The following is a 72,089-nucleotide window of genomic DNA, read 5'->3' on the forward strand; positions in this document are numbered from 1 at the left end:
AATTTTTACTGTAAATTGGCCAGCAGGAATGATGGGCATATCATGATTAAAACAACTTATTTTTATGTATACAGCAGAAAATCATTGCAGTAGGGACCATACATATATATTGTGAAAAACAGGCACACAATAGAAGTTCTTTCACAAAAGAAATGTACTTTTCCAAAAGAGTGATATACCTGGAATACTGTATAACAAAAATAGAGCAGCTACACTAACAACAGCCGAATCAGGTCACACAGAACCATAACCAATAATTCAGCATTTTGAGTTCAAGAATAAGAAAAGAAGACAATACATAAGCTTCATAATGAAAAACACAACAGAATAAACAGACAGGATTCTTTTACTGGTAACACTTGGAGCTGAAAGGCAGCTGAAAGGGAGATGGGCTGAGTTTCGTGCACATCCTCACAGGAAGGGCACTGCATTAGGTAGCCCATAAAATGCCCTGTGCTTGAAAAGCAGTTATGTACTGCTGCTGCCCAGCCAGATGGTAGGTCCTGTTTTCAGGCAGCTCTTGCACTGGATTCCCCACTGCTGAAATGAAAAGCCAGCAATAAACACAAATTAGAGAATCTGGTGGTTTTTCTAGTAGCATGCCACTTTCCCTCTGATCAGGGTCCTCATGAAAGATTTAACCACTGTTACCATCAGATGTGGCCAACCACTTCTTTACTCCACCCTACTTTTTGCTCCACGTTTCACTATGCCTTAATAGTGCGGCATTATTGTTTCTCTGCTTTTTTAAATTTTGGACTTACAACAATAAAGATGACTGTTCAAATTTCGGAGTACTTGGCCAGAATTATATACAGATACTCTATGAGATATTATCATCATGGAAACAATCGGCTCTATGGGCTTGCGTCCAGCTGGATGCTACAAACAAGACCCAGAGCTCAAGCTAGCATGTAGGTTGTGCTGAGCTCCCACATGGACCAGAGCCTTGGGCTAACACAGCAGCGCAGGTGTAACCAGAAGCTGAGGTGCTTTCCAGTCAGGGTCACACTGAAGGAAGCCTCCTCTTTTCTACAAAAACTGTATTTGTCATTGCTCTGGCCTTTCCAAGGGATTCATAAGATCTGAGGAAGGCTCCTTTTGCCCTGCACACGCGTGCAAAAGATAGGGACAGACCCATCCAGGCTGCAAGGCACTCTGTGAGAATAATACGTCTGATAACTTGTCTAGTGTATATGCAAAGACTTACTCAAGTGAGCAAGTACAGTTCACCACTTTGATAACAGAGCTAGCAAAAGGTTTTGAGATTTTCTATTATATTGAAAGCTTTAATCAGCTTTAAGCTGATTTAGATAGACAATTCTGACATAAAGTTTGGGATCTTCGTCGCTACTTCATGACTCAGTGTTCCTTCTTTGTAACAAAGGAAGGGAAAGTCAATGTACAGTATGGCATAGGATCAGGCATCAATCTCATACAGAGTTTTTCCTGGATGAAATTATATAAAGACAAACTATGCAAATTATGCTATATTATATAGGTTATTATAACCAGAACTTAAATGGACTCACAGAAAGAGTGAAATTCTTTAACAGAAATGGAAAAAAGAAGACATCCCTGAAAAATCCTAGCAGCACCATTGCCTGGATAGGACTTACCTATCTTTTAAGCTAAATCTACATTTGTCATATCACTATAAACTAGGGTGAAATCCCCTGAAAACAGGAGAGAGATTTTAAAATTTGCTGTAAAAGACAGGAAAATCTAACTTAGGAGTAGAGGCATGGGAGTATGCAATACATGCAATAGCAGTTCTGTCATACGTATTAAATGTTCTGATCAGGCCAACACTTATGAGTGCAACTTCTTCCTGACTTCCCACAAATCTACAGAAGGGTGTTTGAAAGTTCTTAATTCTGCTATACAATCTATGATAGAAAGACAAAAAAAGAAAAAGAAATGTGTAGGCTGTCTGTATTTGAGTCTGTGTAATGGTAGAGCTCAATGTGGAGTGTGATGCACAAGAAGCACATGGCTTTATAACAGATTTATGTTCTCTTGAAATTGGGGTTGACCCAGGCATCAAGTTAAAATAACTTATCCTTTATGCAAGTTGCCTTTGGTCTAGCTATAAGTAAAAATGAGACTAAGGGCAGCATTGCTTTCTGAACAAAGTATTTTAGATTGATATATATCTCCTCAGTAAACATTTTTTGTAAGCTAAGTTGCAAATATTCAGGAATTTCAGATGACCTCAGACTCCTCTAAAGAAGATAAACCCAGGGTAGGCAGTGTCTTATGATTAGAATAAATAATTACCTGAAACCTCAGTGTAAGGTCCATAGAAATCAACAGGAACCTGTTGACTTCAGGGAATTTTAGATCAGGCTCTGGAAGAACTGGGGGAAATCACTCCTCCTGCTCATCACTTCATTCATCTGCTCAGTGACTACAACATACCTACACATTCTGTGGCACGGGAGAGTCTGTCAAGTGACTCCCACAGCATTTTCCCCTTTCATCCGGCAAACGCCTTCATTAGCGATAAGCCTCTGTGCCCTGGCATCCATGTACCAGCCGAGGGGAGGAACCTGTTTGTAAACCAGATGCTTTGACATAGCTGTAACTTGGAAGGGAGGCAGCAGTACTTGGCAAACAAACTTGTAATAAGAGCACTTTGCTGGAAATGTTTATAATTTGTTCTTGAAAAATATGCTGAGAAGATGGGCACTAGATATACTGCTCGACTTTGAAGTTCAAGTTTGAAGGTGGGGATCCTGAATACCTCCCAAAGAAGATTTGAAAAAAACAACCTAGTGCTCTGTAAAGTAAAGAATGTGCTTGAGGAAAGGGGATGGGGAGAGTTAATATGTCCCACTGTGATGCCATCTGCAGAGAAATAATCAAGGTTCAGAGAAAGGGAGCTTCATCGTAAGCAGCAACATGTTCATATGGAGCCTTCCTAATTTGCTGGTAGATCTTTAGTAAGAAGCACACAGGTGCTTCTGGCTACCAAATGGATACCAAATATCCATTCCAAACCATGCTGATACTTTCAGTTTAGCAACATACTCAAAAATTAGGCAAATACGTAAGCACAAAAGGAGTCTCACTGGCTGCCTTACATTTTCTTAAAATACGACACCTGAAGAAGGAGTTACTTTGTTCAGCTGAGATGTATGTGATGCCTACTGATGATCCACAAAATACTACTCCCAAGAAAAGAACAGCAACTAGACCTCCTCCTGGAGACAGTCTGATTAAGGAGGAAAAAGACGACCCCAGGCACTCAAAATGTGAAGACTAACTTGAAGGTTTCTTCCCTGTGACAGTCTCATTGCTCTGAGGACAGAGAAGAACTGCAGGTAGAAATTCTGAACACAGATGGAGGGTAGCCTGAACAATTTTCTCAAATCAGGCTCAGCAAACTTACTGACATTTAGAATTTGACTAAATGAAAAGGGGGGAAGGTATGGCACTTTTATGCTTTATATCTTTACAATCAAATAAATTCAGCTCAGTTTAGATCTCAAGCTGGGCTGGGATGCTACCACATGAAGAGGAGCTGAGGGAACACTGTCCAAACACTCAGGAATTTTCCATCCAATTCCTCTCCTGTCACCTCCATTTCTTTTCCCTCCCTACTTCCCTTTCTTGCCTTGCTCTCCTCTCATCCTAGACCTCTCTTTCCTGCAAGTCTGTAAAACAATCAGTGTGAATCAGTGAGGGCAGGGAGGCAAGCGGTGTCTGCATGCCCCTGGCATAGCAAATGGCTGTCCTGGCAGGAGATACCCCCTGCGGCAGGGAAGGTGGTTGCTTGTGCAGAGGGTAAGATCAGTCTTTGGGGGATGCTGTGAAGCTGTGGTGGCAGGAGGAAGGCAAGGACCTGGCCGGGGCACGGCAGCCTGGCTAAGGCTGGCTTGGTGGGCAAAGCGATGAGGACATTCAGGGGACTTCTGCTGGAAGGTCAGTAGCAGGACCTGGAGGAGGGCAAGGTGGAAAGCTGGATTGGGGCAGGTTAGCTGGACCTTGAAATGGAGTTTCAGGGAGAAGAAATAGACTCTTGTACTCTGCGGACGGTCAGTGTGGCTGGAGGTTGGGGACCTAAAATCCCATAGAAAAGGTAAAGGGCTGAACTTAAGTGGCTTGGGAACCACTGCCTTAGAGCCTAAGTCAAAAGATAGGCAAGATGGAAAGAGCTAAGAAAAAGAGTACCAAGTGATTAATAGTTGCATAAAACCAAAATAATCTTACAAAGTTTTGACTGCTTAATTAAGCATGTGAATAGTTTCATTGATACCTAGTGGGAATACACGAGTGAAGATAAACAGTGAAAATAGAAACCTGAAATAGGAAATGGTGCATAAAACCGTGAGTAGTTAATATGGAATAGGAAGGGCTGAGGGGGGGGGAAAAAAAGTGGAGAGAGAAAAGAGAAGGACAAATGTAATTTTTAAATGAAGCAAATTAGATACAAGAAGAATGATCTTTATGGATTATTTTCTGTTGATGGTTTAAATATATGAAAGCATATTTAATACTGATATTGCTTTTAAAGGCTCAACTTAGAATACATTAAAGAAAGTAAATTCAGCTTCCTTGGATTAGTAAACAGGCACGATTTGCATTTAAAATAAGAATCCAGATCATGCACCCTCTCAGACAGGGTTAAACCAGACCAGAAAAAATCGCAGGGTCAGGGCCGAGGCAGCTGCCTGCATGCCTGTTATGTCTGTCATTGTTTGTTTTGTCTTTTCGGACTTGTAAGCTCTTCGGGCTAGGAACACTCCCCATGGGGCCTGTCCAACCTCCACTGCCTTCCATAGGTACTGGGTACTTTGTTTGTCCAGCATTTGGCTTAGAGGAGTCAAGGCCTGATTGAGACTTGGAAGTTACAGATGTAATACCAGCAAAATATCACGTATGGTACTGAGATATGGCCGTGCTTGAACGCTTTTTCTTACACTGGGACTCTGCGCAGCCATGAAGTTGTACCCACATAAAGCAAGACAAGGGGTTTTGGGTCCTAGACACCGTTATGGTTGATGAATATAGTGTAAAAAACCAGGACAGATGAAAAGGCGGTTTAAAAGCAGTCCTTAAAAGCGCACGTGCTCATTTTCACGCTAGTTGTGGCATCAGGAGCTCTGCCGGCACCATCGCCATAGAGGGAAGAGCGGCGCTCGGAGGAGGAGGGGTCCGGTGACTCTTTCGGTGGACGCAGATGACTTGCCGTCCTGTTTCCACGTGCCACGAATAACGAGCCTCCCAAAGGGCAGAGAAGAGCTAAAAAGGTGCGAGGGAAGCCCTGCAGACACCGGCGCCCGGCCACGGCGTCGGCACACCTCGGCCGCGACACCGCGCAGGCGGCGCTTCGCTTCCTCCACAGACCTGCTGCTTCCTCGCTGCGAGCCCTGCCTGCGCCTGCCCGCACCGCGGCCGCCCCCCGGCGCGGCGAAGGGAAGCGATCCGCGGCCGCGCTGCCGCTCGCCCGCTCCGCGCCCCGGCAGCGCGCACAGCGCGCGGGGCTTTGGCGCCACCGCGTGGCTGACGGCGGAGCAGGGCCCATCCCCCCCCTCCGCCCCCCCGGCCCTTTCGCGGTGCTTAATGACGCCTTTGCCGTATGAACGCAGCGGAGCAAGGACGTGGTGTTTACACGAGACGCACAGGGAAAGGTTCCAGGGTTCAACAGCGCTGAACAAGAAAATTCTTTGGTTGTTTTCTTTTTTTTTCGTGTAGAGTTACGTAAAACTTTGCAGAGCGGGGCCTGCTGATGCCGGGGAGGAGATGCGCTGGCTGCTGGGAGCTGGACTGCGGCTTTGCTTGGGCTGTAGTTGAAGCACAGATTGGGTCACCGAGCAGCCCCACCATAACGCACCCTGCTCCGTCTGCGTGCGGATGATCCACGACCAGCAGTCACAGTTTCGAGTGGAGGATCGGGGCAGTCTGTGATGCCCGGAGTGCAGAAGGCTGAAGTCATCTTCTTTGTCTACTTTTCTTTTTACAAAATACATATTCTCATTTTTTGCAAACTATATATTCTCAGAGTGCATCTTTTAGAATCATTGGGTGCAACGTTTCTCTTAACGTTGTGACAGAGGCCAGGAATTGCTTCTAAAATGTTACAAAACTGGAAAACCCAGAAGAAATCTTAGGGTATATTTTGACTTCTGGAATTGGAAGAGTCTTGAGGTGAATCAGGTGTGTGCCACCTTGTAAGTGTTTCATCTGGAAGCCCTGAGCCTAATTTGAAGAACGTGTTAAAGGTGGTGTGATTTGGGCTGTTTCTCTCCAGTCCATTTATTGTGCCTCAATAAAGTCATAGGATTATAGAATAGTTTGGGTTGGAAGGGAGCTTCAACGGTCATCTAGTCCAATCCCCCTGCAGTGAGCAGGGACATCTTCAACTAGATCAGGTTGCTCAGAGCCCCGTCCAACCTGACCTTGAAGGTTTCCAGGGATGGGGCATCTACCACCTCTCTGGGCAACCTGTGCCAGTGTTTCACCACCCTCACTGTGAATCATTTCTTCCTTCGATCTAGTCTAAATCAGCCCTCTTTTAGTTTAAAACCATTCCCCCTTGTCCTGTTGCAACAGGCCCTGCTAAAAAGTCTGTCCCCATCTTTCTTAGAAGCCCCCTTTAAGTACTGGAAGGCTGCAATAAGGTCTCCCCAGAGCCTTCTCTTCCCCAGGCTGAACAACCCCAACTCTCTCAGCCTGTCCTCAGAGGAGAGGTGTTTCATCCCTCTGATCATTTTTGTGGCTCTCCTCTGGATCCGCTCCATCAGAGGAACTAGGAGTAAGCATGATGCTTGCTGGGGGAAGAAGAGCAACCCCTAATTTTTTGATGCATCTATACGAAGAGCAGCAAAAGCATCTCATAGTGCAGCCATTTACCTGTTTGGCCCAGTCCTTCCCCTTCCTTTGTGGCAATTAGTGTCTGAGGAGCAGGACCAACCTTCTCTTTGCAGTTAGGGCCTGCAGAAAATCCTGGGGCCAACTGGTTAAAGGATTACGGGGGCCCTGAATAGTCTTTATCACAGACTCCATTCTTGGACCTTTAAAGTTGAAACTTAAAGTCTGCTGGAAGTATATTTCAAGTGTTACTTAGTGTGTGCAAATATTTAGAATGTTAAGTTAACTCAAGACTGCCTTTCCTATTTTGAAAAAATTCCTTTGCTTCTGAGACATATTTTGTGGCTATGATCTAAATTTAAGAAAACATACAAAATAAAACTTGCTGTGGATTCAGTGGCAAATTTTGCCCGTGCCCAGGAAATTCTGATCCTATTGAAGGCAATGACAGAAGTTCTAGTGTTTCCAAGTGTGCAAGAATTTCCTGCTATCCTTTGCTTATATAAAACTGCCCAGAGAGAGTGGCAAACATTGCAAAGTTTCAGAATTAATTCTGGAAATAAGTCCACCATATATCCACAGGTGTTATGTATGCTCCTGTGTATTATTTCAACATCCAAATCAGTTTTGGGACTGAAGAAAAAGGCTTATTCTAAGGTTAAAGTTAACGTATAGTAGCGTAAAGGTTATATACTATCTCAATCCATGAGTACATCTTCTAGATTATGAACAAAGCCACTTGCTCATAGCAATGGAAAAACGCATTAAAAGTTTCATATTGAAAGAAATGCAGACACTGCAAGCCAAGAGGGAAAGATGCCGACGCCATGTATTGCCTCCAAGTGGAAAGCCAGGATCCGTCGTACTCTGGAATTCAGTGGTGACCCATCTTGTGTATCTGAACATCTCCACACCACTTAGAGTTGGCATTAGCTGAGTCACTTGCTACTTTCAGTTATAGCTCCCTCACAGGGAAGGTATATTAGAAAAATCAATAGAGAAATCAATACATTTTACCCAAGTTATCAGATGTGCTCCAGATGCTTAAGCTGCTAAATAGCATTTGATTCAAATAAAATGTATCTCACATCCTTTGTATTAAAGTGAGAATTGGCATATATTTCTCTTCCCTCCCTCTCCATTCCCAGTTGAGTAGCGTTTGCACTCTGGCACCAATTTATGTGGAATTTCAACGTGTTTTTGAAATAAAATTGATTAGCATTTTCTCTCCTGAAAAACTCTCTTAACATCATCCCAACAATTATGGGAAATTAGGTTGTATAAAAATACTTTTTAGTTTTATTTCCCAAATAAAGAAATAATGCAGCATAATGAAGGGTTGTGCAAGAGAGCTCTAGGAGTACTTTGAAAAAGCAACAGTCAGTGAAGTGCAAAAATGAGGGAACTAAGACTGGATTTCACAGTAAACTGTTTCCATTGGATTTCACCTCTAGATATTACATTGATATTTTATGTGTATATCAAATTATATTCTGTGGGAACACTATGAGGTAAATTAACAGTGCACTGCACATGGATTAGACATGCAAATGACAAAAATGGGAGGTAAGTATGTAGAAAATGTATCCCTAAATCTGCATATACTTAACTCATTGACAAACAGGAGCATCAGGAAAGCATTTTAAGGCATACTACGTTTTGCAGAAAGGTGCATAGCTTTTGGTAAAGATGTTGGTAATGCTCTTAAATTCTCTCACAACAGCATTAGTCTTTAATGCAAGACTCATAAGCATTTTTTTGGCAACCTAATTCTTACAGTATATCTATGAAAAAAGCCAAATCCAGGGCTGCATGATCTCATGGTGATAATAGGACACAGGACTTCTCATGTGCGGGTTAGAATCACACCTTCGTACCCCGTTAGTGAAATTCCAGTGACATGGGAGTTTCAGTTATTTCCAAAGCTTAATAACCATGTCACCAAAGAAACCCACCCCTGCAATCTGCAGTGATGATAACCCTTGCTGACAGATCTAACTAAGTGACCAACAGTTGAAGGAATGGGAACACCAAGACCATGAAAGTCTGGGGGAAAGGAGGAGGTTATCTACATGTGTAGTTCACCCATGCAGTATGAATCGCATCTCTTTCAACAGGCTAACAGACTTGCATCCGTACAATATAATTGCAGTGATGTAACCAGCAGATTATTCTGCTGGTTTTAGTCCACTGGAGTCTTCAGAGATTTCATCTTACAGTAAGTTAGCTAGTACTGATGATTTCTGAGGCTTCTATTCACTGTAAACTCTTGTCCTGACCTGACCAGCTGGTCTGTTTACCTGAATGATCTTTACTACTCCATCATCACGGTGGCTAAGAGTTGCATCTCATTAAGTGCTGGCTCATATCTGTATGTCATATCTATACTTGTGCTTCCAGTGAAAGCTCTGTGAGCATCCTGAAGCTCCTCAATTTCTTCGCAAAAGTAGAGACAAGGGATTCATGGAGTTCAGAGGTAGTCGCTCAAACATTTCAGAGGAAGTTGCTAAGAAAACAGCAGCGCAAATTCTTCTCTGCAATGTCATACAGAGCTCTATTGAAACAAAGGGTATGAAGACATTCTCAGAGAAAGCTAAGGACTCATCATGTTTGCGCATTTAGTTAGACTGTTGTTGACACAGACTTGCCAACATCAGCCAGTATTTTGTTTCAGATATGGTCAATGCACAAAAGGACTGTGTCTCTTGTGTCAGTTCTTGTGTCACTTGCCTGCATGATGAAGACTGATATCAGGCACAACTTTGGATACCTGGATGCTATTGATTCACCCAGACCCAAGTGGGACTTCAGAAAGATTGACCTACCACCCTCCCTTCAGATCCATTGCCAAACAGTCTTCTGCCTCTGAAAATATCTCATTTTGAGCTGAATATCACTGCTGAGAGGACTGCACATCCTTTAATTAAAGATTGCAGGTCTAACAGGCTGTGACATTATCTAATATCTAGCTTTTCCTTTAGAGCTGCAGATCACTGTTTTGTGAGCCAGTACTTTTTCTGAGCCCTGTCCCTAGTTCCCTGACTCACACTGTTGACATGATGGACCTAAAGTAGTGATGAAACTTTGTGAGAATGCAGTAGCTCAGCTTCTGCTTGTGCTAGGTCACTGCCATTCTTCTCTTTTCTCCTGTCCTTCTGAGTGAACAAGGTTTTCAAGAGGCAGCTGGAGTCTGTGGTAAGCCAGAGAGTGAGCAAGCTCACTGACTGACTTGGGAATGGACAGACTTTTGTGCCTGAGCCTATCCCTCTTCACCCCATTTTCTACCTTCTCCCTACTGAACAAGTGTCCTCATGCCTCCCAAAGGCTCAGTGCAGTAGCTGCATCTGTTATAAAAGCTTGTTTGTCGGAAGTCCTGTTCTTCATTCCCTCAATTTCCCTTACACCGACCATGCTGTACACCCATGGGCAAAATATTAAAAAAGAGAAAAACAATAGAAGCTCCTGGAGTCTTCTGAATCCAAATCCAAAGTGAAGAGAAATTCTCAAAGACAATTCAAAGGACACAGAAGAAGGAGAAAGGAGGAAGGGCTTTTCCCTTTCCCAGGGCCTCTTTGCAGATGGGTAGATGCCAGGGAAAGGATGCACTGCAACCAGGACTGGAGTCCTGCTGTGGCATGGGAAAATGCCACAAATGGCCAGAAAGATGATAAGGCAGCTGATGTCCTCTGCATCTCTTCACTTCAGCAACCCTGGAAAGTCACATCAACCTTGACCCTCACTGGCTCCCATTCTACAAACCTAGGACCATTAATTTTGTTATCAGCCTTCAGTGCACATGCTGTCCTTACTTCTGTTTCCCTCATGACATGCCTCCGTTTGACTCCTCCAATCAATCAGTGTCATTTGGTGCCATTTCAAGATTCTGGCCAGGTCTGAAATATCTCCAAGAGGCTGGGACAATAAACATCTGTGAGATGACCTGCACTGAACCAGGGCTAAAGCATTTTGAATCCTTCTTTTATTCAAAATGATGGTGTTGGCACATTTAGGAAAATGGAGATGGTTTGTTTCAAGCGTCAGATCATATATTTGCCAAAAAGCCAGGTATATTGAATTTGTGGAATGCATCTCTGCCACACAGTTAAGTATACAGTTCTACGTAGCAGGTACAGCAAACCCTTCATTTAGTCTGTCTCCTCTTGTAAGTCACAGAACATAAAAATTCATAAAAATATATTTGACACCAATGTCTTCACTAACATAGCCACAGAGGGACAGTCTTTGTGTCACCACTAGCATACACCATTCAGTAAAATCCCTGACACCATTATTTTGCAATAGGTTTGCATATGTAATTTTGCCTGGAAGAGTGAATCCTTAATGTATAAAAGGTATTTTGTTAAGATACAACAAGGAAGTTTGCCATTCTGCAGACAAAAGGGTAATTTTGCTTTTCAGAGTAGCTGTTGTAATAGTTTTCGGAAAAAAAAAATTTGCTTTTAAAAAAACAAGTTCTGTTTTCCAGTAGAATTAATACTTTGTTTATTCTTTTAGTATTTGTACCCTGTAAGGTACTATTTAAATCACAGCAACATCCTCTGTCCGTGTTAGGCCATATTTCTTCTTTGGTCTTTCAAGTGAGAGCATTCTATTGAAGTACAGTTAGAAAAATTAGCCTTTCCAGTTGCTTTTCACATGTATACATCAAACTGCCATTCTAGGAAACAATTCATTGGCCTGGAATGTTGGATCTTGGAAACTTGTCTTTGCTTTTGTTTGCTAACAGATTACTTTGTCAATTCCAAAGGTTTAGCAAGCACCTTGGTTTTTTTTCCAGCAGAGTTTCATTCATCTGTTCTTGTTCTATATAAATAGATGTCTGCTGGTCACTGAGAGATAGGGCTTGGCTTTCACATTCATACATTTTCCCTTGGCTAATTGTTTGAAACATTTGATACCCCAGATGTACAAACAGACATTGACCTCTGTGGAGTTTGTCAGACTGCACATTGGCAATGGATTTTAAAAATGCATTTAGACATGTTTTGAATCTGTAAAATAATGTATTCACTCTAATATATTGGGCCTGTTCTCTACTGCACTTCACAGTCATTCACATCGGCACAAAAATCAGAGCTGACTTCTGTGAGTCAAGGATCAGGCTATTAAGCAAAAAAATAAATCATAATATATATTATTTGACACACAAAATCCTGGGTTCTATTCTCAGAGTTATCATGACCAAAGTTTTGTTTTGGTTTGGCTTTTTTAATTTTCTATTGCTTAGATTCTTTTCTTAACAAGCTACAGTGCTACGGGCAATCTCAAATATTCACAAGTCAGGTCCCCAGAAGCCCAGAAGATTGTCTTGAATATGGTCCATTTTGACTATAGTCTGAAACGATCAAAGAGGAAAGAGAATTGGAGAAAGGATAAGAAAAGCGAGAATCTGGCTTTGTGAGTATTGTTCTGAAACTCCTTGGAGAGGTGGAGAAGATCTCTTCTCCAGCTCCTGACCTACGGTGTATTTGGAATAAATAGTGAAGGATGTGTTGCAGCAGGGGCTGCACCTCAGAATTCCCTCTTTGCAGGAAGCTGTCCCTTGCCACTGGGCTGTGGGAACATACAATATCTAGTTAAGCTCTCACTGATTGTGTGCTGCATAGAGAGGAACAGCTTCAGCAGGAAGATCAGCAAGCCTGGGAAGTATCCCATGACCTGCTGGGTGGTGCATGTTCCTCTAAACCAAGATTCAGATCTTCTGGAGATGCTAGGAATGCAGTGAAATGCTTTGAAATTGGTAGAAACCAAATTTTGATTTTTAATTTAAATAAATACACACCAAAAATAACGCTATTTGCTCAGCTTTAAGGTACAGCAAGCTTACCTAAGTCTCTATGCTTGTGATGCACAGTAGTCGTCAAGCTGGCTGCTGAATTATTTCCTTCTAAGATCATTTAACTTCAAAACTTCATATTATACAGGTCACATGTTCTGGTGATATTCAGAAGGGAATTGTCACTTTCAGACAACTAATATCAGTCATTCTTCTATCTATATTTGGATTGCAGGCTCAGGAAAGTGTGATGGCAGTTATTAACTGCTCTCAAGAAATCCACTTGCAAGATGGATTTATTTCTTGATTAATGATGGAGATTATTCAAGTATTAATTCCAGTTTTTTATATCACAAACTTGATATCATCCTTGTTCTCTCCACCCTTAAAATTACTATGATTACTCTAATTGTTAGAAAGCTATTATTTGATTCAGATTTGCAAAGTAATTATCAGCTAGTAGCACATCTGCCATTTCTTACTAAATTTTGGTATGTATTGTTATATCTCAATTAACAAAAGATCTACTAACTGAAGCATTGCTGTATGAATTCTAGTAAGGCTTTCAAGCATGACATAAATTTTGTCCTGATTGATTCTGACTCTTACTGTGTGCTGTTTAATTTGTTCCTTTGCATTTCAGAATTGTTCTGTGAACCCAGCACTCGATGTTTTATACAACGATTTCTTCGCCTGCAGCAATCAGATGTATATCTAGAGGTTTTAACTGATGGAGCATCCTTTATGATATTTTTTACTTTTGCTTTTTGAGTTGTATTCTCATTATCTTTTTCCTTTGATTGTGTCACAGGCTACAGGGATTAAATAGAATTACAGTTTTTAATCTCATCTTTGAGATGGTACTACTAACATAATGGGATAATTATCTCCACGTGTCTAGCTTCTCTTTCGTGAATATGAGGAGCAGTGAAAGCAGCAAGCATACTAGCTATTAATACTGGAGCATCATTGATTTGCTTTTTACATCATCTGTATTTCTTATATGAAGTTGACTTGTTGCAAAATTACAAACCATTTAAGAATGAGATTTTGGGCATTCGTAAATATGCACACGTGCTTATGGGCACACTTGGACACACACACACACTGCAAATGTCTGTGAACATTTCTATATTGGATAAACAATTTCAACAACTTACTGCTGAGCTGTTTAAAATATGTCTTGTACAGGAAGTATATGAGTAGCTCAGTTCAGGTGCAATGTTGCTTTCTTAACACTATAAACTTTTCTGGATTATAAAGTTCATCTTATGTATGTTTGCTGTAAAAATACTTTCGTGAGCCTTTTTAGAAGCTATTACCAGACAAAATCCATTTCAAAGTGTCTGCAGGCTTTTCTCAAGCTCCTTCTACAGTCTCCAGATTTAGAACAATTTCTGTTTACAATGGTTTTCCTTTACAACTTCTTATTTCAGTAATTTTACTTGCTGGTTTTACACATAACAATAGCCATGAAAATATTAATAGAAAGTTGAAAGTTAGAAAGAGAATTAATTTAATTTGTGGAATCCATATGTAGGTTGGGGAGAATAGAATATAGGCTGTTTCAGTTGCATTTAATGGCTGCTTTACTTGCTTATTTAGATAACTTTATTGTCCTTAGTATTTGCATCTATTACTGTCATACCAGGAACCCTAGCATATTGCTTGGGTGTTAGAATGACTAAATGATTCTCAAACCCTTGAATAGACTGGATTCTGATCCACAGCTTCAGAATTTTTATGGAAGAAGAGCAAAGAAGAATAGTAAAATTTCCTCCTGTGGTGGAGCTGTATACACCAGGCTATAGAGATATTGCTTTTTTTTAATTAGTATCTAACCTTTTTATAATTTGTTCCTATCTTTACTAAAGCTTTCTCTTACATCCATTTGGATAGCCTGGAAGCATGAAAACACTTTTCCAGCAGGCAGATTAATGTCTTTTTTCTTACTAATGAAAGTGGGGAAGCTGTTCTGTTGCAACTCACTGCTTAAAAAGGGAAATGTCTCCTTCTCCAAAACAAAACCAATATTCTCTAAAAGAAACCTATTCTCAGGCTATTTTTCACTACAAGTTCAAATTTATCTGATCTTTTTTCTTGGTGCTGAGGATTCCCCCATTGTTTTTCTACTCCTTCACTTGGAGAGAGGCAGCTATTTAAAAACCCAGCAGGCCTGGCATTTTGTCTTGTTTCTACCTCATCAGATGTTCATTCTCAGCTCCAGACTTACTAGACCTTAAATGCACTGACACTTCACAAGTGTGGTGTAAACCATGCGCTGTCTTCAAAGGACACAAGTAGGTAAGCTCTACGTGCTGAAAACGCAGTACTAAAATGAATGTTAAAACAGTTAAACAAAAATGCTAAGTGTTGAAAGCTCCAAAGGATTTTTGAATAGCTGAGAGCTCTATCTGGAGACAGGAACTTCCCAGGAGCAAGTCCTTTCACTGAGACTTGGCTTGCTGAGCTACCAGGTTGAGTCAAGTCTACTACAGATCGTGCTGAGGAATCTGTCGGGCACACAGAAAAGTTAGCGAAGTGTGGTCTTATGATACAAATAAAGTCTGCAAGCCTGAGTTTTACTAACTTTATGCACTGTTGCTTCCAATGAAATTAGTTCTTGTTTCCATGGTTGTTGGTAGGATCAGAATCAGGCCTTATATCATCTTTATAAATTGTTCTTGTAGGAGTTGTTAAAGTCTTATTCCAGTATGTTGACATAAGCTTTGTTCTATCTCTGATGAACTGGGAATATTGGGATCTAGGATTCTGCTTTGACAGTCTTGGCTGAGCCATACATGAGAAGGTGACACAGTAAGGCCACAGGAAAACTTGAAGTGGGAAGTTCAGGTTGGAACTGGGAGACAGCAAAGTGAACACAGACACAGAAGGGCAGAATAAATGCTGGAGGAGGAGGAGGAAGAGAGGATGAAATAATTAATGCAGCTGGCCAGGTCCTCAGCTGTACTGGGAACAGGTAAGATGCAGAGGAGCCATTCATGGATATTATATCCCATTTCCTACCTAAACATAGTGCAAACATAGACTAAAACAGCCTTAAAGATTACAGATTACTGGAGTCTGACCTCCAGCTTCTTTCAGCCACATCCTCTATGCCAAAGTACTGGTGAGGCAACGTGGTACGTGGGTGCTATGGTGGCTTTCAGCCATCTGAGGAGGCACTTCCAGGGCATTTCTCAGGTGCTTGGATGCATCTGGTCAGGAGTCTGTGTTGGCCAAAAGGTTCAAAACTTGTTTTGTGGTACAAAAATTGTGTAGTTCAAGCCATGTCCACATGATCCATTTGTCATGACACTACACCTTATTAACACAGATGGAATTAAATTTGCAAGTAATTATCATTATTTGGCATATAATATAGATGAGGGATGTTACAATTATTGCATAGTTTTAACATACACAGGCCAGATAATACAGAACTGGGAAGGTCCTGGTTAAAATTGCACTTCAAAGAAATTCAAAGGTTTGGTACAGGAAGGCACATTTAATCAATCAACCATGGATGTGTCCTATAATGATGCTATATTGTTCTTGTGTGATTGGGGCATTTTCATTTTCATAATCTCATTTCTGTATACACCAACCCTTAAAGAGGCTTTGAGAGTTTCCTTTTTTTCTTTTTGTCCTGGTTTCATCTGGGATGGAGTTAATTTTCTTCCTAGTAACTGGTAGAGTGATGTGGTTTGTATTTAGTATGAGGATAATGCTGATAACACACTGATGTTTCAGTTGTTGCTAAGTAGTGCTTGTACTAAGTCAAGGACTTTTCAAGTTCCCATGCTCTGCCAGAGAGGAGGTGCACAAGAAACTGGGAGAGAGCATAGCCAGGGCAGCTGACCCAGACTAGCCAAAATGATATTCCATACAATATAATGTCATGGTCAGTATATAAACTGGGGGGAGTTGGCCGAGTGGCAGTGACCGTGGCTCAGGAATTGGCTGGGCATCAGTCAGCGGGTGGTGAGCAATTTTGTTGTGCATCACTTCTTTGTTTTATTACTATTACTATTACTATTACTATTACTATTACTATTACTATTACTATTACTATTTTCCTTCTCTGTCCTATTAAACTGTCTTTATCTCAACCCATGACTTTTACTTTTTGTTCTGAATTTGTCTCCCCATCCCACAGAGGGGGAGTGAGCGAGTGGCTGTGTGGTGCTTCGTTGCCTGCTGGGGTTAAACCACAACACTTTTTTTTCCCTCATGATGTCACTACAGCCAAACCTGGCATATCCTCATGCATCCATGTACACAAGCCTCATCATGCTGGAAGAAGTATTTGTGCTTTGCTGCCTCCAAAGGGAACAAAGTCTTCCATGACTTGTTGCAGGGAGTACAAGAAATGGATAACTGTTGGGTGAGCGTAAATTAGTGTGCATAATTTCAGTGGCTATACAGCTCAGAGGCTTCTTTTTCTACAAAGCTTTTATTAGTGCCCCTGGACAGTGGTTATTTTCAAAATTAAAGAAGACAAATCACAGAGTTAGCAGTTGTGCTGGGCAGAAAATATATCAGAAATTAAACTGTATACTAACTTTCCAGTCTTTATAGGCTGAGACATTTTATTGAACTTTTAGAATAAATATTTGTACAAACTGGTGAAGGTCAACTGAAAAGGCAATGTTATTATCTGGCTTAAAATTATTACCTGTAAAGTGTTGTTAATAAAAGGTTCTTATGTTCAGGCCTAGTTCTCTTACTGCTCATCATTAAGGCACAGTTTATTGAAAGTGTTAGCAAATGTATGGTTGAAACACAATTTCATTATGCAGAAGTAATTTTCTTTAGTGCAAAAAGAAGAGGAGAGCAATCGGCAGTATTTATTTATGAGAGCATACGTGACCTCCATTCCAGCTATTTATGTCATACACTGGCATTTCATCTGTGTACTCCCAAAGTAGATCTGCTGTAAAAAGATGACCTCTGTCTTATTTATGGGCAGAACAGAGGTGACAATCGTCAAAATGCTGAGATTCTGACTTTTTTTGACATTTTTATCAGCCCCAGTAATGCGTTTCACCTGGAAAATGCTGAAGTTGTCAACAAGCAGTTTTTGGATGTTGTGTTCATGTCAGATTTTCTGTAATTCAGCATTTGTAACTGTTGTTTTTACTTCTAAGGAGTCTCTTACACCACATGTGCTGCCTCAGACATTCCTGTACAAGCATGTAATTCATCCGTTTAATTTTCAAGAACCTTTCTGTCTTCTCATTAAATGGTGATTTCTTGTATCAGAAATTTAATGTCCTCTCTAGTTGTAGGATGATATTTCAAGAAAATTTTTATATGCTAAGTGTATTTGGGGGTTTGTAAATCAGATACAATACATAATGATTTGTTATTGATAATCAAAACAAATCAAAATAATTGATTTGTTTCTTACCTCTTTTAAATTTTTACTTCAGGTTTTTTGCAAATGAGTAGTTTGACATTTTCATCATAAAATGACATACTAACCCTACCCCTTCAGCTGTGATGAAAAACATTATTAAGATTGCAATGTCAAGCTTTCAGAAGCTAAGGGAAAAAAAAAGGGCATCTTGTCTAAATTGTGCATTCCTAACCTGGTCCTTACCTCAGTTGAAGACATTACAATATTGCCTTTAATTATATGAAACAGTCTGTTTTCCCCTTGCCTTATTTAATATCCAAAGTAGATCTGTTTTGTAGATTAATTAGAATCATGTAATGAAGATATTATAGGTTTTGTTGCAGAATTTGGAAGGTATTTAGCCAACTCGGGGATTACTGGAAGACAAAGGGTTGTCTCTATTACGGCGGTTGAAGTTTGCCTTGAAGAGATGGATTCCTCTCTTTCATTTGCTGCAGTATTTCTGGGCAACTTATTGAAGCCAAACTTTTCACAGATGTTCACTGGTTTCCTTGTTGCTCAGGATCATTCAAAATGTTCTGAACACTCAGAGCAGAAAGCCAGGGCATCAGGAGCTGGGCTTTGAGCGCATAAAATGCTACACAATGATTTCACAAATGCGATGTCCAAAATAAGCATGTAATTTTGACCTCAGTCTTTTTAAGCCTATGTTTCAAGACGTTCCTCATCTCTCAGGATATTTTAAAAGTAAGTTATATTATCATTTTCAAAGATAATAATAAAATAGAGATTGGGTAATTTTGTCTTCAGAGCAGTGTTTGAACTATGCACAGTAAGAAAGCGACAGATACCCACTGAATGATGAGGACAAAAGAAATAGTTGCTCATTACATGGGAGGAATACTCCTGCACTGCAGCATGCAGGTGCTATACAAACAAACAAAAAGTTAAAATATATTGAAAAAACCATAAGTAAGCACACTGACAGCTACGTAATCAGGATGGATATATCTAAGATGGGAGTTCTCGGGCTATGGTATGTGTACCACTGTATGGTACACATGTGGTATGAAAACTATTTTAAAGTGGTCTTCAAATAAAATCTGAGCATCTGAGCAGAAGAATGTCTCCTCCTGCATGTGAGTTGCTCTTATTGCATTCCCACAGGTAACTGGGATGAAGATATGGAAGCATATGTATGGTTTGGTACATGACACATTTCCACCACTGTCACTAACCTGGTAAAATGCAATTCTCTTTCAGAGCAAGCTCAAATGGTTATTCCAGGCTTAAAGGATGTCCTGTTAAGTGATAGGTCACATTACCTCAAGCAAGTGCCATGTTATACACTTACTCCCCTCCTCCAATTCTTATTTAGCAGGGCAGATGAAGTCAAGTGGCATTGTGTCCTTCTAGGAATATCCTCAGGTGCACTTCACAAGCTTTTGCCAAGTAAGCTAACGGAGCCAGTGAGAACAAACAGGAGTAACTTGTTGTCTTGTGTAATTTTAAAGTAATTTGCTGACAGCTGAAGAACTGCAAGTATTAAATTCCGTCCCAGGCATTCTAGTACATAAACCATAGCAGGCAGAGACTTTTTCCACCTGCTACTCCTTAAACCTGCCCTGATTCTCCTTATCCCTGGCTTTCACTCTCATCTGATCATAATTGCCTGGCATTCGCAGTTTGTATTCCTCAGGCTTCTCGTAGCTCCTCGCTCAGCACGTCTGGAGTCCTTGTCCCAGCCCCAGTTATCTTCATCGTTTCCTCAGCCCGGTATCCCGCTCCGGCTGGCCCCTGAACCCCACCTGCCCCCACCTTTGTCCAAGTCTCAAGTTTTGTCCACACTCTAGGTCTCTTCATGACTAAGGCACAGCAGAGGCTCTAGGGCTTTACTACTCAATTGTACATTTGCAGTGAGCAAACATTTCAAAGCAAGTTTTTCTGAAAGTTTGTAACTCAGCAAAAGCTGTGTCTTTTCACCACAATGCTTGCAACTCTTTCCTCATTAAAAGTTCTGGTTACAATGAGGTTGCTGGGTAGATACATCCATTTAAAGAGTATATTTGAGTACTTTATATCATATACTCTATAGCTATGTAAGCAACCGTGTACATACATATGACTATGTAAACTAAAAGTATAGATATAAGCTTAAGAAATTTTCCATAGGTGACTTTATCTGAAAAATGAAAATTTCATAAATGGATTTTAGCCAAGTAATGAGTGAACATATCATTAGTCATGCTGTCATTAACTACTCATTTAAGCAGGTTAATTGATATGTGGCTCTGCATTTAAGAACCAGATTTGAACTAAAAAAACATACTAAAGGTGATATTGCAAACCTATTCAACTCAGAATATTTATTCATCTGAACATTCATTCAAACAGAAACAAGTCTCCACTTAACTGCTAAAGATACATAAATGTACAGTGATTTTTGAATCAATACAATGCATCATAATTAATAATGCCAAGTGAGTCCTAACCAATGTATAAAATTAAATGAGTAGAAGAATAACTTAGTATTTCCAACAGCATGGGAGGTAACAAGTAGCATTTCAAAGACATTTGCAACTGACAAAGGAAAAATGTATGAATGCTTCCTACTCAATGTAACATGAAAGTAAATATATGGGTGTAACATGTTTGAATATATAGTTACAAATACACATACATGTGTATTAATTTGAACCTAATAGAGCAGTAGTATACAGTAATATGATTAATACAGAACAATTTAAAAATAACTTTATTGGGCAGTCAGTGCTAATGGATTTACTTCTATACTAAGTAATTTATGCACAGACATTGAGTAGTAGAATTACTAAAACAGTGTTCATTGTTATGATTTCAAAGTTCATACACTTAGATAATAATCATTGGTAATCACTGGTTTGCATAAGTAAGTAAGCTCTTTTGCTGTCTTTAAACATATACCAATGTTCAAAAATGTGCACTATATATTAACACACTGTGTCTTGACAGAGTCCCAAGCTGCCTGTGAAGTTACTGCATTTCAAGTCCTTTCTAGTACTTACAGATGTGTCTGAATGCTTCACTTTGCTGCTGCGTTTAAGAAGAGAAGAAAAGGGAATTAGGGAAAGCCTGTTGAATATTTAGGAAAATATTCTGCTGCATAACTGAAGTAGCAGGAGATCCATAAAACCGGTCCACAGAAATGCTGTGTGGTTTATCAGTCTGTAGTGGAGGTGAAAACTTCCCCACGATTAAATGGCTGTTTACATTCCATTTTTGGTATTCACGCGCAAACTGCAGTCTGTCAGCATACAGCATTTTCCACAGAGGCTCCAGGAAACAGTGTGTTTGGTAAAGCCAATTTGGTGCTATGTAGGAAGGATAGTGTCCCCATGGCACGAAATAATTCACAGCAAGGCAATGCTCTAGCTCCTTTTGACGCCCTCGCTTTCGTGACCTTCGATGTTGCCTGAAGTCCCCATGAACAAAGTCATTTAAGTTTGACGGGTGAATACTCCAGTAGTTTCCTTTGCCATCCTCACATCTTCCCACCTTGATAAAACAATCATTTAGAGAAAGGTTGTGCCTTACACTGTTCCTCCAGCCTCGACCTTTGTTCCTGTAGAAAGGAAAATTATCTTCAATATATTTGTAGATAGCAGCTAAATTCAGTTTCTTTGTAGGGGAAGAAAGAATTGCCTTTGCAATTAAGGCTATGTAAGATAGGGGTGGTTTTTCCAGAAGTCTTGCTTCATCCACGCTCACAGAAAGACCCGTTTTGGCATCTATGTGAGAGCTGGGAATTTGGGTTGGAATCCTGTGAACCAGTTTTCCTTCTCCTTCTCCTCCTACTGTATGGACACCTGGACTTCCTTCATTGTTTTCAGAAAAATCTTCACTCATTATAACAGCATGAAGTCTAACATTTATTTTATGCGTGCCGGTATTTTACTGCAAGTAGTTAGTTGAATAATTGGTCTGCTGAATATAACCAACAGGAGAAATGAAAGCTGGACTTTAAATGTGCTGCTCTCACGTACCCAGATTCCTATTTTATACTCTGTTAAGTCAACATCCTTAACAATGAAAACTGAACTGCCTATGTTTACAAAAGTCAAGGTGCAAGTCCTAGCTGAATGAAAAAAAATACAAAATAATTATACTATGTTAAGTATGAAGATAAACAGACCATGACGTTAGCCTCTCACTTCATTATAATCTGAGAAAACACCCTTCAGTGTTCCCCACTGAAACATAATGATTAATGAAAAATTGATGCTGGCTAGATAGAGTTGTGAAAGGATTAGACCCTCCAGTGATATGTGGAACAAATTGAAAACAACATGTTGGTTCCTGTGTTTTATACTTAGTCAAACATGTTGTATTTAGTACAATAAACATTTGTTTTAAGCTCTAAAAGAAAGTACTGTGTGAAATGAAACCTGCTATCAAATTTTTTAGCTGCAGGGTACCTATACTTGGTGAAATTGAATTAAAGCACAAAACCCTCACAAATTGCTCCCTGTTTTTCGTATTATATCTCTGATCTCAATTGTGCAGCTAGTTTTCATGCTGAGTATGCATGTCACCGGTCCTGCTGACCCAGGAAACCAATTGAGGGAGCAAGTACCACTCAGAGGAAGTGAGCACTGTGCTCTGCAACCCTCAAAACAAGAACTGTCACTTGAACTTTGATATTGCCCTCAGCCTCCTGAGGTCTGACACCGTTAAAGACAAGATACCCATTTCGTGATTAATCAAGGAAGGTAATTAAATATGTTTAAATATGTTCTAAAGCAGAACAAAACAAAATGGTAGAAGCTTTGAAACAAGATGTATTGTTTAGATTGCCTGACCAACCTAGTGGCCACATATGATGGAGTGATCACATCAGCGGACAAGGGGAGAGCTACAGATGTCATCTTTCTGGACTCCATGAGGCGTTTGACAAGATCGCCCACAATATCCTACATTAATTGGAGGATTAATTAACAACATTAATTGGAGAGATATGGATTTGATGGGTGGACTGTTTGGTGGATGAGGAATTGGTTGGGTGGTCGCATCCAGAGGGTAGTGGTCAGGCTCAATTGGTGATGAGTGGTGTCCCTCAACAGTCAGTGTTGGGACCAGTACTCTTTAATATCTTCATCAGTGACATAGACAGTGCACCCTCAGCAAGTTTGCAGATGACACCAAGATGAGTCAATTGACACGCCTGAAGAACGGGATGGCATTCAGAGGGACCTGGACAAGCTCGAGGAATGGGCCTGGGTGAACCTCATGAGGTTCAACAAGGCCAAGTGCAGGGGCTTGCACCTGGGTCAGGGCAACCCTCAGTATCAATACAGGCTGGGGGGTAAAGGGATTGAGAGCAGCCCTGCCAATAAGGACTTGGTGGCACTGGTGAATGAAAAGCTGGACATGAGCCAGCAATGTGCACTTGCAGCCCAGAAGGCCAACCGTATCCTGGGCTGCATCCAAAGAAGCGTGGCCAGCAGGTTGAGGGAGGTGATTCTGCCCCTCTACTATGATCTGCTGAGACCCCACCTGGAGTCCTGCATCCAACTTGGGAGCCCTCAGCACAGGAAAGACATGGACCTGTTGAGGCATTTCCACACAAAAATCATCAGGGGTATGGAACACCTCTCCTGTGAAGACAGGCTGAGAGAGTTGGGGTTGTTCAGCCTGGGGAAGAGAAGGCTCTGGGGACACCTGTTTGCAGCCTTCCAGTACATCAAGGGGGCTTATACGAAAGATGCGGACAGACTTTTTAGCACCATCTGTAGCAATAGGACAAAGGGTAATGGTTTTAAACTGAAAGAGGGCAGATTTTGACTAGGTGTAAGGAAGAAATTTTTCCCAATGAGGGTGGTGAACCACTGTCAGAGGATTGTCCAGAGAGGTGGTAGATGCCTCATCCCTGGAAACCTTCAAAGTCAGGTTGGACGAGGCTCTGAGCAACCTGATGTAGTTGAAGATGTCCCTGCTCATTGCAGGGGCGTTGGACTAGGTGACCTCTGAAGGTCCCTTCCAACCCAAACTATTCTATGATTCTGTGATTGACACTTGCAACACTTTTCTTAGGCATTCAAACCCAGCAGCCTGTGTTTCAGTTGGTAGCCACAATGTTTTTAGATCGGGAAACAAGTCTCATAATGTGCTGCTACAGTTCACATGGGATATCCACCATTTCTGTATCAGGGCAGAATTGCCGCCTATTTGCTTGCAAGATTTAATAGAGGACTTTTCCACTAACTGTTGTGAATGGGACGTATCTGTTATTTTAACAGCCTTGGCTCTTAAAAAATCCTAGTGATGACATGATGAGCTACTAATTGTTTTTCCTGGGTCTGAAGTCTCAGCAATGAGTTCTTTTGAAGGTATTCATTTGACCTGCTCTATCCCTACCGGAAATTCCCTACTGGCACATCCCAAAGTTGCCATCATCTTTCCATTACTGGTGGCTTTTCATAACCTTCTGATGACTAATTTACTCCATTTGTTCTTCTCCTCTGTTATTTGCAGCTGAACAATTGCCAGATCATAGCAGAAATTATTAACTCCGAAATATGTGAGCTAGCACTTAAGACTATTTATTACAAATCAACCCATTTCTGTTGCTGCAACTGTAAGCAGGTTATGCCTAAAGGGATTCCTACAATAATAACATTAAAAGTTTTATTTCAATTCATAATCATGGATTTGGTATAGATTATTAAGTTATTTCTACTGAGATTAGTTTTTTTATGGAACACCGCAGTTGCAGACTGGAGAACAGATGCTGCTCACTCTGATAAGGACTATACGTTCCTTCCCCCATATCTCCAACAAAGAAACACAGAATCAACCTCATGTTCTGCTATTTTAGTAGTGACTTTTTAAATGGAAAGGATTTTAAAGAAGCACTAGGCACAGAGACTCGATTTTGAGTATCTACAAATAGCCAAATTAAATCAAGAATAAGCAAAGCCATTTTATTAAGGTTTTCAATTTTAAGGGCAGGTTTTCAGAAACTGAGGCTATTAAAGGGAGCCAGACTGAAGAGTTCAGAAATGTAAATGTAGTAAATGCCCAAAGATTGAAAGCATGAAACTTGAACTCAAATCCTAAGCAAGAAGAAAAAATGTGTATGAAAGGGCTCAGTACTTGAACAGATGAACAATCATTTCAGTAAGTAAAGGAAGATTCTACAGGGAATGAAAGATAAAAGGGTCAGCAAAAAGAGCTACATTTGGAAGGGCTGAAAGCCCTGATCTCCGAGATAAAGATTTTTTTTTCTCAGATATGCCCTCAAGGAAAATATTCATCTCATACTTCAGGGCATCTTACTTGCTCCTCCTTTCTCCACATTATTTCAGGAATTAACTTTTGTTTTCCTCTGAGTCCTGTCTTTAAAGGTGAAAGGGTGAAAATGTCTCTTCCCAAATCAAGGTTCCTTCTAAAAAATGTAAGACAAATTCCCTGTTTTATCCTTATTCTTTGTGGGAATGTCCTTGTCAGTGCCTGAAATGTCTGCAAAGCTTTCACATTAGAAGGAGAACCGCCTTCCCTGGCTCAATGTCCAGTTTTATCTGAAAAGAAGAATCATAGGCAGGGAAAGCATACTGTCTACTTTTACTATACAAATGTTTTCCAACTTGGAGAAGCAGATACTTTTTCAAATACCAACACACACCTTATTTAAGCAGCATTTTTGTTACTGCGTTCTGTACAGTGCTGCTAAAATATTGGACAGTAAGAAATCTGGGATTTCCCACAAAACACCATAACAAAGAAGAGAATAGCGCTATTAGCCAGACTAGTTAAATTGTTTATCATTCTGATTTGTCAGTAAATGAAACATTCTTGAAAAGATGAATGGGGAAGCCGGAGCATTTGGAAATTCTGTTGCAGTACCATAATCTGTTCTGAATTTTGACTGTGCAAGATTGTCTTTTCCTCTGTCAGTGTTTGGCTCTCTGTCATCAATTTAGGTTAAAGAGAGTTTTGTCAGTGACTTAGCTGTGATTGTATGAATGCGGGCTATCCCCTTACAGTAATTCTAATGTTTCTCTTTTTTTGTATTTAAAAAGCCTGCAATTTTTATGCTTGGCACTGTGAAAACAGTACAAATTTAAAAGACTGAGCTGGTTTCTGCTCTGGGTCACCAGGGGAGACCAGTTTCAGTCATAGGACAAATTTTCATGAAAAAATATCTGACAGTGCATACAATCTGTAACTAAGAGCAGAAAACAATTGAGGGCAGCTTTTGTCCTCACTCAGTCTTTATTATTGATATGTAACTTCAATCATGTGGAATATAGAGAAAATCTTGCTTAAGTGAAATGCTGTGATTTCTTCCTTAGCTGTACATACTTTAAGAATGAATTGCTGTTTCAAAATACCTCTCGCAATATGCCAGCAATTTTTTTTTCCAAAGGATATAACCTTTTCAGCACTTTTGACCATTCAACAGTCAGCTAGAATAGTGTTCTCTGCAAGGAGAAAATGTTTTTATGCCTTATCCTAATAGATTTATTTCATAGCAGTGAAGTAAGTAATACATCTCATACTCTCAGATGAAGAAGTGCAGTTTTCTAGGGCACTAGGGAATACACTGTTAGGAAGCCAAGTGGAACCAAATTTTATACTGCTCATCTTTAGTCCATGCTTAAGACATAGTTGGTTTTCAGTTGACACAGAAAGGTATATTCGCTCTCTTTCCAGTAAAGGCCAGGAGAGACCACCTGGCCAGTGCTAATAATAGATATGCCAAAAACATAGGTAGGTGCAAATATTTTTTAGTTAAAGGTCTATTTGACTATTGCTTTTGTTGCTCTGCTGTGATGTTGCTAACTCTGTGACGTTCTTCCTTTTAATATTTACTACACTGTTCAATAGAGAAGCTATCCCACAGAATCAGAGAATCAGAGAATCATTAAGGTTGCAAAAGACATCAAAGATCATCAAGTACAACCATCAACCCAACACCACCATGCCCTCTAAACCATGTCCCAAAGTGCTATGTCTACACATTTTTTGAATACTTCCCGTGATGGTGACTCCACCACCTCCCTGGGCAGCCTGTTCCAATGTTTGACCACTCTCTCAGTAAAGAAATTACTCTTAATATCCAATCTAAACCTCCCCTGGTGCAACTTGAGGCCATTTCCTCTGATTCTATCACTAGTTACTTGGGAGAAGAGACCAACACCCACCTCACCACAACCCCCTTTCAGGTAGCTGTAGAGAGTGATAAGGTCTCCCCTCAGCCTCCTCTTCTCCAGACTAAACAACCCCAGTTCCCTCAGCCGCTCCTCATAAGACTTGGGCTCCAGACCCCTCACCAGCTTCATTGCCCTTCGCTGGACACACTCCAGCACCTCAGTATCCTTCTTGTAGTGAGGGGCCCAAAACTGAACACAGGATTTGAGGTGTGGCCTCACCAGTGCTGAGTACAAGGGCACAACCACTTCCCTACTCCTGCTGGCCACACTATTTCTGATACAGGCCAGGACGCTGTTGGCCTTCTTGGCCACCTGGGCACACTGCTGACTCATGTTCAGCCGGCTGTCAACCAGCACCCCCACGTCCTTTTCTGCTGGGCAGTTCTCCAGCCACTCCTCCCCAAGCCTGTAGTGTTGCATGGGGTTGTTGTGACCAAAGTGCAGGACCCTGCACTTGGCCTTGTTAAACCTCATACAGTTGACCTTGGCCCATAGATTCAGCCTGTCCAGATCCCTCTGCAGAGCCCTCCTGCCCGCCAGTAGATCAACACTCCCACCCAACTTGGTGTCATCCCATGTAGAGCTGTCTTATGTCCTACACAGTCTTCCTCAATTCTACCTGTTGTTTATGCTGTTACTTTAAACAGTGTTTAAAACCATCTGGAAACCCTTTGTCTTGATTCAACATTTGAATATGGTATGTTCAAAAGCAGTAAGGAAGATGAGGAAGATGAGGAGAAAAGGTGATTAGAGAAGTTGTCCCATAAAAATGTTCTAAAAGTACCTGTTGCTGTTACAGTCTGAAAGGAAATAGTTACTCCGATGTCTCATTTAGGTATTTCTGGGCACTGTTTTGCAAGATGCAGAGAACAAATGATATTGTTTTTCATTACAATATTTTCACAGTGTTAACGCAATTCTTATATGGGGTAACTCTATATAGGCTTTTGATAAAATACTTGCACTGTCATGAAAAATTTAACCCAGGACAAACTGTCCAGGCAAGTCCTAAATCAGGTAGAAAACAGACATAAACCTCTACCCCTCTGCACTGAAGAAGTTGAAACTTGTGGATAGGAAATTGCTTTCCACAGGAGTGTGGCCTTCCTCTGTTCTCAGCTATGTTTCTTAGTCTCCACCCTTATAACCGCTGGTATGTCTTCCTTGTGTGAAGGCAGATTATTTTCCCTCTTTTATATTGTTTATTTCTTATTTGACAATTTTCTGTTTCTTATTTTAACTGACCTTACTAAGTACACGCTGCTTCTCTCACTAGATAATGGCACGAGACTGAAGACTTTGTTGCTCAGTGGTAGCACTTAAGCTAAAATGCTAAATAACCCTTTGGTTCCCAGCTCCCATGTTTCTTTACATCCAGGACAGACATAAAGGATTTGAACTCAACGCATGGCAAGACAGTTACAGGTGCACAGAATAATCTAAGTCAATTAAAGTCACTGATATTACTTGGTTTAAAAAATAAATATTTGAATACATCTTTGTTTTCAGAACAACGTGCAGCCCTTGTCATGGCATGTACTGATTTGATGGCCTGGGGAGAATGTCTAACTTAGTACCTGCTGAAGCCAATTTCTGTAATTGAAAGAAACTCCTTGGCTGGACTAGTGCTGTACTAGACAAAGACAAATCACTGTTTGGTTTCAGCAAGCATTAAGAAAACAAAAATTACAACAAAAAATAATCAACAGATCCAAACCCTCTTTAACTGGACTTTAACCTATTTTCATGTAGTCTAGCAGCAATACTAGCTTCCATGGTGGTGGGTTTTTTTTTTTCTGCTTTTCTCCTTCCATTTTCAACTAGAAGTGAACCCATTCTCAAAGCATGCCTTGGTCTGAGATACACCCTTCCTTCTCCTGAGCACAGCTGGTGGGCAACCCTCCTCCTTCCTGCACCTCTTACCTCCGTGACCCACCAGAGTCCACCGGGGAAGTTACCTTCCCATTTGCATGTCTATGCAGCTTTTTGTAAAGAAACATACAGAATGAAAAAGGGGAGTACAAATAGGTGTAACCATTAGGGTAACAGTACCATAAATAAGTTCTCCTCATTTGCATAATTATTATAGTAATATTTTCTTAGATTATGCTGACGGAAGAAATCGAGTTGCCATTATAAGAAAAAGCTTCATTTCCCAAACTGAACCTGATTCACAAGACACAAAGCCAAAATGTACATGCAGCAAATCAGCTCTGCAGCTATGTGCAGAGCAGTAGGTGGGAGCAGGCAGAAGTGGTGCTTCTGGGATCCCACTGAGTGAGAAAAACTCTCGGCTCTTCCATGGGGGGAGCTCTGGAGGTCTCGCTCCTTTCTTAGACACTCATGAATGCACTAGCATCTGTCTTTAAACAAGAAATCTTGAATGCTTTTACTGTTGGGCCTTGTTGAAAATACAGCATTGTGCAGTACTGGTTCAGAACCAGTAATATCCCCAGAGTTTATGGGCTGTGGTAGGTGCTATGTAGTTTATGGTAGAAATGTGTTTCATAAATATCTCTTTATATGCTGCTTTCTCGAAGTATGGTGGTACTAGGGAAGCATAAATGTTTTTACAGTAGTGGGACAGCTATTGAGAGGTTAAACTGGAGAAGCATTGGAAAGGCCTGGAGATGCTCTCATGGTGCGGGAGGATGGCTCATCAGAAAAAGGGATTCGTGGAAGATGTGGTTTACCTTGTTGTCTGGTAACAGACATACCCAGATCAGCTTTAAAGTTACCAGTGTCACCCCAACAACAGGGGGAAGGATTCAAGGTGGCCTGCAAGACCTGAGCCATTTGAAAAAGTGTATGAGGAGTTAGTTTTGTAGCCTGTGCTGATGCCAGTAATGCTGTCAGTCTCTGATGTGGCTGATTCCAAGCCAGTCCCGTTATATTTCTTAGCTTGCAATGTGCTATTAGATTATAGTGCGGGCTTACCCTTTGAGACAGACGCAGGGGAAATAGGAGAGGTTAAGCAATATGAAGGAAGAAGGTGACATTTCGAGTTCACGATCTTTGTCTCATAAAGACTGCATCTTTACACGCGTGGAATGCCATAAAAGTAAAAGCCAAATGCTAACTGATTAAGTTGATTGGGAAGCCACGGTTTCGTTTCATATCAAGGGAAGATACCCTGCACAAAGGTTGAAAACCCTTTAAACAGTGCAGTGTGTTTCTTCCTCCTGTTTATAGCTGTGTGGCATGGGGCTTGTGTTTCAGGGCTGGCTGCACAAGTTAATTCTGCAAGTTACTTTTCTCTCCATTTGGCTGGATGATGCTAAATGCAGTCTGGCACTAGATGATTTCATAATCTAATTAGTGGTGAATTCAGTCATATTTACAATGGTGCATTACAAGTTCATCTCCAGTGTACTCACTTCAATGTTTTACAGCATTCCTGGTTCATTTAGGATGTGATGGCTAATCCTTAGCTAGAAAAAGCTGGCATAGTCCTAGGATCTGGTCCACTGAGTTAGCATGGTATAAAGCCAGGGCAGAATGTGACATTGTTCTTTTAAATCTGAAAACATTGTAAAAAAGTGGCCTTGAAAATATATGCAGGAACAGTTTACAATATAGAAACCATTTACCTGATGAAGTATACAGACTAATCAGAGATGAATAGCTCCTCATTTGTGCAATGTGATGAATTTGTTGTGTAACATAAGTTGATCAACTAAAACCAGGTCTATTTGTGAAGTTTAACAGTGCAAAGAAGTTAGTTTTTCAATACTATTTTTCTTCTTAGCACATAGAACCACATAAAAATAGGGAATGTAATATTTGAAATGTATCGTTGAAATTATAACACCTAATACTGTCAGATGGAGAACAGGCCAACATAGTTTACACACCATAGCATCTATTAATAGGCCTGACTCCCTTTTGCAATGTCAACTGTAACATTAATCCTTGTTTTAAATCACAGCGTCTCAAATATCAGCTGCTACTAGTTGTACAGCTGTCTTTCAGTTTATATCAGAGAGCCCAATGGAGTCTTTTGAAGGACCTAGTCGGGTTAGGAGGGCTAACTTATTAGAAGTCCCCACTGTAAATGATTTCTCTTCAGAGGATGAAGATGTTAAACCTGACGTTAAACATCGTTTCTCTCCACTTCCCCGAAGGCGGAATTCTGCTTCTTCAGAGGAAGAGGAGGCAGATACCCCCACCACCATTGCAAGAAAAGTTTCATTTGCTGATGCGTTTGGGTTTGATCTTGTGTCCGTTAAAGAGTTCGATACCTGGGAAGTTCCAAATACAGGACATAATGATGACATTGAAGATGAGGTTTTCCCTCAGGATGAATATTTTTTCTCTCAACTGTTTACGTTACCTGCTTCGCAAGAAGAACTTTTGCAAAAAGTGCGAGAGCAGAAAGTGGTGTTAGAGTCGATCGTGTTCCTGCCTGGGATTACCTGTATGAACGGCATTATACGAGTCCTCAATGTATCCTTTGAAAAATTGGTGTATGTTCGAATGACGCTGAATAACTGGCTCAGTTATTACGATATCCTCGCAGAGTTCATGCCTAATTCTTGTGGTAGTGAAACAGATCAGTTCTGCTTTAAGATTACTTTGGTGCCTCCTTACCAGAAAGATGGAGCTAAGGTGGAGTTCTGTATACGCTACGAGACATCAGTTGGTACCTTCTGGGCAAACAACGAGGACAAGAATTACACACTGATTTGTCACAAGAAAGAAACTGTGTCCAAGGGGGATAATAAACCACACAAAGAGGTTACTGATAGACATCTTAAAGGCTGCTTAAAGACGACGCAGAGCAGGTGAGGTTACACCTTAACTTTTGGTAATTTACAATATAGCTGGCTAATTCTAACTTTCTAAGTGTGCTTGCTGGAGCTAAGACTGCCCATGCTGTTTTCTTTTATTGTTTTTTTAAAATGATAAATTAGACCGAGACTGGTTTTCAGTAAAGCTGTTGTATATATCATCCAGTAGTTCTCCAAAGACAGGTTGGTTTGGATCATAGTTTTAATACGTGGCATGCATGCTACTCATTTGGAAAGTAGTATGAGGGTCTATAAATTATGGGCTGTGTACCAATTTTGATCTCTGTAGGATATAAATTAAGCTGACATCAGTGAGAGCTTTGCTACAGACTGAGGTAGCTGTACAGTTAAAACACTTTACATCCACTTCCTTGGTAAGTCAACAAAAATTTAAAAGCAAAACAAATCCTGAGTTTTCACATGATTTATTTCATATTCCATTCTCTACATGCAACGATTAAAACGGAAGGGGCACTGGTGGTTCAGAAAGCTGATAACTCAGGGAAGGATCCTATTGCAATTAGAATAGCTGGTACAAACTTTTCTGCAAGTGGTTGGGCTATTCTGCAAGTTGTATATTAGGGTAATAATTCCTTTTCCTGCCACTGATTGTAGTTTCTGTTTCACAAATGGTGAAATGAGTAATGATTTATAAGGCAGAATTGGTAATATATTAAAGAAAAAAGATATGTAGAATTTATCTCATATTATTCTAAATGAAAGTAGGCAAGAACTACGCTAATTATAAAGTGGCGGTGGTTAACTTACAACTTAAGTCTACATAGAGAGAGACACTCAGGAATAGTAACTTCTGGCTTCCTAATCTGTTTTAAACTCCTCTGCTTTCTGTAAGCAAAACAATGTTTCCTGCAAAAATCTAGTTCTCAATTTTTTGCTCACCAAATTTGCTATAAGTCAGTTGGAGTTCTGCAGAACTGAATCTATATTTTAGCTGCAGCATCCTTTGCAATACTTAGATCCCAGAACTGAATTCTTGTTGAGTTTTTAGTTCCTGTGTACTCTTTCCAGGTGCTGTTTGATTCCCTAGTGCTCTTCCACTGGACTGAACCGGTGGGGAAGGGGGAACAAAACTGCAGCAGTGATGTGAGCTTAAGGAGAAGGGAGACAGCCAGGGCTTCCCATGTGCAGAACCTCCTTTCCCAAAACCCAGACTTGCTGCGCTGAGAGTCTCTGCCAGTCCTAATCACAAATCAGCCCTGGGAGGAGAGGTGCGCAACACAGCTTAGTGCCCGCACCAACACCATGGTGTAAGATAAGCCCTGGGGCTAACCTGAGACCCAATTCATAGCCAGTCCACAAAGCTCTCCTGGTAAGTGGCCCTTGGGCCAGCTCTGGGGCCACCAGGATGATGCTCCCATGGGGGAACATCCTGGTACGTCAGAACAGGGGGAATGGTGCCTTTACCTGCGGTGTGGTCAGACACTGACATTTGTGCCTGGTTCTGTACGTCGTTCCTGTCCTTCAAGAACGGTCATACGACCCCTTCTGGGTAAATAAGATAGCCTGAGATCCCCTGCAGAAGGGCCGTGATATCAAATACCGCAGGCAGTGTGACTTCAGCCTGAGTTCAGGTAGCCCGCATGGAGCAGATGATGGGCACGGTGAGCTGAGTCTTAATTTAGTGAGCCCTGGGCCTCCAGATGCTTTCAGGACTGACCTGCAAATTTAGATACAATTGGACATCTAAGGTCAAATGACTCCTAAGAGTTTAATTCCCTGAAGTCTCCTGTGACATGCCAAGTGCTAGCATAGGTTGTAGAAGCGTTTCTTCTGAGTGATCCTCTTTTACATGTATTAGAAGTAAGTCAGACAGAGAGGTATTTTAAAAAATGGAAAAGAAGATAACATGTCTACTCCTTGACATAAAATTACCTTGCCTCTAATCATAGTGGAAAGTTTTCTCCGTCCAAATTAGTCTGTGGAGGAATGTATATATGTGTGTGTCTGTATGTATACATATATATGTTTCATACATGTATATGCATATTTGTTCATAAATACACATACACACATGCATATTTGTGGTGTTAGAACTAAAGTGGTCAGATTCTTGCTTACATTAAGATTTGTTATCTATTTTTGGAAAACAGTTAACTAACGTGCACTTTCAAGACCCTCTTTAATGGTAGAAGGATGTAAAAGCACCTTAGAGTCAATGCAAAAATGAGCTGGAAGTATTTTTGAAATATTGTTTCAGTGGTCACCAAGGCTTCTGAAAGACAGTTCTGGCAGATTGTAATCCAGGACCAATTTTATGCTGCAGGGATTTCGTTGACTTCACAGGAGTTACAGCTTTCACCAGTTGAATGAGGTCAGCATCAGGGCCTTTCGTTTAAAAGGAACTAAGATGCCAACCTCCATTGCTCACTTGTTTTTCAAAGTGTCTTTGTACGTGTTGCCCCTTTGAGTGAGGAGGAACACCCTGCAGACATCTGCAAAAGTACCATTATTCTCCTTCAGACCCTCATTAAAACTCCTTTGCTTTGATGTCTAGAAAAAAGCGCAAGAAAAACACCCCCCCCCAAAATTGGCAAAGTGAGGCTGCTGTGCGAGTGCCATGACTCCTTCGTATCACGTTGAGCAGTGCCGCCTGCTTCCCTGCTCTCCTCCACCAGCCCGTCTCTCTCTCACCTCTTGTTTTATGTTCAGATGATAAAGTCTGCAGCATTTATACATGTTGTGCTGGATGTTTATAGAACATTTAGCAAAGTGGGGGTCCTGGACCCTAACTAGCTTGTTGTAGGCGCTGCAGCAATGCAAACAGATATAAACAGAAGTAATAACAATTTTACCTATGGTTCACACAATAAATACGCATGTAAGGAATATGGCTATCCATGCCCATGAGCTGGACATCTTAAATTAAAGATTTCTTTATAGCCATCTGAATAGGATATTTTAACAGGACATTTATTTAGGTCCCTATTTCACATTTAGAAACCTGTTACAACTTCTTTTTTAAAATCTTGTCTCTGAGATATTTATACTTTCTCTTAACATGCAATTTACCTCTTCAGTTAAAAAATAGGACTGTTAAAGAACTATGTTTTTTAAGCAGAGAGTCTGATCCACTCTAGGGCATACTTGTGTGGCTCATTAAATGTCATTAGCGAGGATTAGTTGCATTAGTTAAGTGAAAGGAATAATATGCACTTTCAGAGGAAGTTACTGGGGAAACACAATATGACTGTATCATGTTACCCTTAAGAATATGAGCCAGGACAAAGTTGTGTGAATGAGGGCAATGGGGTGGCTTCTGACACCATTATTAAGAAATAAAACAAAAATGGACTTAACCCTCAAAAGTCATACCTGAAAAAAATTATAGACAAAAGCAAAACTGCATGGAATAATTAATGCTGAAAACTGTCTAGATTTGGATATTCAGAACCGCATGACTTAATGTCCTGCCTATTCATTCCATGTTTCATTTGCTTTTGCTTCTATGTCTAGGCATGAACAAATAGTCTTCTCTCAAAGTTTCATAAAGTATTTGCTTCTAACTGTATTTGTCCAAGCTAAAATTTTTTACAACATAGATTTTAACAACTTGTGTGTTTTTTGAAGATCTTAAAAGGATTCATAGGCACAAAACATAGTTTGAAAAAATAACATTTGAATTAAATTATGTTTTAGTCTATCTGAAAATGTGCATTTAACTTAAACATACTCATAAATACACTTCAGGGAAAAAATTTGACTCATAATATTTTAAGGCTGTCACTGGAAAACAGAGAGCTTCTGTCAGTAAACAGCCCTGAGTTCTATCATATATATATACATTTATCTAAACATTCAGAAACATGTAAATTAATTGTATCAGCTCCACTCTTTTCTCTTTGTTTGACTGTCATGCTTTTGGAACATGGATAATGATTCTGAAAACAAATTTCTCCTGGTCCTCAGGTTTGGACCACATGATTTTGTTGTGGACCCCAGGCTCCTGCATCGGTCTGATCAGACAGGGACGGGTTGTGTGTTGCATGAGGCAGACTCCTGTAGATCATGCTGCACGGCGCAGTGATAACGACCTGCAAACCATTTTCCCCATGACTGGTGAGGCTGCGCCCCATTTCTGTGCTTGGTCCTGGTTTGCCATCTGTCAAGAGAGCAGCGGGAGCAAGAGCACAAGGAAAATGGCTGATAAGCAGGAGAATCATTTTACAAAAGGGTAAAATGTGTACTTGGACTCCTGTCCTCTGACAAGGAAAGGGGGAGGCTAGTATTTTTATCAGAACTGTTAGAGTTATCCCCCTCTTACCTCTCTGAGCCCACAAGCGTCTCGCACTCTCAACTGATGTTGGTCCTGTGCTTTCTTCTGTAATTGCTAGGCTCTACCTTTCTGTGAATGGTAGTGCTCCAATTCACTTCCCTTCGCGGTGCCACTTTAAAACAGAACACAAAATAGGGCGATGGCTCATACAAGAGCTGCTCTACGTACAATGCGCAACGAGAAGGAAGAGGTTAAAAACCCCGGGTCTGTGGGCCGCCAATGCCAACTTCAGCAGCTTAAATACTAAATGGTCTTAAAGCAATTGGCACTGAGAAAATTTCTTCTGTGCATGAGTATTCTCCCATCTTCAGCTGCTGTTTCACCCCCTTCTGATGGAAGGCAAAGGAAGGGAGTTGCTGGAGATCCGGCTCGGCAGGACTGCACCGTGCCCGGTCGGTCTCCCCAGGCAGATGGCAGACCAGGGCCTCGGCTGCCCCCAGAGATGCAGTTCTGCATCAGCTCCTCTCCGCCTTTCCCACAAACCCACAGTGTGATTAAAAAAACCAAAGACTTTTGAGGAAGATGTTTGGAAATAGCTTCGCATGTACTTTGCTATAAGGAACGACTGCATTATTCCCAGCTGGTCCATTTAAAATACAGCATCTAAATTATGTCCCCCATTAATCCTTGTTTTTTTGATTATTGCACATCATAATCGTAAAGGGAAAAGGAGAGCATAAAAGGTGTTAAAACACGTCTTCTTTGTGTACTGCTATTTTATCTCAAGGTTGTTTCTGGCATCTCAAGTCACAAATTGCACCTTGATCAGCATACAGACATGGGATTTGACTAAAGTTTATTGCTATTATTAGGGAGTGACTGCAGTCACTCTTTTTACCAGAAGAGCAGCTGCTAGAGAAGCTATCCATTCACAGGGAGCCAGCTAAAAAGAGCACTCCTCTGCTGTTCAGTCTGACCTAGTATTCCCAGCCCTTCCCTTCCCTCCTAGTCGTTGCCAGTCTTTGCCAGTTGTAGAAGTAGGTAGCACTGGCACCAAAAAAAGCCTTCTCCAGGTACTTGAAGACCGTGATTGTTGGGGACACAGGTTAATTATTTAAAGTGATCTAAAATATATTATTCAGACAAGAGGGGTAAAAGCAAGCTGTGGAACCGAGGCTGAGTATTAGGAATGTTTCTTAATAGTGACTCTAGAGTTATCTTCTAAGGAAATTGCCACAGCCTTACTCTCCAAAGTCATTTAAAATAACCTAAGATAAACCAGTTGAAAAATGTTCTATAGGGAACAATCCTACTTGGCCAGCAGCTATGCTCAATGGTCTTTTTTCTATCTGTCTAATGACAATATTTCAAAATCTGGGCACACTTATTATTTGAACTATGAAATATATTAAAGACCCTAAAGATAGATATCCAAGTTAATGGCATAAGGCTTTGAATGGTATCACAGAAATACCGAAGAAAACAAGTTATGGATGAGAATGCCATGCACAGAGAAAATAGACACCTGATAACTATACTTGTGGTCTCCTAATTAGAGAGTACCTAAAGACTGAATAACTGTCTCATTTTTGCTTTTGGTGACTGTGAACTGTGCTATCTGTGTGCCATCCATTTATTGCACTGGAAATATTAAAAGAAGCTTCTAAACTTTTGAGTAACAACATAAGAAAATAGCACGTTGCTTTACTGGCAACCTTAGCATAGTATTTACTCTGGATCTTATTAGTATTGGTGGTTTCTCATTGACTTCCATAATCTACCTTAGAAACTGTTCTCACCAATGTTACAGAACAGAAATTTGTGCTCTAATGTATGGGAAGTATTGGTTTCTATAAAGCTTATTCACTTGTTTGCATAACCATATAAAACCGATGCTGATCTGAGTATCATTTCTCAGCCATAATAAGTAAGTACTTGTAATTGTACATGCATTGCTTGGCTTTACACCTATTAGATTTTTTTTGCAGTTGCTACAATTTCACCAGCTTATTTAAACGTGCCAATACTGTAACACTATTACAACTGACTTTTAGAGCTCTTTAATGCAGCAACTGACTTGAACCTGCAACAGGCACAATAAATAATTTAATGAATGTCAAGAGTCTCACTGAACTTTGTAGAACTCTGCATTTGTAAAACTATCCTTGAATGTTAATATTTACAGGACTGGAGCTTATTTTTATGCTCTTTCAGATCACTGATCATAGGATCATAGAATCATAGAATAGCTTGGGTTGGAAGGGACCTTCAAAGGTCATCTAGTCCAACCCCCCTGCAACGAGCAGGGACCTCTTCAGCTAGATCAGGTTGCTCAGAGCCCCGTCCAACCTGACTTTGAAGGTTTCCAGGGATGAGGCATCTACCACCTCTCTGGACAATCCTCTGACAGTGGTTCACCACCCTCATTGGGAAAAATTTCTTCCTTACACCTAGTCTAAATCTGCCCTCTTTTAGTTTAAAACCATTAGCCCTTGTCCTATTGCTACAGGCCCTGCTAAAAAATCTGTCCCCATCTTTCGTATAAGCCCCCTTTAAGTACTGGAATGCTGCAATCAGGTCTCCCCAGTTGAACAACCCCAACTCTCTCAGCCTTTCTTCATAGAAGCAGTGCTCCATCCCTCTGATCATTTTTGTGGCTCTCCTCTGGAAATGCCTCAACAGGTCCATGTCTCTCCTGTGCTGAAGGCTCCCGAGCTGGATGCAGGACTCCAGGTGGGGTCTCAGCAGATCATAGTAGAGGGGCAGAATCACCTCCCTCGACCTGCTGGCCACGCTTCTTTGGATGCAGCCCAGGATACGGTTGGCCTTCTGGGCTGCAAGTGCACATTGCTGGCTCATGTCCAGCTTTTCATCCACCAGTGCCACCAAGTCCTTATTGGCAGGGCTGCTCTCAATCCCTTTACCCCCCAGCCTGTATTGATACTGGGGTTACCCTGACCCAGGTGCAAGCCCCTGCACTTGGCCTTGTTGAACCTCATGAGGTTCACCTGGGCCCATTCCTCGAGCTTGTCCAGGTCCCTCTGGATGCCATCCCGTTCCTCAGGCATGTCAATTGACTCATCTTGGTGTCATCTGCAAACTTGCTGAGGGTGCACTCGATCCCACTGTCTATGTCACTGATGAAGATATTAAAGAGTACTGGTCCCAACACAGACCCCTGAGGGGCACTGCTCATCACTGATGTCCATCTAGACATTGAGCCACTGACCACTACCCTCTGAATGCGACCATCCATCCAATTCCTCATCCACTGAATAGTCCACGCATCAGATCCATATCTCTGCGATTAATAGAGAAGGATGTTGTGGGGGAGCATGTCAAAGGCCTTATAGAAGCCCAGATAGACGACATCCGTAGCTCTCCCCTTGTCCGCTGATGTGATCACTCCATCATATGCGGCCACTAGGTTGGTCAGGCAGGACTTGCCCTTCGTGAAGCCATGCTGGCTATCTCTAATCACCTCCTTGCCCTCAATGTGCCTTATCACAGCTGCTAGGAGTATCTGCACCACGATCTCCCCAGGCACAGAGGTGAGACTGACAGTTCGGTGATTAAGGAACTTTGGACAAATAGAAATGTACTGCTAAATGAACTCCTGTATTCCATTGTTCAATGACTCTTGTTTAGGGAGATACCTGCTTTGCAAATTGAACCAGGCTGGTAATGACCATTTCAATACTCTGTCTCCTGTCTGCCATTCAGGTATCACAGTTCATAAATGTTGAGTTGGAAAAAAATTGTTCCATTACATTCACCTTGACTTGGCTAAATGTTAGTCTTGAAATGATGTTTAAAGAAGTCAGTGAAAAATTAACTGAGAGCACTGGAGCCATATTTAATCAATGCATTCACTACCAGTGTAATTTGAGCTGTTTATTCTCATTATGAACTTTAACCCATGATCCAGCCACAGCACTGCAGCTCTAAAACTGAAGCAATCCATTCAGCTACACTGTAAATTCAGAGAACAAATCGCCCATCGTATTTTTAAGATAAAATGTGGATTATCTTCTTGGTTAGGAAAGGTAGAAAAAATGGTCCAAACAAATACTTTGCAGGTTAAATGCAGTCCCTGCCTAAGGGCAAAGGAAGAGATAAGACCTTTTAAACACCATAGGAGCATGTTAGAAGTGGCTATTTGATCCCAGGGCCTTCAGTGACGCGCAAGAAAGTATTAGTTGCTATGCCAAAGCATAATGGGGGGCTTGGTTTTCTGACTGTCTCTCCACTCTCCTCCTGATCTGTGGAACCAGCTGATACTCTGTCACTAAACCCAAAGATTTATTGCTGCTGGTTACTAATAGCAGTCCTAAAGAGCACTGAAGAGCATTGAGCTACACACTTGAATGTGAACTAGGTAAAGCTGGCAGGTTTTTCTTACCTTGCACTTAGGTGCAGCAAATGGATTTGAATATACATTTTGCTTTGATGCATAATTATTGTCCCTGCAATAATGTTTATGGCTGCTGGATGATAAGCATCAGATGTTCAAGCCTGCATCACTTCACATTGTGTTAGTGGGTTGGGAGTTTGTCAGTCTTTCTCCCCAGCTACCCTAGTAAAACTGCAGCAGCGTCTACTAGGTTATATTCCAGGTCTTCTCGACAGAAATATTGATACCTATACACAGCTGCCTTCTTGCTGTGTGGCAGTAAGACAGCATGTATTTTTTTCTATATGTGAGATGCAGGGAAAGACCAGGTGCCACACAGGCTAAGCTCTTTTTCTTCTCAGATGTATCCAAAATAGACACAACTTGAGAGAGGTGCAAGACCTGTTGATGGTCCTTGCTTTTCTCTCCTTCCATCTTTTAAAACAATGGGAGAAAGAAGCAAGAGAAGACCAGAGGGACTCCACCCCCAACTTCTTTCTACAACACCATTTTGATATTTCATCATGCCCCTTCCAGAAAAAATGGTAACATAAGAAGTATATCCTCTGACCTTAGGCCAAGCCCAACCCTCAGGAAACTTGACTCCTCACTCACTTTTTCCTCTTTTCAGCAGCTTGGCCCTGGAGTTAGGCACCCCACTGGTAAGGTCCTGCATTTCTAATTCACAATGGAGCTGTCAATAGATCTTCTAATCCTGTCCAGGGGAATATTTCCTAAAGAAATTCTCCATTTCTGAAGTAGTTAGCCCGTTCTGTTGAAGGACTTAGGCATTTTTCTGATGTATAAAACAAGCGGATTGTGTAAAAAGACTTCTGAATTGGTTTTTTTTCAACACTGTTACGTGGATATCGCAATAAGGTACAACAATCACGACAGAGCTATAAAAGGATCTGAAAAAAGCTGCAATCTTCCTGTTTATAATTGCTGTAACTTAATTTGAGGTATAACTGTCTCATTATGCATTTTTTTTTTCTACAGTCTTCATACCTATCCCAAGTCATGAGATTTGGGGATAGACAGGGCTATACTAAGGGTTTGAGCCTGGCACCAAATTGGTGGGCTCCTGGTTCAGACTGTATGGCACTAAAATCTTCAAATGTACAGATATACATCTATATTTAAAAAAAAAAAGTATGAGTGTTTTGCTATTAAAACTCAAGGTCTTTTTTAATGAGCTAGAAAATAAAGACTAATTTCTTGGGACTCTGTTTGCTTTGAGGCTATGATTATTCTCATCCCAAACCAGGCCAATGCGTTTTGTTCTGTGCCACCTATGTCCCTGCTTCAATCATAAACTAAGACTGAAAAATGAAAATATTAGTAATTGGAAAATATAATCCCCTGGATAGCACCAATCCAATAATCTTAATAAAAATAGGTTTATTACAAACATTGTCTGAACCCTACTGGGAATTACCTTTTCAGAAAAAACACTCAAATTCCCTTACAGCTGCTCTCTTGATCAATTGTCCCCCTCGATACTATTAATCATCATACTACATACTGCTTATTCTGAACATCTTTTTCCACTTCACTTTCCAAACTTCCTTTCCAATTGCTACTTGTTTAGAAGCTACTGACAGTCCTTTATTGTCCTTTTTCAGGCCCACCTTTTCTTCTCTTCTGGTGTCAGCCCCTTTTCTCTGAGATGACCAAAACTAAGGGGTATTGCCTCAAGATGGGGAAATACTGCAGGTTAATATTCTCTTCCTCAGATTTCAAACATTGAAGTAGAGGTTCTTTGTGGCTCTAGTTTCATGCAAAATGCTTGTGAAGGTTGCTTAGACTGACTCTCCTGATAACGCAGTCTTCTATTCACAGTGTAGTTTCAAAATGGTAGCTGCAGCGCAAGCCTCCATTGCCATGCCAGCGTGCAAATGTCCTCACCTACCGCCCTAACGACGAGCGGGTCACTCCGTCGCCCTGCCTCTGTCCTCTGTGTCCTGACTATCAACGAGGGAGCTAATTAGTGTCAGTCCTGTTTGTCGGGTGACACCTATTTACTAGGAACTAGATTGAGCCTTCTCTAACATGGCTGGTAGTTGAAGGTCATATAAGAAAATCAACCTTGCCTAGATTTGTAATAAGGGCTCTGATTTTATGTATGGCTTCATTCTAATAGGATCACTTGTACTGGCATAATATTTTAAAATATTATTCAGTAATTTCTACTTAATGTTCACACAGCTATTAATTTATGGCTGTCGATTCTCTTCTTTGCAGTTTTTGCTTTAATTTCTGAATCTTTTCCTGTGTGGTCTCAATCTGTTTGGAATCTAACAGTGTAATTTAAATTACTGTTTTCTGAATTGTTTCAATTAAATTATTTTTCTGTTGTGCTTCTATTTTTTAAATACCTCCTGAAAAAATTAAACATATAAACAGAAGGCAGCAATACTGCCACACATGACACGTAACAGCAATGTTGTGGTTCAGGCACGCATAACATGACATCTCCACAAGGAGGGATCAGTTGAAGCCAAAATGCTCTTAGGTAGGAATTGGCTGTATTTTCGGGTAAAGCCATCTGGTAAATAGAAGTTCAGGTGCTTGCGTTAGGAGCCCAAAACTGAGGAGCGATGCTCTCTGAGCATCAGTCACCCTTTGCTCCGTTGTCAGCACGGACAGCAATGCTCCTTGCTGCGCTCACACCGCTCTTTGCAGTCTCCATCTGCCTGTAATTTGTGCAGCTGTTGGTTTCTGCCGCACCTAAGGTCAAGTTCCCAGGACTCTACCTCCAGCTTTCGGAGGAGGCAGTTATTGCAGCCTGAGGGCACAGTCAGCTGCCCGGGCCCACCGCCCAGCCACCTCCCGAGCTCTGCTCCCCAACACCTCCCTGAACTTCAGCCCGGTGCCACCAGTTTGCAACACAGCTGTGATGCCCCAGCCTAGCGTTAAGATCAGCTTCTCTTAGCAGTATGTAAAAGCCTGAAAACGACTTAGGGCGTTTCCCTGAAAGGTGATACAGCTGAGGACTTCGTTTCCTTGCAACTTTCTTTCAGAGCCACTTTACTGCTTTCCCTCCCCTCCCTACTAATAGATTTGGTACTTCAGAGCTCACACATGCTGCAGTGTTGGCACCAGCTGCCTTTTGCTGGTTGCCATCTTTGCTCTGCTGCTCACCTTGTCCTCTCCTCCAAACCCTGGCAGACTCTCCCCAGGTCTGATTTTACGTGCCCAGCACCTTTGCCTTCTTGGCCAGTCATAATTCTGAGTCCAGTTGTTTAGTGCTCACCCTAGGGTCTAATGTTTGATGTTCATTTCATTGGATTTTATTCCTATGTGCTATCTTAAAAGAGCAGAGGACTGTTTAATTTTCTCATTCATTAATGTCACTTTTCTGGTATTTTCTTTATATCTACCATAGTCTATCGCAACATGTCTTCTTGTAGGTTGCACGTCTTTTTTTATGCACCCTAATCTTCATATGCTGCAAATCTGGTTTGGATGATTGAAATTCTTTAGCAATCATAAAAAACCTTATTCTGTATTTAGATGATTCCTCAGGAAAAAAAATGTATTCCCTTAATTTCTAGCAAACTCTTATCAATACCTTTATATACAAATTCTTATAGAGATAAGCTATTCTTATCTAATGGTTTCTAGGAGTTTAAGACTGTCTCAGCAGGAGTTGCTGAGGGATGAAACTTCTAATGATGATTTAAAGCAGTGAAGTGTGTAGGCTGAAACTGAAATAATTATTGCTGTAACCCTCTAAGCACTCTAAGTTCCTCAGGAGAAAATACTTTGTTCAGAACAGACCCAGAACAACAAAATGCTAAAAAAAGTAAAATAATAAAAACCACTACCCTTGGAGCAGGATGATAATTTAGAACTAGAATCAGTATAATGTGAGGATGTTCTCAACAACTGCTCACAAATGCATCAGACATCACAATTAAAAAGGAATAATAATTATGGCCCCATTCTAAAGTATGTAATATTCTATTCCATTCAATAAGCCATGAACACTTTAAAACCATCAGTATAATCCACAAACCTATATTTACAACATTAAACTGGATGTTCTGCCTTTTCAATAACTGTCATCTCATCTCTATTATTTTCACCTCAGACTCTAATTGTTTCTTTTATAGGAGCTAACCTACCAGTGTCCTTGGCAGTACAGTTTATGGCTCATGCATTTACAGTAATTGTTTGGGCAATTTGCCACACAGTATAACAATTTTCACATCACAATCAGTTTTTATAATAAACAGCATTAGTTGTGAAAAATACAAGTGATGCATGATTCTTATGGTAGATAAAGGGCACTGAAGATGCCCTTTAGAAAAAGAAAGGAAAATACTCAAGCCTTGAACTGCTTGAGAAAAATACTGATGTCACAATAGAGCTAATTAATTTGACGGTACAAACAAGAGGGGGAAAGGGCCTTGCATTCATTAGTGTCAATTCCAAATGAGAGCATACTGTTCATAAAAATAATATTCTGCCTTCTTTTAGACAAAATGTGCAGGTAAACACATCAGAAATAAGCACCAGTTCCAGCAATAACAATGATTTTTCTCCTTAGCTTGATCAAGGCTCTTTCTCCTCTTTAGCCGCAGGGAGCTCAAAGCCTGGGTAGGTGCAACTTGCAGGTAGACCTCTGGATGAGACCAGATCCTGCTGCCCACCAGCTTAGCTGGCTCCAGAGTGGCCAGCACTGCCAGGCACTACAGGGCACTGGTACATGGTACTGGTCTGCTCCTGGGAAGTTGAGCACGTGCTTAATGGCTTCTCTCCACAACACATAGGTGGTTGCACATAAAGATGTCCCGCCACATCTCTGCTGCAGATATTTTGTGGCCTCTGAATTTTCAAGCGTCCAGAAATAAGAGGTCAAGCATTGCTCGGTGGGGAGGCTGACACACCTCCAGCAGGCACAGTGGCCCACATTAAAAATTCTCCGGAGGAGAAATAAGATATATGCCCTCCTATGCCAGGGCACAGGCAGATAAACCTCAGCCTCCTTGTCATCTCCACGCCACCTTACAGACCCTGGCTTGTGCTGAGGCACAATGAGGCAAGGCTGTAGGAAGCACAAAGGTGGCTTCAAGCCAAGGTTGTACCTCCCCTTCTTGAGTTAGGCTGTGAATTCTCTGGCAGCACTACAGCTTGAGATTAAGAACCACATGTGATAAGAAATTGTGTAGCAGTTGTATTATAAGACTATAACTTCAACAGTTGATAACATAGGCATCAATTTAAAGCAGTAGGAGACTTGTCCCTATAAGTGAGTTTTGGACTGAGCCTTATGGAGGTGAGGAATGAGTTTATCTTTACTTGTTAAATATTTATTTCATAAATTCAGTGAGGGAGATGGAATAGAATTAACCACAGAGACACCATCACAAGAGAAGTCAAAGTCTGCACTTCGGAGATCCACACCAGCATCCTCGGAGGCTCCCAAACCCTTTTTGTGAGTTGTCATACAATGACAGAGAGGTCAGGACACGATTTGGATCTAGATCCTGGAGGGTGGTGGGATGTATCTTCAGTGGTAGTCTCACCATGAAAACAAGACCAGAATTAAGCTTATGTTTTTAATTTTTTTTTTATAGTAACAGCTTTTTTTTGCTTCTTGTATTTTCTTTTCTCCATGAATGGTTTTGCTAGGATTTTCTCCCCTGTTCCACTTGTATTTTAAGACCAGTATCAATTGAACAATATTTTAAATGTAACTTTCCAGTAAGCTTACCATTCTGGGAAGGTCATGTTAGTAAAAAAAATGTGTTGAATTCTTACGCTACTGTATCTTACGAACAATTTAATAGAACTTTAAAGCTCTGTTTAGAGCTTTATACATATACAGTCTTTTCTACTGCTTTCCAAAATTCCTTTTTCCTTAGAAATTTATTTTGTCATACATTCATGGGTTTTGAATGACATTGCATACAATACCACTGAAGTTTAGAATTACATGTGGAAAATCCTTTATTTAGTTTCTCACCAATGTTCTTTTAACCCAACTCCACCAAATGTTTTACAGGTTTTCTGCTTCCTATGTGCACACAAAATTTTTTACATAATTTTTATTATTGCTTGGATCTTCTTAAATAAATGTAGATATATCCTTCTCTACTTCCTCTTGACATGATATCTGCTGCTAACGATACAAAAATAACCAAACCGCCAACCTTTCCCTCCCCACGTGCCCCTCCTCTCCCCAGCTCCATGGCGTTACAGTTCTGTGCAGGATTCCTGTTCGGCTGCAGTGAGATCTCAAACCTGAGCACTTACCTGCACTAATTTACTTTTTGCTCTTCTGCTTCTCAGTAAAACATTGCTGACACATTTAACTACTTCTTTTCAAGGATCTCATATGTTGTTTACATCCCAGTGGCATCATTCTTCAGCAAGGCTAGCTATTTTCGGCACTAGGTCCAAAAGCACTAGTTGTATTGAAGGTTGCTGCTGTATTAGGCTCCTTTGAGGTTTAGAAATCTGACCTGAAATTAAAATAGAGTTACTGTTTGGTTAGCAACTTCAGTCTTGCCAGCTACTTTCATGAGGACATTTTAGCTTCACCTCAACTTCAGGGTAGAAGAGGATCATTTTGATTTTGAATCCACCTTGAAGTAAAAACCAGAAGCACGGAAGTTTCTGTGAGAGCCTAAGCCTATCTGGACTTCTAAATAACATTGTACTGAAAACTTCTTTCCCTCTTATATGTTTTTACTAAATATTTGAGAAATATATTCTTTAAATACTTTAATGTTCCTATACCTCTTTAAATTTCATTAATTTAAAATTTCATTTTATTTTAAATAATGTATTCCCACATTTTCTTTTGAATATGAGATAGTATAAAATCATTCAGGTTGCCTTCATTTAAAGAGTTTTACAGGTACGTTTTCATCTTTCTGTACTCTGTACTCCAACAATTTTAGCCTTTTCCCACATTCTATAAAATAAATATCTTGTGATTTAGGTATTAAGATCTAGTGCAAGTGGATATAACACAGAAAAATGTGAACAGCGCTGTGAATTATACAAATATACAGACACAACTTTTTCCAACTATTGGTGTGTGAATTAAAACCACGACAAGCTATAACAGCGTCACCCATTATGAAGAGATTAGTAGCTCCTGGCTATAGTCCCGAACCTATTTCAGACCGGACCAAAGCACCTGCTGTTCCACAGTGAAATGTGCGCTCCTGGAAGCATAACTCTCAGGGCGTGTAGCTGCATAGGAGCATTTGAAATAGGGCTGAACTGGGACTATGGGACCCTGAAGTCTTATCCCTTGGAAATGTGTTGCGTAATCCTATTCACAAAAATATATCCATGTTTCCATACCGAGAGCTTCTCAGTTTCTTGTGCCTGGTACTTGCACTGAAAAATTACAGAATATACTTTTCTAATGCTTATAAATCTTCTTTTAAGTTTCCACAACAAATGTTTTTGTGAACTCTTCCTATTAATACATTAACAGAGTCTTGCTGCTTAATATATTTTCTTCCTTCTCGGTATTTACCCCTTTGCTATATTAATAGAGGGCATTTATTTTTCCTCTCAGACTTTATTTTGCTAGGCTGAAAATAGAAATACTGTTTGTCTTCTTGGTTAATGTAGATTTTTCATTCTGGTGGTCTTCTTGTAGTCCTCTTCTGCACCTGTTCCAGTTTGAATTGATCGTTCTTGAACATTGTGTACAAATGTTCCAGAGGAGTTCTTACTAGTGCCTGGTGCCGCAACATGAATATTTCTTGGAAATCTTTATTACTGGGAACACCTTCTCTGACACATTACTGCAGAACTTTGCCTTGTTGCCACAGCCTTTTCACGCTGGTGGCTTGGAAATGTTTTCTGCCGAAAACAAACTCAGATTTTTCTTCTTTGGCCATTTCTTCCAATTTCTGAGCCCTCATTTTATGTCAGAAACTCCTTCTTGTCCCTAAATGTATAAACTGGCACGTTATAATTTTGAATTTCATCCCTTATCTATTATTCTGATCCTCCAGGCCACCCATTTCTTTCAATCCTCCTCTGTGTGGGTGATGTCTCCCAACTTCCTATGTGCCACGGAATTAATTTAACTTTGACTTTTTGTGCCTTGGTCTGTAATAACATGACTGAATAAGTCTGATTACACGACCGGTCCTCTCCAATTCCCTGGCGACGTCTGCCAGCTCCGCACAGCCCAGCTCATGGGGCCCCGCTTGGCACCGAGTCCCTCTCCCACCGCCCAGCTCTTTTATTCATCTCCCTCTTCTCCAGTTTAATTAATAAATTTCCCATGTGGCTGCACAACAAATGGTTTAATGAAGTCCAGATAGATTAGATAGCTGATTGTTAGACAAGGGAAATATAGTAATCTTACCAAAGACAGATATTATCAGCTGAGTCTGCATTGTTATGCCATTTTCCACTTATCTGTATTTATTCTTTCATATAAGTTTCGTTCTAAATCTGTTGTGAAAAACTTTTGAAGACACCTGGGCCTGTAGTTGCCCTGACACTACTCTTCTTTTTCCTAAATACAGCTGCTACTTTTCCTACTCTTTTGATACTGTTACAGTAGTATCAGGACCAATTTGATAGATTTGAATAGCAAAGATTTTAAACCAATATGTGATTTCCACTGTTGCGTCTCTCAGTATTTTGGGCTGGAGATTATCTGCTCCTCTGAATTGGAGCAAAGTTAAACACCAAGTTCCGCTCCCAGACTGGATAAAATAATATAATTTTCTAAATCAGTTATGCCCTGTATGATCTCTGTTCCTATAAGATTCTGACCCACTAGTAGCGCTGTGGTAGAAAAGTTTAGGAGAAGTCTTTTGACTGTGGGGTTACACATAGATTATTTGAAATCTTGATAAAATCTATTTTCTAAAAAAATTCCTATTTAACTTAAAAAGACTAATTCCAAAGCCTTGACATGTTTTACTTTATCCCAACCCTTTTTGAAGTCAAAGAAACATTTTTTATTAGCTAATTTTTTTTCTCATCACTTGCACATTGTCTATCTACTCACATCTTTAGGGTTCAAGTTTAACAATTTTTCTCTGTTTGGGATGCCAATTCCACATAAATTCTGAACTCCTTTGCATACTGTCCATCAACTTTTCAGTCCTTCCAGTCCTACTATCTAGTCCCTGAACTTCCCATTTGTTCTTTCTAAATGCAAAATTGTAGCGATAATCTGTTTTCATTCCGGCTTTCTTTTTATCACTCAGTCCAAGTGAATGTTAATTCCATCAAGAATGAATCATAGGAGCATAAGTATTTTTTTTGAAGCTTGTAGAAATTCTTAAGTTCCTGATGTACTTTATGAAGATATGCCCCATTCAGCTGAAGGAGAAAAAGCAAGTGAGCTTCTGCAGGTATACAGGTACTTATGCTGGACTCATGGATTTTTCTAGCTCACATTATTGTCAGAACGCCTGGGTCACTTAAAAATAAAAGTAAGTGTTTTTAAACAGAACAGAAATTTTGTGTCTCTCACTACACAATGTAGGCACATTTAGATCACCCTCCACAACACAGTGAGATAATGAATGTGTAAAAAAAAACTTAATTAATATTATAATTAAAAACTCTACTCATGGAATTCTGACAGTGAGCTATTTCAGAGAAATATGGAAAAAAACTAGTCAGTCAGAAAACTTACTAACTAGACAAACACCTTCTAATTGCCACTGTTTGATGAAGGGCTAATTTTTATTGGCTTTTGGGAAGTATTTCAGTCTTTACAGTGTACATATATGTTTGAGATAGATTGTTCTGTAGTTCTATGCACCTGTAATCTCAGCATCTTCATATCACTTAGATTGAATAGTGCTGTTAAATGACTATTGTTTTATGCTTCTTGTGATTTTCAAAGACTACAGTATCAATATCCTTAATATAGGTTAATTTTAGATTTCCCACTAGAATAATTATATGAGGTCAGACATTTCTGATGTAGAAGTATAATAAGGAAAATATCTGTTACAATGACTTTCCCTGTACTCAGGTATTTGCAGGACAGGTGTACACAAATAATGGGCTGTAAACAAGCAATCTTTGTAAAATTCAGTGCTACATGCAAGAAGTTATGTCACAAGCCTCGCAGTGTAGATCCAGGCTGTGAGGTTGTATTATCATTGCTATTTATTACCTATGTTGCAGTTGTGAAAAGAAACTTGTGGACCAGGACTCCAGATGGTACTAGAACAAGAGTTTAGGACAAATTCAACTCTAATCACAACAAAAGTAAAACTGAGGGGCTCACATTGGTGTTACAGCCCCAGCCACTAAACCTCAATAGCCATGTTCCATTTTTAATTTAGAGTTACAAGTTACAATTCACTCAGCTAATTTCAGTTATCTAAAACTTATGGTTCCAGCCTGAGGCAGTCACTGTAGGTTCCCTTTATGGTCAGTCTCCTCCAGAGGCAAATAAGCTCCTTCGAAGGATATGTCATTCCGTCTCACTCGTGATGTCCATGGCAGAGGGAACGAATCTCCCTTCAGACGTGTTAATCTCTCACTGCTGATGATAGGGGTGATATACACGACTGCCTGAGCACAGGCTGGGTAAGGTAAGGCCCATCCTGGCACACGCCCATAAGCATCCAGCTTGAAGCAGTTTTATACCTGTTCATTTAAAGGTTCAGAAAATAGGTACTCCTCCTTAGCATCCTTATTCAAAGGCTATGTCTATATTTTACACTGAAAAGTTGTTAGGCAAAACCAAAAATAATCACTGGATGGGGAACACGGGGAACAGGGGACAAAATCCATGTTTGTCTTTCCTCCGAGGAATGAAGAGTAAGCTAAAGGGTAACTTTAGGTCTGCTTGTACATCCAACTGCTTGTACATCCGACTTCAAGAGCAGCAGGCAAGCCTGCCCTCCAGTTTCTCCCCAGATGGTCTGCAGCCTGGTAATTTGGGTATTTTTTGGATGTGTGTACAGTGTGGTTTTTAATCACGTAGGGTGTGATAGAAGCTGCAAGTGCCACTGCATCTTGGATACGAGCTCCGGCTGCCTGTAGACTATTATGTTAGTTATGGACATCAACAGCTCCCCTTCTTCTGAGAATGCTTCTTGAAAGAAAAAACTGTGTCAAACTCCATTTATTTACAAAGTAGATGAGGGCTCCTTCCAGCAGCAAAAGATGCCATCCCTGCTTCCCAAGAGTTGCATCCACATGGCTGAACACTGCAGGTAGCCAGCTACATTCAAAGAGAAGATTTGAGACCCAATTTTTTTCCCCACTGGAGAGCAGTAGAAGGTTCCCTGCTGTGTCCATGTGGTTTTGGGATTGTTATTTTGGGGTGACTCACTCAGCTCATGTGTTATACATGTCTTGGCTCCTAATTCGGGGCTTTTGCAGACACCTGACTAGCACGTAAGTGCTTCGATGCATCTGTCTCATGGCTAAGCGCCAGCCTACACAGTGTCTAGGCTTATGGAAGCAGGTGAGTGAAAAAGATGCAAAAGGACAGAGGAAAACTGGGGACTAGATGTAACACTAAAGATAAGCATTTGAACAGTAAAAAAAAAAAAAAGAAAATTGCGTATAAATAATAAGCAGATTTACCTTAAAAAGCCCACAGACCTACTAAAAATAAGGGCCTGACTCTGCCAGCCTTTTCAGGATGAAATGCGGGTTACAGCAACTGCTGGCAGGGGAAAGTGCAACTCGGTGTGAGTAGGAGAGTGAGAAATGTGCGGAGGCTGTGAGTGTACCAGAATTCAAGAGTGACATGGCATTCACATGGCTATCAAGAATATTCAGCATTTTTACAATTAATGGTAAAAAAGAACTGTTGAGAGAGTGTTAAATCTTGTGGTTCAAGGACAGCTTCTAACAACAAAAGGCGAAGAGGAAATTTAATAAGGCAGTGCAAATTACTCCAAGTATTTTCCTACAAGAACTTTACATCTTCCCCTGAAGGATCTGATGGTGGTCAGTGTCAGCAATCAGATGTTAGACTGGCAGGATCTTCTGTCTGCTTTATTCTGGCAAACCCTACAAAGGCTGGATTTTAAAAAGTTGGTGACAGTAGATGTCTAGGTTCTTTTAACAGAGTATAAATTTAGCATCCTCCTTCTGAATTAAGCATTTAGGTGGCAGAGTTAATGTTATATCAATTCAAATGAAAGACACTAGGAGAAAATAGAAGGGGAAAAGATTAATATTTGAAAATTAGAAAGTAATTTTCAGTAACAGAGGTGGACGGCTGGTTGAAAAACGCATAAATTAAGACCTACAGAAAAAGATTGCTCTTCATAGAGAAGTCATTAGGAGTGATATAATAATTTACATTTTACATAAGTGACATTCTTTTTACTTTTTTTTCCCCCCTTTCCATTAAAGGTTACATCCCTATAAGCACACAATTCAAACTGCTATCACTTTGCATTGATATTGATGGGGGCTGCAGGCACTCAGCATCTCTCTGTGGTGTTTGGGACCTGGCCTTTGTTTTCACAGCCAGCAAAGCAACCGCAAGAATCATACTGGCTGCAGGGACGCAGAATTCGTTCCTGCTGGCCAGGCATAGCTTAGCAACAGGATTTATACTCTATATACTCAGGGAGAATCTTTTGATTTATTTCAGGTAACAAAGATGTCTTTTTCAGAGATCTCTGTATACATATAAAAATTTGAAAAATATAAGCGAGAGAGAGGCCTGGTCTCCTGAACGCATATATCCTTCTAGACCCTTGCCTGACCCCAAAGTTATGCTCTCCTGTCACTGACCCATCTAATCACCTTTGTGCTGCTTTCCCAGGAAAGGCCTGGGAAAACCCATCAGCTTTGCAATGTAATCTGAAGGTCCATATTTTCATTTTCTTGGTCAATTCTTTCTTTGACCAAGGTTTAATATCAGGTCACTCAAAAAAAGCTACATTTTATAAAGCAGTTATTTTCAGAATTTCAAACAACATTCAAAATTTTGTGTAGTGAACTAGCAGTCTTTATAGCTGAGTCTAAAAGGAATTAGAACAATAAATTTTGCAGAATAACACAGGAAGTTTCTTTTTGTTTAACAGCAAAGAAGAAATATTGGCAATGTCTGACGATGACACATTGAATAATTCAAGGACTTCAGGTACACCACCCGGTTTAATTAGTTCTTCCTTACTGCACATGTTAATTAAAAAAGATAGTGTGAAAAACAACCTCATGGAAATTATTCAAGTATGTTTTTGTTAACTCTTCAGACACAAACATCCCAAAAATTGTTTATTCGGAAGCAGAATACAAAGACACCAAACCAGCTGATGAAAATATGAAAGATAAAAATGCAGAATACAACCAGGGTGATCACGAAGATGATGAAAAAGAATTGGAGTTGCTGGTAAGTGTTATACAATTATATCTACAGTATTAAATGATATGAATCCATTTATGCTTCAAAGCTGGTGAAATGCCCCCATTTAACAGAGCTGACTGATGTACTAATTTACAAATGTAAAGCCTTGGTCTGTACTTTCATTGAATCTCTAACTGATTCAACAATAGAAGGTGCTTTGATTTCAGTATAGTGCAGCAACTTTTTCTGGTCTTAAATTAATTACTTCTCCCTTTTACTTCTTTACCAGAGGCTCTAAATGACAGTTTGAAGGAATTAGAAGAGTAGCATTTCAAAAATCTCTCCTCCTAGTCTCTAGTATGGGAATATTCTTAAATGCTTTATATTGGGTAAAATTATTTACGGTACTGTTTGCTTTTGGGGTTTTTCAGAGGATAACTATGTAGCATGTTATATGAGCAAAATAAATAAATATATTTATATTAGCAGATTTTTCTATATCAGTATTTGACATTAAATTTGTTATAATAAATTTCACACTCAGTGAACATTCAATCTATTTGGATTTTTGTGTGTGCATGGGTGTGTGCGGTTTGGCTTGCATTTTTCAGTATGAAAGAAAAAATGGCAATAAATGAGACATGTACAGCAATCTATTATTCTCAGTGTCTGTTCTCAGCTCATATCATTTGGGTGCATAGATTCATAATCATAGATTATAATAGCTATCACCTGTGAAAATGTGAATGCCGAATCAGACGGGAGAGGAAGATGAGAACCATTCTTTTTTTTTTCTTATTGCTAGAGAATAAATTCCTCTTATTTGAATGTAATTTTTTCTTGTCTTTTACTTATAAAAAGTTGAAAATTGTTGCTTATTGTGGGACTTTTCACTGCCTGAAACTCAACATCTCCTTTTTTTTTTTTAAATGGTAAAACCTAAAAAGGAGGACTTCTAAAATCCCTTGTTGTTCTCAGTCCACCCTGTCACAAAAAGCAGGATCAAATATAACCGTTTGTTTATCAATTGCCAGGATTGTCCGTACAATAAATGAAGGGGGAGCTATAATTTAGATGTTAATTTACACTATGCGCTCTTTAATGAATTAAACAATGAAGGCTTATAATAGATGGAAATACAACCAAATCTTTGAAACGCACAGGCATTGGCTCACAAGACAGCTGTGCAGTTGACAAGTAACATGAGCCTTATGTGAGAAGAAGGGGAAATCGTAAGATTTGCATATAATTATTGAGATCATGCAAATGTCAGTTATGAGGAGGGGAAAAAAACACAGGCATCTCGCTGTTAAATCCTGACAGTTGGCATCGCCGAAGAACTCAAATACACTTGAGCACTGGTTGGCAGAGGGTCATTAAAACAGAATTTGCAGAGACATTAGTTCCCTCACTTTTCTTTGAGTGACGTTTTACTATTAATAGTTTGCAGAGGCTTTGCAGAAAACATATTAATAAGAGAAACTGTAATGGGGGTATCTACAGCAAGTGCAAATGCATAAAGGGGTGCCCAAGAAGCTAGCCTCTAATTGATCAGCTAGTGCTATCAGTGTGACTATGCTAAAGTGAGAAGAGAGTGCAATGACAAGCAGGCATGGTTGAAAAATACCATATGATATTTGGGAGCTAGGAGGGAGAGTGATTAGTTTCTGGCCTTTTACTTTGCTAATCTCATTTCCAACTCATGTCTTACCAGATTGTCTAAAAACAGTCTGGTTTGAAGCCTGTAAAATAGTCCCTGAGAGAAATGAAGCACAGATAATCCTTACAGTATTTGTCAGTGTGAAATGTGTCTTTGTTTTACTGGACAATACTGTACGTTACCAGGCTTTGATGTACTGTATCAATGCCCTCATTTAAGCGCCAGTCCCCCCATCCCCACCCCTCCGTCTCTCCAAACCTAGAACCGAGTGTGTAGAGAATGAATTAGCCTCCCTTGAAGGGAATATTCTCTTCAGGTTTAATTTGTATAAAATGCAGTAGCAGCTTACTGAACTCATGAATAAAGAGAGAGGGTTCTGAATGCTATTTTATTTCCTGCTCCTTTCAGCACCACCATAAAGCTCATTACCTATGTTAAAAAATACATACAATGCAAATTTTGCAAATGGTTTGGAACACGTTTCCATAAAAGCTTTGTTACCGAAAACAAAACTTTCCATAACAAAATCCTGCCTCCTTCATTTGGCATATTTTTGCAAAGTGCTTTTTGATCATTCTTTTCTATTCTATTGTTTCAGCTAAATCAGCACTTCACAGGAGCTAGAGGTACCTCTTCCAGAGATGAAAGGAATTTATACACAACAGAATCAGTTAATTTTCCAACTGAAACTGAAAGATTGGAGAAAAAGCTAACCTGTATAGAAAGAAACAGTGACTTGCTGAGGCACCCTGTTCCCATCAGTTCCTCATCTGAAAACACTTCACGAGAGATAGGAGGAGAATTAAAAGATAACATTAAGTGTTCCCTAAGAAATTATGATAGTCAGCCATCAGGGAAGGATGTTCATGCTGGCTTGGTTAACAGCGGTGAGCACTCTTTGGAAAGTACTGGTACCAGTGAAAGCCTTTTATCGGCAAAATATTTTCCTGGGACAAAGCAGAATGAGGCTATCGATACTACAGCTACTGTCTCGAGCCGACAAGGAGGGTGCCACATGGATATTTCAAAAGGTGAAACAGATAGTGCCTCAGGAAGTACGATGATGGAGAGGTTATTCATCAGTGAGGATGCTGCTGATACCTCGAAAGGGGCCCGTGAAACGAGACCAGAAACCATTTCTCCAGAGCATGATGAATCCATGCAATTAAAGGCATGCATAGCAGGGATGCTGGATGGCAATGCTAATCCAGCTCCGGAGCACCAGGCACCACAAATGTCTCACCAAACTCTGGATTCATTGTTGTCAGACACTGACAAAAATGAAGGAAAAATCAAGATGATTGAAAGCAAGGTTCGGGTACATTTAAGAGGAGATTTATATGCCGACACTTTTGCACATGCTGATGTCTCAATAGATTCCACAAAAAGCCAATATACGCAAAAAAAAGGAGTTAGTGAAGGAAAGAACTGTAACGCTGATGCAGGGAAGGAGAAGAAAGTCATCGAAGTAGCAGACTTAGCACTAATCGGTGAGGAGGAAGCACCCAAGCCTCTCAAGTCACGTAGAAAACATGCTGCCAAAGCGTTGAACACAACGCCTCTGTCAGCCGAAGACAACAAACAGGCACCCAGGCCTGCACCCTCTCCGGGGGATGAAAAGAGAGCCGAAGACATTCAGGAACAGAGAGGATTCACAAGGTTAAAAGACAGAGGAAAGTCAGACAACACAAATAAAGGGAGACCGGCAGGAAAGGAACGGGAAGGAAACCCCGCAGAGCAGAGGTGGCAAGAGTCGGGGGGCGAGGTTCGGCGGGGAGCGAGGGGGAACACAGGGCCTCGGAGTGCGGCTTCCACAAAGGAGTTGTTTACCTGCCAGGAGGCAGAGAGTTGTGAGAAGTCTTCTGTCTCCGAGCAGGGTACTACAGGGGAAGCAGAGGCAGGTACAGCTTATATAATTAAAACAACATCAGAAAGTGCTCCAGAAAAAATGTCTGCCAGTGAAAAAGCAGTAATTGCTAAGTTACCTCAAGAGACTGTGCTAAGTGACAGGCCCACAGAGGAAAAGGAAACGGCGTTTGATACACATGAAGGGAGAAATGATGGTTCACATTATGCTCTTTGTCAACTCAACACAGTGGGTGTATTATATGACACTGAATTTGAAAAGGAATCGGTTTTAGATATTTATAATGCACACGTACATGAAACACCGCAAGGAGAAACGACGTCTGTATGCAGTAGCAGGGAAAAACGTGCCAAAACACAACCAGACATCGGCAGTGTTTTACCTGTAGGAGAAGCAGTAAAGGCTTCTGCTACAGGAAAGAAAGAAGGTTTGGGGCAGGGCTTATGTTCAGAAGTATCTAAATGTCCCCCGAGTGCTGAGAAGCATCTATACGGTGGGGAGGCAGATGAGATCTGCAGGGAAGAAAGCCATGTTGGTACACTTTCCTATTTACTTGCTAAAGCTGAAACAAAAATGCCACCTTCTGGTACAAATGCTGTGCCCCATTACCATTATAAAAGCTCTTCAGCAGCATCTTCTGAAGAGTCCACTGTGGCAAGAGGTATGGAGCATCTGTATAGACACTTTGAATTCAAACTCATTGACAAGGTTGCTGCTGAGTCAAGGTGCGATTTAAGTCTACCGAATGAAATGACACATATTAATAAAAACCTCTCTCTTGAAGCTGAAAAAAAAGAAGTACCTTCCACTTCAGACATAGCAATTTCCAGAGAAGGAAGGGGAAGGATTATAGGTCAATGTTTCCATCAAGCAGAGTTCAAACAAGAGAAGTCGTCAAGGCCAGAGGTTTTAATTAGTAAGCCTACGGAAGAAGTTGGAGGGACAGGCTCTCAATCGGACCATTTAGTAACTGAGGGGAAAATGCTAAACTGGCTTGATGACTCACAGAAGGAAAGCCAGCACATTTCTGATTCTGCAGATATTCCTAACCAGAAGAGTGAAACACCTAAGTCACCTAGTGAGTCTCCAGGTTTAAAACATATTGCTTGCAAAATCTTTTATTTCTTCTTCTTTCTTCTATTTGCTGCAACACTCTACCACTATGATTTGATGGTTTGTCTTGCACTCTACCTGTTCTCCTTGTATTGGCTATACTGCGAAGGAGGAAGAAACAAGGAGTCTGTCAAGAAGGAATAACAGTCTGTGTCAACTGTGCTCAAGATCCATGGTCAATAGTCTCCAATCCCTCCATAGCATTTTCACTCTTAATGAGCTTATTCACTGTTAGAACCAATGCAAGTTTTCCACTGAAGCACCTTTTTTAAAAGATTACATATGAAGTTGAGCCTTCATATAAGTAATTATACTACATAGGACCATTATGTTTGGATCATTAAATACCTATATGAATATAAGTTCTGAAGCACGCCAAGTTAAAATGAAGTACAGCTGTTGCTCCTTAGCAGGATATGAAGAAGCAATGCTTCATATATCTTTAGCACTTAAAAACATCAGTTTCTTGCATTAATTTCTTTCGCAGTAAAGCTTCATATTTTTCTGGGAGTTTTTTTCTAAGGTTTTGTGTAGTACATAACAACACAAGGAATGATATAAAAATTAACCCAGTATTTTGGTAATGACATTACAGTTGATAATCTGCTAGTGTAATCAGGCAATGCTCTAAGAATTTATGACATCTGCTGATAGGTTTCTTCCAAATTTTTCCAAATATTTTTTTCCAAATATTTGGAAAATGAAATTTTTATTTCATTGCTTTGACTTAGAGCTCCAGTGGTACCCCTGTTCGAAAAATGTAAGGCTTTGACTTTAGTAACATCATGTAACTTTTGGAATGCAACTGCATAGGAGAATAGATGTGCTGTTTCCACCCTGAAGAGGTTGAAGGCCACAGCCACAGGCCTCTTACCTTTCACTCACATGCACGAATGTTTTTTGTAAATGAGAACTGTGTAATATGACTGAGAATTTCACTGAAATAAGTGTTAGTCCAGACAAAGCCTTTGAATGATATTTTTTCATCAGTGTTGCTTAAGCATCTCTACAAAGCATTAAATAAATTTTACAAATGAGTGCTATGACTGTGTTGAGCATGTCTGAATTAGGTTTATTACTTTTTTTTATGACTTGTTACCTAGAGCTAATCAAACACCAAGGAAAACACAGGGAATAGCCCTGGCATTCAGTAAGACTGCTTTGTGTGGTTTGGGTGAGGCAGAAAAGCCTGGTATCTGCCCTAAGGAGAGCCCAGATTGATAGCAGGAGTCTTGCAGGGCAGGCACACTGGTGGCTCTGCTGCTCCAGCGTCGTGGGTCTCCCACGTAGGGTCATGCCCAAAGTTTCTCTGGAAAGAAAATGATGGACAGATGTTGCACTTCAGCAATTTTCTGTATGATGGTCACAAATGCAGTCATAGATAGTATGGTAAAAGAAGCACCAAGACTACATGTTACTGGCACCCTAGAATTTAAGAAGGAAAAAGAGTTGGTTTGAGCTATATTTATTTCACTGCCATTGTGAAATACCACATGAACTGTGAAAGGCTTGGTTGCAATATATAGCTGAAGCTACATAATAGTGAAGTTATTTAGTTGTTAGCTTAGCTCTGAAATAAATCTTTTAAAGTAACTTTAAAATTTATTTACATGTTTAGGACATTACGGGGCATCTTGGCATTCCCTTTTTCCAGGGAAGCAAAACTTTGGAGTGTTGTGGGAGTGGTGCATTCAGTGGGGTGAGCAAATGTGTGGGTGATCTATTGCTGATGTGCGTGTTGATGGCTGATACCTTGGCAACTTTTGACAGCAATTCATAAATGAGTTATAGTGACGGGCTAGAGGCATTAAGGAGCGACATGCAAGGTTGCAATACTGGTGCAGATGTTCAAAGGTATATAGGAGCTAAATGTTCATTGTGATAAAGAAATTAATTCAATAGGCATTAGGAGCAAGATCCAATAAAAAGCTTAGGCTTAGACTTAAAGCAGGATTGAGGTTGAAGCTGTATAAGTCCAAAATAATGATCACAAAACATTCTTTACCTGAAGACCACAAATGCTGAGAGAACCTACCCTTTTAATGATGTTTATAGGCACTTTAGGCATTTTTTAAAAAAGTATGACATTCCCTTACTTTTGGTGGTTTGCTCTTTGCAGTGTGACAAGTCCCTGGTCTAAGTGGTTCAGCGTTTCACCCTCACTGGGATAGAGACGTCAGGTATTACTTTGCTTCCCAGTACAGTAGGAGCTGTTGAGTAGCGTCTAATATATGCTGACAGGATCAAGGTCCTCAGTTAGAGGGCTAAAAAGGTGAAGAAAGCACCCTGCATCTGTTCTACTGAAATTGTCACCATGCATCAAGTACCAGAGTCCTGGGGCCAGAGAGAACAAGCATGTAAGACACATTTTAGTCTAATAGTTACAACCACATACCAGAAAGAAGAATCGTTAAGATTCAGTTCCCAGTTCAAAGACTTCTTCAATCTAATATACCCTGTAACTGTTTAAAGCAGAATTAATAAAATTCAGAGAAAGGACCAAAACCCAGGCTACTGTCCTGTTAAGTAAAAGTTCTATCCACTGAACCACAGGATTCAAACCCATGTTTGAATATCTTCAGCTGTACTAAACCTGAACCTTCCATCCAGCAGGATGTACTTTAACCATTGGACTACTATTGTTATCAGGAGGATTCTGGTCCAATGGTTAAAGCAATGGTCCAACTGGAAGTACCTCTGTGCATAGGTGGGTTCCTACTTTCACAGCTGAGTTAAGCTGAAAGTGGTTCTCTGCTCAAAATCATAGCTACTTTACATTCCATTTAAGAGTAGAGACTTTCATTTGCAGCTTACATCACAGGGCACCTTTGGTCCTAAAAGAGACATGTAATATTAATTTTTTAGAGAAATCTAAATCAGATGTAGTCCAAATGCTTAAGCATCTGAGATAGCTAAATAACTTTATATATCTTGGACACAGGCCTTACTGCAAGCAGAACTGAGCAGTTTAGCCACCATGGAAGTGGGAAAGCCTGGTTGTGTTTTTTATTGAATCTTGGTGACTTCTTTGTTTTACCTGGGAGCCAGGACATCCCGGACATCCCATGTCTGGAGCCATGGGAACTGTTGTGTGGTGGTCCTCTGTATGTAATGTGCAAGCTGAAAGTGGTTTCTCTCATTTTTTTCAACCCAAAATATTTGGTCGATTGTCAAAGATTCAGCTCAGCTGACTGGACAGCAAGAAAAAGGGTCAGGAATAATGGATCGGCCCAGGACTATGGGTGGAAGAAAGTCATTGTATTGAATCAGTCTCTGGAGAATGGCAGAAAAATGTTACGGAGAGCCCAGGAGACTCAATATGACCTGCAAAAAGAATGCAGAGGATAAATAGAGAGGATCTATTAATACAGACATTCATTAAAAATTAGTAGGCTTTTAGTGTGTGTCATAATATATTTAAAACAGTTGCTAAATACCAGATAAAATTTAGCTAAATTACTTCAATCAGAAAGCTGACATCGAACAGCTGTATTCCTTTGTCCAACAGGTTAAACATCTGGTCTGCCATTTTAACATGAACTGTCATTCAGAGTTGGAATTTAGGGTAAATATTTGAATGTTAGAATAAGCATATTTCATCTACATACAAGTGGAATACTGTTAGCATTTCTCAGATTTAGAATGGGATTTTATGTTCTCTATTTAAGATATTTAGTCAGCCTATTGTACCTTATGATTGCAAAACAGGACTCTAGACTGATCTGTGAACACAGGTGCCCAAACTTCTAAGTACTTATGCACTTAAAACAACAAAGCAAGTAATTTTATCTTTTTTATTTATAATTTGATAAGCTATCTTTTAAAAATCCTCTTACTTTTGTTTGTAGTATGAAAACAACACCTTATAATGTTGGCAAAATATTCAGCTTCTACTTATTTCAGGGAATAAGTGATGTGTTATGTTTTTGCAATGATTCATATTTAGCTTGCCTGCTAGGCCTCAGTAACATATTTCTAGTTAATACCTTAATTTCTAGTAGTTTCTAGTAAATAATTAGAAATAGTACATAACTTCAGGCTATGCAACAGAAAGAAGATATGATGCCATGTGGCAGGCCCATGGTCATGGAAGGCTCAACTCTGATATGCAAAGTTTAATAATAATATACTGGAAAAAGGCTCATGTGCATTACTACAGGTATGTGAGACACATACATCCCATACCATGGTAAGTATGTCTCATGGTTATTATCTGAATTGCGTGTGTATCAAATAAATTAATTTTCATATTGCAACATCTATAATCAGTTGAATTTACTCAAATCTAAATTCGGGGCAGCAGGTAGAGGAGCGGGAGGAAGTTCTGTGACCAGATACCTTGCTAGGAGATAGTAAGAACAAGCTACATCATTAAAGCCCCAGGTATTTGTTGTTGCTAATTGCTTGCCGCTTCTTATCCATCAGTGACTTTTGGCTCAACAGTAGCGAGGCTACAGAAACAAGCTGCAGGCTTTAAAGGTCTATTTAATATTGGAAATCAAAAATAAGGAGGACAGAGTATGAACTAGATCCCTAAAGGAAGGTTAATATGGTCATGTTCGGAGTCACTATACTAAATTTTGTGCCTGAGTGGTATCTACATCCCTGAATAAAACACCTAAGCTCTCTAGTCGTCGAACCTATGAATGAAAATCAAAACAGACAATGTGTTGAATAGGGAGCTGCCAAAGTTATCTAATAGGAAACCCTGATGGCAGGCTTGGGCCTTATACCCTTGGCCTGTCAGAGGGATTAGATACTTAATGCTCGGTCATGGGGACATGTTTTTACCAGATCAGGTTTCATATCCTGCAGCCCTCTTGTGCACTGAAGTACCTAAGCCGCTGCTTTCAGAAACAGAACACTTTGCAGAAAACAATCCCAGAGTTTTAGGACTAGAGAAAGGAAAAGTTTAACCCCTTAAAGCATGGATTGGGACATTGATCTAAGAGGGGTTATTTGGATATAATCCCTGCTCTAAGAACAACTTGTGCATTTTATGTGAAATTCTTGTTAGATAAAATACAAAACTGACACCAAAACCTTCATGTCTCCTTAGCCAGGTCAGCTTCTTCCTTGGTCTATAAAGTCACTTTTCCAGGTCTCCACCAGTGCCTCACAAGCCAGGACTGGAGAATGGTTCTAGCCATGAAGATGTCATAGGAAAAGGGGTAACACCACCAATGGCTGAGCCTACAGTGCTTTTTCAAAATCTTGATCTCATAAGTGTACTTTAAGATCAGGCACCTCCTCATCAAGCACAGGCAGGATTGTTCTCCTCAGTTACATAGACTGGACCAAGGAGATGGGCTGGTTAGATGTGTAAATGTCTCTAAAGATAGGTGGAATTTGTGGATTTCTCTCTTAGACCTACAAAGGTGCTTAAATCCTAACTCAGTCCCACTTCAGTCAACCATGTGCTTTTGTTGATCTCAGCAGAGCTTTCTAAAATTTGCATCTCTTCTGATAGCACTGTCTGCAAAGGAAACCATAGAAGTACATGGATAATGATGGGACAGAAGATGCTTTGCTGACCTAGAAGGTCTTGGTGCTGATGAGGATTCAGAATCGAGTTGGTAATTCAGAGGTCCTGTCTTTGGGTATCAGGTGAGATTTTTTGACCAAAACTACAGATGCCTCAGTGAGGACAATATTTGCGAAATAAGGTAGGTAGGTTGAAGGCAACTGATAATTTCTGCATTCTGAGCAGGCATGAACTAGGTGAGCTGAGTCATTTCACAAGTGAGGTATGTATGACTTGGTGGTGCATAGGAGATGTGTGTGTGCATATGTGTGTGGGTGGCAATAAGATAAGTGGGTGGAAAGGTGATAACTAGATTTCATGGGTGAGTGGAGAAGAAATAATAAACAGAATGGCTAATTGGGAAGTTTCTGAACAGCCTTCTCTAGAGATGTGAGAGTTTCATAAGTTCTGAGTAGGTTGGGCAGATAATACAAATACGGTATTCTCGCTATAAAGTAGCTAAAATTAAAGTATATACTAACTTCTTTTTGTAACTTATCAATTACCACTTAATGGAATTATAGTGGAGAATATTTTATGCTTGACCTTAATATTCAATGATTAGAGCATAGCTCTGAGGACCAGAAACACAGACTCCTCCTCAGGATGTTATAGCCCCCCAGGGAGTACCTCCAGCTGGATCCACGAACCTGCCTTGTGGCCATTTACTCAGGTCAGTCCTCAATGACATGAAGCTATGTGCATAAGAAAGCAAGAGTACATGTCAGCCTGTGGTTATTAGTGCAGAAATATAAAACTATCTGTAAATAATTAAGCTCCTGCAATCCCTGTGTTGCCTAGTATAGTTCGAAGCCACCTAGGAGCTTCTTTAATTTCTTTTTGGTATACATGGCTGAGGGAGGACATTCAGATTCCCAGGGACCACACGGCATGGGCATGCCTTGCATATGTGTGATGGCAGGGAGATCATAGGATATATAGACTTACATGAGCCACTATACTGGTTGTATTTATGTGGAAATTTCTTCTCTCCACCAGGGGATCTTTCTGGGGTTGAGTGTGCCAACTGCACGCTTGTGCTCCTGGCATGGCCTTCTCCAGGGGAAGACAGAAGACAGCTCCATACTGCCATACTTCCCTGGTGTCTCTGAAGGGGGAATGAGAACTGCCAAGGGATAGACAGTGAGAGAGCCAGTTCACTATTTAAGGCCCCTTTATTAGGGAGGAATACCTTCTACTCCCAGGGCAATCAGGGACACTTAGCAGTAGCCTGAACTCTTTAAATACAACAATAGTGGCCTGTTTGGGGGAAAGTCCTGATTAAGCTCCTCAGAAACTCATTTCTTCATACAAGCTACGTGCCTGTCTGTCCCTCTGTGCTATGGATCAGCCAAGATCCATGACTGACAGATAACAGTGGTAGGAGGCCTCTCTCATGTAGGTTTCTTACCTTCTTGAATGTTCTGGGCTGTTGAATGGCTTGGTGCAGTTAGAAACACTCAGCAATGCTTTGACCGTCCTTGGAACTAGGCAAACCTATGGGAAATGAGACAGCAGTCCCAGGGACATTTGGCTTGTACCCTTTGTAATTTCATGTTATGGGGGACAGAAGTCAGGCTTTTATAAGAGATGATGTGGGAAGGAGAAGTACTGGTTGATAAATTACTGGTTTATCCATAGCAAAATAATTTACCTAGTAAAAGGACCTTCTAAGTACTAACTAGAACTCTTTTACACAATTTTGTGATGTAATTTTAGTGTATAATCCTTTTACATAATGCAGTATCTTCATAGAATTATGGCAGAATTATTAATAAACCTTTAAAAACCAGAGAGAAGAAAAGCAAGAGAGAGAGAGCTGGAAAAGAGAGAAAAATCAAGCAAGCATGTGTCTGCATTGTTCCATAGCAGACAAGAGATTCAGAAATAGGAGAATTTTATTCTTCTAAGTTTAGGTTGAGTTTGTGATCACCACATCACTGTTCTCTAAGACATGCTGCATTCCAGAAAAGGGTGCAAACCCAGACAAGCCTTTTAATTTTCTCTCCTTGTATGTTAGTAATAACAACATCAGTAATAGCAAGCCAGTTGATGAAGGTTGTGTTCCTAGGGGCAAAGGCAATGCCTCTGTTGCAGGTGAGGTGGGCAGGCTGCTGTAAATGCAGAGTGTTTGGATGGTGTGGCCAGGATGTGTTATCAGCCCACTTTGCTGGGACTCTGCTTCCACGTTTCACGTACACCCACTCATGTGACCATTAGCAATCAACTAAGCCACCTATGGCCTGGAGCACGGACGCTTGCCTTCAATCTTATGCTAACATGCATGGTAAACTGCAGGTACAGTAATGCACTGTTGTATTCATTACATGATATGTAATTTAGTATAAAGAAATGTTTAAATAAGCTGCTGTTATCTTGAAATTATCAAACATTGCAAGACGTGAAGCGCAAGAAACTCAACACTAGCAACTGAGACTGCGACCTTTTAGACTAGCTGATCTGGGCAGACTTACACCTGTAGCTGTACATCATCTTTTAGTGTAGACATATCAAGTGAGAAGCAAACGTTATGATTTTTCAAAAGTGGTGTTGTCTAGTACTGCATAAGGCAAGAGCATGACTTGCCATGTACTTTCCTTTTAATTCTACAAAAGTCAAGAACTTACAAATTCAATAAACATTGATTATAAATTGAATTCATGACAACTGTGATCTCATTAGTTGTATTTTTAATAAAGCAGTGCTAAACCATGTTCTATTGTGTGGATACAAAGCTACATTTTTTGCTATGCACTAGGCATCACAATTTTTATTTGATCTGTGGGATGTTTAAGTCTGTCATACTCTTGTCAGAAAGTTTTCTTCACAGTCCACAGGGCTTGATCCAGTGGAGGGTTCAAGTGCCCACCAGCTGGGAGTGCAACCCAAAGCCCCTGTGCTCGCTATCCAATGCAATGGAAAACCATCTATTTCAGAATGACATCTCAGAAACTCACTGAATATGGTCTTATCTCTATTTTGAACAGAAAGGCACCTGGTGAGTCTAAATAAATGCAGAATTAGGTAGAAGCCATGGCAGGGTGTACACAGTGGGGAAGAGGTGGCAATACTCTGGAGAGCCTTACCCCCAGAGAGCTTCCAGCTCTGAACTCCAGATTGGGGAAGACTGGGCTGCCCCACCACTCCTCTGCACATCTGTGTTTCCTGCTCTGGAGTCACTGAGAGGAAGGGACATCAAGCATATGCCAGGTCTTCTGATGGGAATGACCAGGAGACCATAACTTGGGGCATGATGTGGACTGTGCTTTACAATGAAAAGCCATCATGAGTCACTGGATTACAGTTTTAGCTTTACATAACTAAGCTCCACCTAATTCCTGTTTTAAGCACCTGAGACCTTTATTCAATGTAGACTAACATTATCCAGCCTCTTCAGTGCATGAGAAGAGACAGTATTTTGGAATAGAATTTAATGTAACTCCTAATTAAATTAGTAATAAAAACTTGCAGTTCCCCTTCAATACCTACCTTGTTTCTTTCTTGAAAATATTTTGCCTCCTGTCTGGCATCATAGCTGTAATTAAGAGAACTTCCTTTTCAGGTGCCCAGTTCTTTAATACTTATGTCCTTTTAAATACTCATATCCCACAAGCAGTCCTATTCAATTCAACATTACGCAGACTGCATTTGGCTTTTTGTATTTCCTCTGGGTACAGAGGCATATTTATGCAAAGATATAGTAGTTATTTTACTCATATGCAAATAAAAACTGTAGGATTATTTAACTTATTACCATTACATTAGTGGTAAGCAAATTGTGGCCCAAAACAGACTGACACCAGGTAGGCTGGCAGTCAAGCAGATGGAGCTCTGCTATGGTGAGTCTAGAGGAGTGACTGCAAAAGCAGAGAAGTCAAACTCCTGTGCCTGCAACGTCTATTGAACGGCTTCCCTTCTAAAAGGACAGGAGCTCTTCCAGTACCACAGATGCTGAAGATTTCAGGGAGAACCTCTCTAACCGCATCATTAAAAATTGCAGTCCCCCTTCAAATACCCACATCGATGTCTCCACAATATTTTTTCCACCTATTTGACATCAATGGCAAAGCAGTTCATTATTAATCCTATAGCTCCCCCTCCTCGCACGAAGGCTCCTGCAGCAGCTGTGCTGTGACTGTAGGTATGTCTAAACGGTGCGTTGCGGGCGGGTGGAGGCTTGGTCAGCTCACACTCTGGGTCAGCATGGGGCTGCTCTGCTGCTGGGCAGAAATGGTTAAGAACACTGCTAAGTGTGACCAGTGAGCCCTCCCTGGGACGAGCTACTCTGAACTCCCGCAATGGGAAAGTGGTCTTTGGTTGGCACAAAGTGTGGCACAATGAGCCCACATCCGCTTAGAGGAAAGGAAGAAATAGCTCATATGTTGACTGAGTAATGTTGAAGTTGCTGAGGAACAGAGTGTGGCTGGAGAAGCTTAAAGTCATCCCAAGCAAATACTCCACAGATCTCAATCTGAAACATATGAACATTAGACAAATTCTTCACCTAGTTTTGCTCATGAAATCTTATTGGTTTCATATAAATAAAAAAATATAAATTGCAAGTTTTTTTGTGTCATTTTTCAATGACACAATTGCAATTTCAAGAAACTGATACTTAGAATTAATTCACTCAAAGGAAAGCAGTATTAGCACAGCAGGGGTGGGAAATATTGAGGGTAGAAATGGGAAAAAGTCTGCGTTGGAGTGGAATTTGGCTCACTACTTTGCAGCAGGTATGCAAGTTATTCCTGCCTAGGACAGCATTTAATTCAGTGTTTGAACACCTCTTGGCACAACAAACTCCAAATATTTAAGTCTAAGAAGTAACAGCTGTGTTTTTAAAGGTATTAGGATAGTGAAATCAATGAAAGAAGGCTAAAACACCTCGTAATTGGGCTCTTACATCTTATTAAAAGATGTGGGATAACCTTTTCTTTTGTAAAAACTTTTCAGAGCAATTACTATATTATTTTTATTCTAAGAATTAAAGAGATTTCAAGGCCAGGTGGAGAAGTGTAATAAGGGCCATGTGAGAGATGCAGAACAAGTGGGAACAAATATCTCTAAAACTTGCTGGTTGTTTCATCTGCAGGAAAGAGGGATTCCAGGCTTATGGCAGCTGACAGGAGCCAAAGCTCAGGGATGTGGCATGTGAGTGTCCCAGGAGCCAAAATGTTCTTTGACATCTCTGGCAAAGAATGCCCATCATTATGATGATCTCCTGCATAGCACAAATCGTGGAACTTCAAATAACAATCCCAGGATAAGACATGGTGTCTTTTAAAATCAGACCTATTCTTGATTTAAAGAGAATGTATTGTATCTTTTGATAGCCTGTTCCAGTGGTTAATTATTCTCACTGTCAAAAAAGCATGTCTTTTTTTCTTGTTTGGATGCATGCTAATTTCAAACAGGTGTTTGGTTTTGATTGTGCAATTAAAACACTCTGGAGAAATCTAAAAGGCACTTTAAACAAATGGAAATTCTGAAATACTTCTTTATTATAAAAATTTGCAATTATATAATTATGATAAAACTGTTCTTCACCTCTCCCCTTAGCTGGCTTGTCACAATTTTTGAATTTGGCACTTTAAAGCTATAGTTGGGAAGTAAAGTTGTAAGACATTTTTATTTCTATAAAACAACTGTAGATTTTATTTTAACTGGGAAAAACACTTTAAGTTAGTAGTTTATTACCAGCTTAACAATTATAAGGCCGCAGTTGTTGCCAATCAAAATAGGACTGCACTAACTGTGAGATAAACCATTCTCAGCCAGCCCCAAAATAAAGCTAGTCTCAGAGTCTCACTTCTCAAAGAATAAAACAGGGAAAAAATGAAGTTATAACAACTTAGACCCATGTGCTCTTGCTGCACTGAGTACACACTCATGGTACGTGCCTGACCCGCCTCTCTGTGGCCTACGATACCCTTTTCCCACAGCCAAGATCCTACAGCTCATGTCTGGCCACCTGAGAGTGTGCTCTGTGAGCTCTCGGCAGCGACGCTGCTGCCCGCCGGCGCACACCACACACAGCCCCTGGCACCGCACGCGGCTGCATCCAGCTCTAGGAGAAGCAGCAGTTAGTAGGGATATTACTTAAGAGTCAGAAGTAGGCGTGAAGATCAGCCATGTGTGGTGGTGATGGTGGTGGTTCAGACCAGAGCCTGCGCACAGCTGGAGCAACGTGAGCCCACGTGATGGGAAATGCGTCTGCCGGCATGGCGTGGCATGGGAGGGCAGCGCTATGGCATCAGCCTTCCGTGGGGCGGCAGCTGGGGACATGCTGAAGCTCGGTGTGTTGTTTGATGTCTTTATTATTATGGCTTCTCTCACCAAAACCCAGCCTTATGTCCTCAAGTGCATATCCTAGCATATCTCACATGAAAGGTCTTGTGTGTATTTCCTTTGCTCTTCACACGTATTATTAGCAACGAGAGCTTGCATCATCTCACAGCAGAGCAGAACTCTCTGAAACTTCTTCTCTGGTTTAAAACCAGTTCTGGACATACAGGACATGTAGTTTGGACTACATATAGTTTGTACTGCTCACCTTTCCTTGCAATTGCTCAAGAGGTAGCAGAGAAACAACCAGCAGAACGGGAAGTAAAAATCTACTTCACGAGTTTCTTTATTTCTTTAGTTTCTTAAGTGCCCATGGCAGCTTAGATGCACCTCAGCACAAGCTCTTCCAGCAAGCCATCAGGTCAAGATGTGGCTTTAAGCTGCCTGGTGGGAAAAAGTGATAGGTGAGCTCGCAAGTGAAATGTCAGGAAAGAGCCACAACATTTGGCACATTTGTGAAGGTGCCTTGTGATTTTGCGTGCTGGGCTGAAATAGAATATGGGCCAGGTGTCTTTGATGGGCACAGGAGTTGCTTTTGGAAATATTAGCTGCGATGTCTCACACATGATGTAGTCACACCGTAGTCAACAGGGCACCGTGGGTCATGACATAGCACAGAATTTGCACCTGCAGTATTTGCACAGAAAGGTCCACTGCTATTCTCACACTTGTGTAAATCAAGATCCTTTCCAAGAGTTAAGATGTTGACTTGTATAAAATTAGGACAAATAGGATCATGTAGTGAATAGTGATTGTAAAATTCTTGAATTCTTACAGTTTACACTAACACATAACAGCATAAATTGAAGTTTGCATCACTGTTTTCAAAGCAGTTTGATTTTAGATATTGTAATTGCTGTTAGTTCCACAGTAAGCCAAGCTAAATTAAAATGAGATTTACAGGGTTTTTTTTTAAATGTTAATTGTTCATTTATTGTTATTTTTATTTCTCAAATTATTATTGCATCCTGCAGTCCTCAGCAACTTATTTTATGAAAGTATTATCTTGTTACCATGAGACATGCTTGTGAGTCACACCGCAGTGAGAAAAACAATGCTATATTTGTCAGCCCAGCAGCACTGATGTAGCTATAGAACAGAGCTGTGTCCCAGGCACTGCATGAATCTTTAACAAGGTTATCAGTACTCCACCTAGATGCTATAGTTATGGTCACACTGGGAATAATAGCTAAAACTGTAGAGATATGTGGCTTCCAAATTATTATTGCTGATGCTTGTGTACTAGATTTGGCAGAAAGAACACAAATTGAATTTTAAATGTCCAACATGGTCAAGCTGAGTTGTCAGTGGAAAAAAAAAAAAATTGCTTTTGACCTTGTAAAGTGAGTACCTAATTTTCTTGTGTGAATTTATTCAAATTCTCCATTTTAAAATAGCATATGTGTACCTAAAGCTGCAAACTGTAAAAGTAAGAATGTAAGAGGAAACTAAGAATAGTTGGTATGTTAAATGACACAAGTTTCTTAGGTCTCATATATTACTTTCACAGTCTCACCACCATTAGCCTCAATCCTTTTAGTCCACCACACCAGAGAAGTGAGCTAGACAAAGTGAGTAAAGTGAATTCTCCGTCATTCACTTCTTTATGTTCTTGTGAGGATCAATAAAAACCCATTCAAAGGAACTGAGGTTAAGCCACTCATTAATCCTTCCTCCCAGAGATTCTAAAATATGATTCTCTTTGTCGTCACCTTTAA

The 72,089-nt window shown here is 40.4% G+C and overlaps 1 protein-coding gene across 1 annotated transcript; it reads left to right on the plus strand.

Annotated features, from left to right (window-relative positions):
* Nucleotides 1–31,156: 31,156 nt before the first annotated feature.
* Nucleotides 31,157–58,733, plus strand: PPP1R3A (protein phosphatase 1 regulatory subunit 3A; the record flags this gene model as incomplete). Its single annotated transcript, XM_082007806.1, has 4 exons — nt 31,157–31,950; nt 53,600–53,658; nt 53,771–53,907; nt 56,121–58,733. 4 exons carry the CDS (start codon nt 31,157–31,159, stop codon nt 58,644–58,646), a joined length of 3,516 nt encoding a protein of 1,171 aa, XP_081863932.1. The 3' UTR covers nt 58,647–58,733.
* Nucleotides 58,734–72,089: the final 13,356 nt, after the last annotated feature.

This window comes from Phaethon aethereus, assembly GCF_964289735.1.
Source record: "Phaethon aethereus genome assembly, chromosome: 1".
Taxonomy (NCBI): domain Eukaryota; kingdom Metazoa; phylum Chordata; class Aves; order Phaethontiformes; family Phaethontidae; genus Phaethon; species Phaethon aethereus.